Below are 72,089 nucleotides of genomic sequence, written 5' to 3'. Positions count from 1 at the left end.
CATCTGTCTATCCGCAACGATTTAGCATTGGCCATCATCTGGATTCCAGGCATGAAGATAGATGTAAATATTGAAGCAGTCTAGCTAAACAGCCTGTGCTCATAGGGAACAGCTTCAAAAGATTCTATTGATTTTGCTGAGAAATAGTTCTCTCTTCCAGTTCGATTAAGACATTCAAGCACTCTTCTCTTCCTCAAATTGGCATCTACTTTTGGAAATTCTCCAATATTCAGGTCACTCTGAGGCATCACTAATGCTGGAACATGGATGAGCGCCAAGGAGTACGTTCCTCCCCAATCCTTGGGCAACTTCATGTAGGCCCTAGACCCACCAGCCCAATATTGATCCATTAGAACAGCTGTCCCTGCTCCCATTCTGGAGACATCAGAGACATCAACTGTAGTTTTGCAGCCTTTGTTATTGTAAAGACTCGAGGGGGGGTCTGTACTTCTGCTCTCTATATGGCAGAGGAGAGGCACAGAGGACCCCTGCCAAGATTCTCTATTATTGGTATCATGGTCAAGCAATCAAGGGATAGCTTCTCAGGAGGTGATGCAGGCTGGTTCTTAAGTACAGTGTAGTCCCCAAATCCCCACAAAAGAATGTCCACACACTGTATTAGTTAAAACACAGTCTTTATATAATTAAGGTTCAAGGTTATATACACAATAACTCACTTTGTGCTCAGTAAATCTGCAAAGGCAAACATATACAGTTCTATGTGGTACCACAATTATTATTAGATTTCATTAAAGTGCATCAACTGTACTCTTGTTAAATGTCACACAAATCACTTAATAAAGGTAACCAACAATAGATATAGGAGGGAAAGCAGTTGGTTAGAACAATTGGCAGAATACTGGCCCCTACCATTAGACACAGTTCTGTGTGGAGATCCCCCCACCTGGGCAACCTGTAAAATAAAGATATATCACAGGCCCAGTCCATATATTGTTCTATAAGTCTTATTTCCTTCTATAATGTTTCTACCACCCCCATGTACCTGGAATAGCAGAGTTCGACGTTGGGTCGTCGACTGATCCTTCTTGAGTGGCTCCCTTTAAAACAGGAACCACGGATCGTCGAGATCTCTCAAAAAAAGTGAACTCAGCATCGAGGTGGCAGCTTCGGTCCCAGCGGTGCTCGTCGACGATGGAGTGAAGACGTCCTGCAAGGAAGAGCCGTGCAGGGCACCTCGATGTCGATAGTTCAAGACCACAAAGAGTTTGTGAAGAAATGTGGCCCAGCAAGGGCGTCGAGTTGTCCGGCGTCTCTATGGTCTTTGGGTGGCGGGAAACCCACTGGCGTATGTTGCTCGGGGCGTTGACGGCCTGGCGTTCTCCGGCAGGATAAGGCGGGCGGTGGTGCAGACGAGCGCATCTGTGAATCAAAAGTCTTAGGCAAAGGAGCGTGCGGCTCCGGTCATCGGTGGCATGACATCAAGCGGTCCCTTCTTCTGGGCAACATGGCTTCGACAGACCTCCAGCGGTTACAGCCACCCTGCGAACCCTGGTCAACGATGGTGGATGGAATGTCCGGTGCTTATCTTCGTTCTCCTCGGCGGTCCCAGTCTCCGGTCGGCAGTCTGTCGAGGGTCAGACTTCCAGGGAGCTTCGGCGAAGGTTAGCGGTGCTCTAATGGTCCCTCGGAGCACAGGAATTGGGTGCCTAATGAAGTCCTCTCTTGGATCAGTCTCGATGGCTTTCAGCTTTCGGATTTCGGCGAAGGGAGACAGTAGTCATCCTTCTTCTTCAGGCTCGGCTTCGAGATTAAGCGCCAGTTTAATCTGAATGATTCCTAGCAGTGAGAGGCCCCAGATATACTAGTTGATCTCCCATTCATTCTGCTAGGTCATACTCAGGCAACCAATCACTCAGTAGGGCATTCAGCAGTCAGTCAGCCAATCAGGCATACAGTGCATTCAGGCCATTCTCCTCCCTCTCAGACACTCACAACAAGGAATGTGGATTGGGACAAGTACCCAGCCATTCAACACTATACACTGCATTCAACCAGTTTTGGGCAGGGTTGTCTCAGTCATTGTGTCAAGCACCAGAACCAGACATCCACAACAAGAAGTGCATATTGGTCACACACTCCATTCACCCAGGTCCCACCCACAGGTGTACCCTCAACATACAGTCACTGGGAAGGCTCCAGCCAGTCTGGCCTGGACTTCACAACAACACCATATATGGAACTTCCACCCAACAGCCAGTCAGGGGGAAGGGACAGAGTCAGGGCTTCCCAGGACTTTGCAAAAACAAGGTAACAGACAATAGAAAGCAAGAGGCCACAGGGGCCACCTTGTTTCCTATCAGGAATCAACTGATTCCAATGGCAGGGCCTGGGTATCCCAAAATGGGGGATACTCGGAGCACCTGTCAAATTCAGCATGGAGCTGCCACCAGCCCATACCCTGCTCTGTGGGCCACACACAGGTGCCCAAAAACATACACTAGGGGCACAGGGTTGCACCCCCACCCATGGGTACCATAAGGGTATCCCCTGGGCCTGCACACCAAACCAAAAACAGGAACAGCTCCACTGCCAGGAGTCCCTCAAGGACTCCTGGGTAGAAAACAATACAGGACAAGGACAGGGAGGCCTGTCCCTCCAATGGCATGTTTCGCCATGACTTCAAACACCCATCGTTTACTCTTTGTCTTGCACATATTCTGACTTCAGTAGATGAGCTGCACAGGACATCATTCCCGCTTCCCATCCTTTCGTAGATTTTACTTGTCCATAAACCAAGAATTTAGTTTGTTCCCAACATCCAGGCGATCCAGCTATCTCTATTATATCTGGGCATTCCATTCTGTTCAAGTCTTTTATGATTATTTCTTCCAGTTCACCTGCAGGATACGCAAGCATCTTCCTCTCCCACCCAGGTTGTTTCTCCATTTGTGACGTCTTGATATAATCATCCTGAAATGGAAATGACTATTTCGATCTCCATCGTAGATTAGCCCAGCTTCCCAGAAATGTTCCTCGAGTCATACATCCTGCAAGATGAACAAGGCACCAGATGAGGGGCCAGACCGCAGTATATCCTGTGACCTCAAATGGACAAGGATAACCTAAGGTACAAACTCCCGAGTTTGACTTTGGGTGCCGGAAAATTGATCTATGAATTAGTAAAAATGACAGGAGGAAACACTTTGGCTCTAGGGGACATTAAGGGTCTTCTAGCAGCTATCATTGGGGACAGGGCTAATGACATTTGGACGAGAGCAGGGTACGCAAGTGTCACAGCACAGAGCACAGTACACAATGGTGCACCGTTCAATAATTGTAGAGCGGCAGTCTGGAAAGAGCTCAGGGTACATTATCCTGATACGTCAGATATGGGCACTATAATGGCACGTAAGATGCAGGAAGGGGAAGATCCACTTGCAAACATTCAAATGGGAAGGGCGAGGCATGATCACGCCGACCTTCCATGCACCATGCATCTAGGTTTACCTAGATCTCAAGAATGCCGATCTGAGAATTGCCCTCACCCTGGAACACAGTGCTTTCTATGGTTCCAGTGGCTGCAGCCATTTCAGTTCTCTTTCCTGCCACCACCAGCTCCTTGAAGTTTTTCTAAGTTATTACAACCAGTCGTCAGCTTGTTGAGAGCAAAGGGGTATCAGGCTGTTAATCTATATGGACAGCATGCTCATTGTGGCCCAGTCTCGTTCCCTGGTATTGAGAACTGTCAAGGTCTTGGTACATCTAGGTTTCATTATCATTTGAGAAAAATTAGGGTGCCATCCAATTCAGAAGCTACAGTTTCTGGGTTTCATAGTAGAATGTGCGTCCTTCACCCTACAATTTCCCAAGAGCAAAGCTGTGGAGCATAAAAATAAGAGATTGCGCCCGCCATGCGGCCCGCATGGCCACTCATTCAATTGGCTAGGACTATAGTCCTGCTCTCAGCATCAACTCTGATTACAGAGCCCTTCAGAGGTTAAGAGTACAGAACCTCTGTGAACGGGTCAATATTTCAATCGGGTAAACACGTGCTCTCTTCAGCGGTGCCTGGTGAGTGGATCTTGTGGCTAAGACACATAGATACTTGGAATGGGAGGGTGATATTCAGTGCTCCTGCCAGTCTTGCCTTAGACTCTGATGCCTGCCTCATAGGGTGCTGTCTGCTGGAGTAGTGTTTCCCCTAATGGTCGGAAGTCGTTGCAGGAGTTAAGGAGTTACATCAACTAACTTTATAGAGCTTTTGGCTGGCTCCTTTGTGGTCCAAGGTTTCAGAAAGGACCGCTGGTGGTGTTCCTTCACTCCCCTAATGTGCACTCTGTCAACGGTTTGGTACATCAACAAAATTCAAAGGGACAAATTCCAAGTACTTCTCAGATCTATCAAAGCATTTCTGTGAGTTTTGCCTTCATCGACAATCCAGGCAGAACTGGGGGTCTCTGGTGTGATCGCAGATTGGTGTTCCTGCCATTGGCCAGATCCGGGGATTGACATCTGCAGGCCAGGATGTTTATGGGGCAGTGGGGTCCTCTGCAGTCTCATCCTTTTGCATTCTTTCTTATTGCGCAACTTCCACAATCTTTTAGCTGGAGACCGGACCCAGAGGCTCTGCCTTTCCCCAGACTCTTTTTCCAATGGACCTCGGAGTCCTCCTTCAGGTTCAGGCTCAGATTGGCACATAGGTACTCCTAATCTCTCCATTAGGTTTGTTTCGGGCATTGTACTTCAGTTGCTAATCAGCTTTCTGAAGTCTGCTTCCAATTTTTCCTGCTATTCTACGAGGTCCGGCACGGGAAAGACATCCTTTAGTTCGGACTAGACCTGACGTCCGATCGCTTGGCTAATATTGGGGAACGTTGGGTATCGCAGGAAGTTTCCTCACTTATCAAGCAGTCCTGGGCTTTAGCAACCTCACATCTTATGACTCGGCTTGAATAGCTCAGCTGCAAAGCTGTTCTTGGGGAGACCCGGATCCCCCAAACACCTGGTAGCAGTAATCCATTTTCCGCACAGCGGGATTTGTCCTCTTCCTGGCGTACTCTGAACTTGCACCAGTCCGCAAACTGGATTTCATGAGTTTGTGCCCAATTTTCCAGCTGTGAAGCATTCTGAGGACTCGCTCCTTCTTAAAGGGGTTTGTATTGTGGCTCCTATAACACCACGGTATTCCCAAATGTGGGGAATGAACCTGGGTCTATGTTTATTTGAGAGTTGGCTGGCCAATGGCCACTTGACGCTTAGCAAAGGGGGTCACATTGATGAGCTTGGTTGCAATTCAACGGGTTTCACATGTAGAAGCATTTGAATCGTAAAGGTCGAGTATTCACACAGGCGTTTCCTCTTCTGTGTATCACCTCGGGAGGATAGCTCAGGTGCAACGTGCTCGTCTTGAAAGCAAGACGACACGGAGCACCACAGGTTCGATCCCCGGTCCGTGCGCGTTAAAATAACCTACTATAGCATATCATACCTACCAAGACCACTTCAAAGGTTATACATTTTCCTGTATTCCTCAATAATCCTCAGGTTTGTGTCACACATGAAGGTTTAACAGTTGCCTTGAGAACATGTTTGGGACACTGAACCTTTCCGTTCATAAAAGACTTCCCCCAATATCTTTGGAGCTCACCCTGCCAGGGAGCTTTCGAGTCTAGTGCAGGGTTGGAGGATTTCCTCAGTACAGCCAATAGGGCTAGCACTTCGAATTTGCATACTTTCTGTTGTAAGCCTGTTTTGCAGACTTCAACTGTGTTGATTTCGTGGCTTTGAATCATACATAACAGGAACCTTTGTTCCAATGCCATAGAATACTGAGGAGTCCTAGACAGCCCATTCTGTTAATGGCATGGAGGCGAGTATTATCCCTCCCTCCAGGCCCAATCTTAATGTGTTTTTAATCTCTTGCAGATTTAGGGGCTGCCCAGCCCCCAGAGGGTCGCTAGAGGGACAGCCCCCTGCTCCCCCTGGGTATCTGGCAGCTCCCCTCCTTCGGATGAAGCAGAAGGGGCGTCCCTGGGCCCAGCCACATCCGGCTTGGGCCCCGGGGAGCAATCATAAGGCGGGGGGCTTCTGGGTTCTTTCACTTTGTTGCAGTCCCACCCTCCCTCCCCCTTTAGGTACGATAGGATGAGCACAATGTTGGCATTCATCGGGCAAGGCGGCGATTTGCACACCATTGCTCAAAGCATGGGGGGAGTCACCCAGTTGCAAGATGCTTCGTTTCCGAGGATGAGGGCAGGGGCAGAGGGCAACACAGAGGTGCTCAATAGATCAATGTGGGGAAATCACCCTCCCGAGTGGGGAAAATGGTGCAGCAAGACTGAAAGAAAAGCATCCAAAGGAGAGAGAGTGCGAGTTACTATTTAAGGGTTTTTATGTCCTGCGTACTGACGGTTTATGTTAATGAGCTGTCATAGGAATGGAGGTATCTGAGGACAACGAGGACCACCTCAGGTTTGCCTCTAGATTATGGCCATGGGAACTGCAGAAGGACCCAGGGGTTGGGTAAGGTGTGGGGTACTCCCACGGGTCACAGGCTCAGCAGTGAGATTGGATATTAATCTGAACATTGCAGAGAAAAGCTTTCAACTAGAAGTATGAAATACAGTTGGGCCGAGTGAAGCCGTGGCAAAGCAATTTGCTTACAGCCATAAGAATATTAAAATAACACAACAATAGCGCTGGAAGGTGCACAGGGCAAAAGCATAAACAGGTTATGTCTGAATAAGTGTTTTCAGGCTTTGCACCATGCAGAATGGACACCCGAAAGGAGGGATGGTGGGAATATTGGCCCAAACTGTGGGGCCAGGTTGAGGGAGCACTGACCTGGTGGCCAGACACCAGAGGTGGGCCGTTCTCACAAGAACAGAGACATGAGTGATCCACAGAACTGTTATGGGAATGACTGACCTGCCAGTCAGACAGCAGACAGCAAAGGTTTCCTCGTGGTTGTGTTCACAGCTCTAAAATGGGTAGATAAGGTCTGCGTGTTTTTGGGGGCATTGCGGGGAGCGGGGAGGCCACCCCCAAAGCGTGGCATAGTTATGAGGCGGTCCTAGTCGGGGAGGAGGTTGATGCTGCAGTTTTGGCCCTGGGTGGTTCCAGATGGCCGCACTTGAGCCAAATTCGTCCCTTATGGACAGTTGAGACTCCCCATCAACGAGATTCAGTGGCCCCGGCAAATGGCTGCTTGGCAGTTTCTAATCAGAGACGGACGTCACTACTCTGCAAAACCGGAAGGGACAAGTGTCACCCGGACAATAAGCACTATATTGTTGTATTGTTGTTAAAGTTTGTATTTTTTCATATGTTAAATTATGGCTTGTTGTAAAAGTTCGTTTTTTGAACTATAAACAACAATAAATAAACAAATAAATAAGCACTATTGCAAGTCTGGGTAAAACCCGAAAGGCCACCTTAGAAGTCCAAGGAGAGGGCTTCACTTAGTGACTTGGACCCCCAACACAAATGGGGTATGACTCCAATCAATGCGATCTTGTGTTTGTCTGTGTGATTCATGTAAATAATGTAACCTTTGCATGGATGTCTTGGACCCTGGGAGAGAGGGGGCCCATAGTGGGTGATAGCCCCGCTATGGTGGTCAAGCTGCACAGAGGTTTTTCTGATTTTGCGGGGACTTTGCAGCACCGGGGTCAGGTTCCATGTCTGCGGGGTGCCGGTGCAGGCGGATAAGCCGTGATGACGAGTGCTGCAGCGTGATGGCCGCAGACAGTCCTTGTGGGAGACACTCAATGAGGATTTGGAGGAAATGAAAAGAGGGAGGAGCATGCACTGTGGAATTTTGGGGGCAGGATGTTTTTCCTGTAAAGCATGTTTTTTTCTTGCTGCTGTGTAATAAAAAGAAACAGAAGTGCATACGCGCACACTGCTCCACTCTACAAAAGTGCATACTGCTCCACTCTACAGAAGTGCATACTGCTCCACTCTACAGAAGTGCATACTGCTCCACTCTACAAAAGTGCATACTGCTCCTCTCTACAGAAGTGCATACTGCTCTACTCTACAGAAGTGCAAAAGTGCACACTGCTCCACTCTACAGAAGTGCAAAAGTGCCTACTGCTCCACTCTACAGAAGTGCATGAGTGCACACTGCTCCACTCTACAGAAGTGCATACTGCTCCACTCTACAGAAGTGCAAAAGTGCATACTGCTCCACTCTACAGAAGTGCATACTGCTCCACTCTACAGAAGTGCAAAAGTGCACACTGCTCCACTCTACAGAAGTGCATAAGTGCATACTGCTCCACTCTACAGAAGTGCATGAGTGCACACTGCTCCACTCTACAGAAGTGCAAAAGTGCCTACTGCTCCACTCTACAGAAGTGCATGAGTGCACACTGCTCCACTCTACAGAAGTGCATACTGCTCCACTCTACAGAAGTGCAAAAGTGCATACTGCTCCACTCTACAGAAGTGCATACTGCTCCACTCTACAGAAGTGCAAAAGTGCACACTGCTCCACTCTACAGAAGTGCATAAGTGCATACTGCTCCACTCTACAGAAGTGTATGAGTGCACACTGCTCCACTCTACAGAAGTGCAAAAGTGCATACTGCTCCACTCTAGAGAAGTGCATGAGTGCACACTGCTCCACTCTACAGAAGTGCAAAAGTGCATACTGCTCCACTTTACAGAAGTGCATAAGTTCACACTCCTCCACTCTACAGAAGTGCAAAAGTGCACACTGCTCCACTCTACAGAAGTGCAAAAGTGCATACTGCTCCACTCTACAGAAGTGCATAAGTGCTCAGTGCTCCACATGCATACTGCTCCACTCTTCAGAAGTGCAAAGTGCATATTGCTCCACTCTACACAAGTGCAGAAGTGCATACTGCTCCACTCTACAGAAGTGCATGAGTGCACACTGCTCCACTCTACAGAAGTGCATAAGTGCATACTGCTCCACTCTACAGAAGTGCGTGAGTGCACACTGCTCCACTCTACAGAAGTGCATGAGTGCACACTGCTCCACTCTACAGAAGTGCAGAAGTGCATACTGCTCCACTCTACAGAAGTGCATGAGTGCACACTGCTCCACTCTACAGAAGTGCATAAGAGCACACTGCTCCACTCTACAGAAGTGCATAAGTGCATACTGCTCCACTCTACAGAAGTGCATGAGTGCACACTGATCCACTCTACAGAAGTGCAAAAGTGCATACTGCTCCTCTCTACAGAAGTGCATAAGTGCACACTACTCCACTCTACAGAAGTACAAAAGTGCATACTGCTCCACTCTACAGAAGTGCAAATGTGCATACTGCTCCACTCTACAGAAGTGCATACTGCTCCACTGTACATAAGTGCATGAGTGCACACTGCTCCACTCTACAGAAGTGCATAAGTGCATACTGCTCCACATGCATACTGCTCCACTCTACATAAGTGCAAAAGTGCATACTGCTCCACTCTACAGAAGTGCAGAAGTGCATACTGCTCCTCTCTACAGAAGTGCATAAGTGCACACTGCTCCACTCTACAGAAGTACAAAAGTGCATACTGCTCCACTCTACAGAAGTGCAAATGTGCATACTGCTCCACTCTACAGAAGTGCATAAGTGCATACTGGTCCACTCTACAGAAGTGCATGAGTGCACACTGCTCCACTCTACAGAAGTGCATGAGTGCACACTGCTCCACTCTACAGAAGTACAAAAGTGCATACTGCTCCACTCTACAGAAGTGCAACTGTGCATACTGCTCCACTCTACAGAAGTGCATACTGCTCCACTGTACATAAGTGCATGAGTGCACACTGCTCCACTCTACAGAAGTGCATAAGTGCATACTGCTCCACATGCATACTGCTCCACTCTACATAAGTGCAAAAGTGCATACTGCTCCACTCTACAGAAGTGCAGAAGTGCACACTGCTCCACTCTACAGAAGTGCATGAGTGCACCCTGCTCCACTCTACAGAAGTGCATAAGTGCATACTGCTCCACTCTACAGAGTGCATGAGTGCACACTGCTCCACTCTACAGAAGTGCAAAAGTGCATACTGCTCCACTCTCCAGAAGTGCATGAGTGCACACTGCTCCACTCTACAGAAGTGCAAAAGTGCATACTGCTCCACTCTACAGAAGTGCATAAGTGCATACTGCTCCACTCTACAGAAGTGCAGAAGTGCATACTGCTCCACTCTGTGCCTGTAATAGTATCACAACTGTCCGCAAATACGTCACTGCGCCTGCGCTCGTGTTTGCACATATCTGCGCACAGCGTCGGCCTTTGCAAGGATGTATATCAAGTAAAGCGGGCGACCTGTGAACCCCTGGCTAGCTAGACAAGTCACGTGATCTCCCGGTGCATGCTGCGGGTCCTGCCATCTAACCTGCCTGTGCGTGTCACCTCAGGGACTTCCTTCGGTGCATCCCCTCCTGACTCCCCAACAAACTCCTCCCACCCCCACTCTGTTTTCTCAGAACCTTATTCAGGACAAGAGCTTGAAGCTCACATGTCTTTCACAGCAATAGAAGCAGACGATGCCCCCCCAAACTCCCCCCACCAGACCTCCGTGCCCCCCACCCCACCTCAAGGTCTTACTCTTTACAAGATGTGAGCTCTCTGCGCTTCTCTGCAGCCCTGTATGCCTGCCAGCCGCCTCCAACCAGAGAACATGGAGCCCCCCCCCCCCGCCCTGGCTTCCCCCCCTTGCCCTCCACCTCCCCTGCTCTTCTACCGGCCCCAGAACTTCACCTCTGGGGAGCGCTGCTTCTGATGACCTCTCCTCCCATCTCAACACTTGTTCCTAGGTGCTACCCTGGCCCCCTCAGCTCCCCCACACCAAAACACCTACGCATTCCAGGCCATCCGGGTCCTGCCCAGAGCACCCTATATTCCCCATCTTCAGACTGCTCTGGGCCCATACCCCCGCAATTTCCTACACCCCCTCACTTCTAACTACCCCAGTGCTTTCTCAAACACCCCCACTAGGGCATTGTGAAGGACAGACAATAGTCTCAGAGCGACCATCATGTTAAGCATGCCCACCCTTCCTGAGGTGGATGGTCCCCCAGGAAACCACAAAAGCCTCTTCACTTCTACCCCAAATCCTGGAAGGGTTCCCTCCCAACAGGCGACCCCCGGGCTGGACCCCCTCCCTGGGAGGATTGAGAAGTGCATCAATGCTTCAAGCATGGCCACCCGTGCAATCATTGGCACGCTCGGGAAGATAGCTCAGGGGCAACGTGCTCACCTTGGATGCAGAGCACCCCAGGTTCGAGCCCCAGTTCCGCACTTAGAAACCTCTGGGTATTAAGCCCATTATAAATAACCTATCATATCATAGTAGGGTGTCCTGTACAGACCAGAATTTCATCCGGATAGAACGCTGTCCTTCCTGCTCCCCAACCACGTAAAGCCCTTCCTGACCACTCCTCCCCAATGCATTCCTCCACGGGCCCCAGTGCCAGGGTGAGGAGTGCTTCGGGGAGAGCCTCCTTTGTCTCATGCCCCTTCTCAGACCACACTCCTATGCCAGCCTCCCAATCCCCCCCAGTCATGTGCAGGCCCACACCTCGCCAAACGGAGATCCCACTTGAGGGAATACACCCGGGCCCACCCGGATGGGAGGCCTGGGGCCGTAAGCTGGGAGGTGGGGGATTTGTGCGAAGTCTGGTGGGGCAGTGCCTGTTTGGCGCTGCCCCACTTAGCATGCACATGGTGGGGTCGGGCTGCTGGGTCCCTTAACAATGGGAACTCAGACAGCGCGTCTCCAAGACAGGAGGGTGAGGTGAGAGGGGCAGGTGACAACCGGTAGTCGCTGCCCCCTGTCACCTTGCCCTCCATACTTCAAAGGCCCCCCTTCCCATCCTGTGGATGCTGAGCGGGGGCCTTTTGAAGTTCAAAGAAAGGGCCGCCTTGCCCCCAGGCCGAATTTTGCCTTTATCTGGCGGGGGCAAGGTGGCCCTTCTCATGCTTCCTCCCCGTCAGCCACGAACAGCAGCAGGACGGCTGCAGGTCTAAAAAACCATCCCTCCCACCCTGCAAATAACTGTAAGGAAAAGCTATAGCGAGGGCCAGGTAGAAGATGGAACACAAGCATATCATTAGGGGAGGTTAAAACGCCTCATTTTAAAAAATAAACATAAAAATTCAACTCCAAGAAGGGCCTTTTTTAAAATACCGGGGGGTCTTTTGTCTATTAGTTAATCTTCTAGGAAAATACAGTTATAGAAGACCCAGGCGCTCAGAATCCACCAGAGAACATCAATACAGGTGGGAGCTCTAGGGTATAACAAAACTGAAAAAGAGAGAGGAACTTGAGCAGAAACATGTACTAGTAAGCCTCAAGTATCCACCTCCATGCATGCAGAAGGGGGGGTCTCACCACAAGTGGATCGAGAGCAGGGTAAGTTCCTAGTAAGGCTCCGGAACCCACCCCCTCGCATCTTTTTAGGCAAGATAAGTGCACTGGGGTACGCAAGTGGATCGTAGGCAGGGGAAGTTCCCAGCTATGCCCGTAGAACCCACCCCAGCGGCGGAATAGTACAACACAAGCACTGAAGGGGTTTCACAACGCAAGTGGATCGGGAGCAGGGTAAAAACCCAGTAAGGCTCTTTTGAACCCACCCCGGCTGTAAAAACAAGCAGCTTTAAGCGCTGAGGGGGTCTCACAACGCAAGTGGATCGGGAGCAGGGTAAAAACCCAGTAAGGCTCTTTTGAACCCACCCCGGCTGTAAAAACAAGCAGCTTTAAGCGCTGAGGGGTCTCACAATGCAAGTGGACCGGGAGCGGGGTAAAAACCCAGTAAGGCTCTTTTGAACCCACCCCGGCTGTAAAACAAGCAGCCTAATGCGCAGAAGGGGTCTCGTAGCACAAGTGGATCAGGAGCAGGGAAGACCCTAGTAAGGCTCCTAGAACCCACCCCCGAGGAAACAACTAGCCCACAAACGGAGCGTGGGGGCTTCAAAAACTCAAGTGGATCATGTGTGGAGAAAGTGCCAAATTCATCTCCAAAGAGTGGACCAAGAGGCTAAAACACCTCCATCCATGGAAAAGTGCAAAACACATGACCAAATAAATCAAAATGGCTCCAAGAACACATCCCGCGGAGGATCAAGTGAAAGGCTTCACAACGCGGGGTTTTGTTTTATCAAAAAATACGGATCAAGAGCCATAACTTCAGCGAAAATCACCCTGTGAGCAAGAGAGGGCGCAAGTGCTAAACCTGGTCAGATTGGACAGCAATGAAAGGCACACAAGCGCACACCTCCTCACCTCACTTGGAAAGGACAAGAGAAAGCAGGATGAACCTGCTCCAAAGAAAAGCAATTATGAACATGTCACAGCTCACATGCTGGGGCCAAACAATTGTCACAAGCTTTCATTTGAATGGCGGCGGGGATCAGCCTCGAGCGGGCCCCTAATTGGGATTAGGGCCCCCCGCTCACCTGTTCCCTCTGTCCCCAAAATATAGTATTGTTATCCTTATGTGATGTTATGGCTGGTTTTTCTTTTGCACCATGGCTGGTACTAAAATAAAGCTTGTGGCCAAAGTTTTTTCCACCTCACATCCTGGTCGTCAGTCTCCTCATTCCTACAACTGTCATTACTGTATTGCCTGTCTTGTCACACTTGTCATCCATCCGTGTCACTCGCATGCCACTCCCCAGCACAAAAACACTATCAGGCTTATGGATTTGCTTTTTCCGCGTCTAAGGCGGCCGCCAGGAATTCCTCTTCCCGCCTTCCTGCTGCCTCCATAACATCGGAAAGACTCCATGGGTTAAGTCTGCCCGGCTTCATGCTTGAGTCCACATTGGCCCCCCTGTGCCATCATGTCGAGCCCAGGGCTCGAGTCCAGGGCACACGCTGGTGGACGCAGTCCCCCAACTTTCTTCAGAGGGCACCTTGATATTCTAATTTCTGGTGATGCCACTCTGGTGTCTGTATCTTTAAGGAGACACACGCGGCGGAGTGACGCAATTCTGCCACGCGTCGGTTAATAGAGGAGGCGTGTCATGTGGGCACCAGTGCACCCGTGGAGCCCGGACAAGGAGCAGTGCGTCCTTTGTGCCCTGTTGGCTAAAGGGGGGGGGCACTAGGGGTGCCTGGATGCACACCACGGCACAACACAACAGCCACATTCAATTAGTATGCTAATTTGTCCCCCCCACACTTTTTGTTTTAGGTTTTAGGACTTGACCCTTGGTGATCCCCTTGTTTGGTCCTAGGGCTCGCATTTGTGTAGCTCCTTAATCTGACGATGAGAAGAGAGATGAGGCTGCAATCTGCGCTCTCCTTACAGGTGTTGAAGATCACTGTCATGGCAGCCGGCCGCGGGTTCGATGGGAGGACCCTCTCCTCTCAGCTCCCAGTAAATAGTTATGGATCCATTTGTGGAAATGCTCTTCCATGGCCTTAAAGAATTCCACAGGGAATGATATGTTGGGCCCCGGGGTCCATCACCTGTGTAGTTCTGCCAGTAGCTACCCACCCCTAAATAGACAGCAGGGTGGCACCCCACTACCCTTTATGAGGGGGCTAGGAAGGGAAAGCAGCGTACTTCCCTCAAACACCCCCAGAACTTTGGAAAAACACGTCCTCTTTTTTGGGGGCCAGACGGATCTGGTTCTCCTAACGCGTTTTTAAGGAAGGGAGTAATACTTAAACAGCCGCCTTCATGGCCTCCCTTGCCCCACGTAGCAGTATGATGTGATATGATATGGCATTTGTAACGCGCCTATACACAAGTGTTTCAAGGCGCGACGAGGCAGGGAGGAGGGGAACAAAGAGAAGACAGACAACGATCCTACTAGGCCAGGTGTCATTCAGACCGCGCAAGTGCAGGGGTAGGGGAAGGGAGAAAGTGCAATGGGGAAGGGGAGGGGGAAGTGCGGTACAAGGTAAGTAGAGTCAGCTATTGCTTCTATGGTTGACAGCAAGGGCAGAATTACATTTGATCCCGTTAAAATTAACACAATTTTTCGAGACTTCTATGAGAATCTGTATAGCAATGAGGTGGGTGTCACTGGTAGGGGTGAGGACTTTTTTGGAAATTTAAACTTGCCTAGGATTCAAGATGCTGAGCATGGTCTTCTTGGTGGTATGGTAACGGTGGAGGAGATCAAGAGTGCCATTTCAGGATTGAATGTGGGTAAATCCCCAGGCCCAGATGGTCTCCCTTGTGAGTTTTATCGGATCCTCCCGAATTCGGCCTTAGAACTATTGAGAGATATGTTTAATTCTAGTAAACTGGTTGGAACGCTGCCTAAAAGTACTAACCATGCAGCGATTTCAGTATTTTTGAAAAAAGGTAAGGACAGTAATCTCCCGGCTAGTTATCGTCCAATTAGCCTTATCAACACCGATAATAAGATTCTTGCCAAGGTTCTGGCTACGCACCTAGTGCAGTTTTTACCGGCTTTGGTGTAGAGCAGTCTGGATTCATGAAAGATCGGCGTACATCCAGTAATATTAGGAAACTGATACTAACCATGGAAATGGCGGATAGAATGGATTGTGATGCGGTTGTTTTTTCTCTTGACGCAGAGAAAGCGTTTGACAGAGTCAGTTGGGATTATTTGTTTTCAGTACTGAGGAGGATGAACTTGGGTGAAGATTTTGTTTCTTGGGTTGCACTCCTATATGCCAATCCAACGGCGGCTGTTAAGACTAATGGGGTGATGTCGGAATCTTTTTGTTTGCATAGAGGTACGCGCCAAGGCTGCCCTTTTTCCCCTTTGTTATTTATTTGATCAATTGAGCCTCTAGCAGTCTGCATTAAAAATGAACCAGTTTTGCAAGGTGTTAATTGTTGGGATGTCATGCAAAAGGCTTGGCTTTATGCGGACGATCTATTGTTGGTGCTGCAAAATTTAGAAGAGTCCCTGCCTTGTCTTTTGAATATTTTGTCTAATTACCATGATTGTTCAGGATACAAGATTAACTGCTTGAAGTCCGAAGTCATGCCCCTTTCCAACAGGTGTGATAAGGCTATGGTCACGGGATTGGGGTTGTCCTGGTGTGATGTACGCATGCGCTATTTGGGAGTGTGGCTGACGCATCCGGTCTCCATCATGGTTGATGAAAACATGAGCGTAGTCATTCAGGATTGTAAGATGGATTTGGAAAGATGGTCGCTGCTTCGTCTCTCGCTGTGGGGGAAAGTCAATGCCCTGAAAATGAATATGGTGCCTAGAATTAACTTTGTTTCTAGCATGATTCTGTTGAAAATTAAAATTGGTTACTGGAAAGATCTGGATCGTCTAGTTCAGGAATTTTTGTGGGACGAAAACCTCCTAGACTCAGTCTTTGGAAGTTGCAGCTTCCAGTCCATTTGGGTGGTCTGGGTGTTGCTAATTTTAGGGCCTACCATTTGGCCGTTTCGGCTCATTCTTTTGTTCCGTTTTTGACTGGTGACCTCGATAGCTGGGCGGTGGCAGAGTCGAGTGCCTATGGGCCGCTGGGCCCAGAAGCCTTGTTGACCACAAATGCGAAGATTCTTGGTGGCAATATGTTGGCAACGTCATTTTTGCGTAATTCGTGGACTGAAGTTTTATCATTGTTGGGTCGGGACGCATTTAAATGTAGGAGTGCCTCTATCTAGCTGAACCCCATGATTAGAGATAATTCACAGACAATTTTTTGGCCAGATTGGTTTTTGTTGGATATTAAACTGGTTTCTGATTTGGGGAATGAGGATTGGTGGTGGACTGCTGCAGAACTGAGGGAAAGATATAATTTTGATGGGCTTTCTGACTCTACTTATAGACGTCTGAAAAAGGCGGCTGGGGAGGTGGACTGGTCTGACTCATGGGATGTGAAGGCTTTCCTGACAGGTTCGGATGGCGAGAGGGAAGGGTTGGCCAGTCGACTGTATAAGCTAATCGTGTCACATTATCAGAGTAATGAAAATTTACGGACAGTTTGGAGTGAGAGGATTGGATCAGAGATAGACATGGAAACCTGGAGGAATGTGTGTGCTAATGTCTCGCTGTGTTCGCTGAATCTGTGTGAAAGGTCTCGCCAGATAAAGATTCTGAATCGAGGATATTGGTGCCCGGAAACACTTCATAAAAGAGGCATGTCTGACAATGCTGATTGCTGGGGATGTGTTCAAGAAGTTGGGTCACTGGAACACATGCTATGGAGCTGTGTGAGGGTGAGAGAATTTTGGATCAAGGTTTGTGATGTATGTGACAGGATTACTGGTGGTGGGTCTGTACTGGATTTTAAAACAGTAGTCCTTGGAGATGATTCTGGGATGGCCGATGTCAGCTCTGGACTTCAAAAGTGGTCATTTAGGGCTTTCATTGTGGCCAAGAGACTGATTCTCCGTGGGTGGAAAGGACGGGTACCTCCTTCTTTTGAGGATTGGATTCAAGAGATGCAAGGTCTGTCGAGGACCGAAAAGCTGATATATAAACTGAAATGTAAAATGTCTTCATATGAGAAGATTTGGAACTTGTTTAATGATTTCTATTAGATATTTACTCTTTTTGTTGTTTTCTGGCATTTTCTTGTGTAGATTTAAAGGTTATGTTTCTGTATTCATGTATATATTATAAATAAATAAACAAATAAATAAAAAAAGAATAAAATAAATAAAGGGCCAGCTGGTGGCAAGTACAGACAAGTGCTGGGAAGGGGGGGGGGGGCTGTAGGGATACAGAGACAGTCCCGCAGTGCAGGGGTTGCCAGGGAGGCAGTGCAAGTGGAGAGTGGCTGGGCCCAGGACCGAGGTCGGTGAGAGTGGCCCAGTTGCAGATTCGGTGCAGTTTCAGCAAAGAATTAGCAGGGGAGAGGGAGAGAGAAAGCAGAAGCAAAGAGAACCGGAGATGGTTCTCCTCAAGTTTCAGGGGGGCAGGAAGGCTGTTCCAGAGGGAGGCCCCTGCCGCGGAGAGAGATCTACCCCCAGCTCGTTGCTTCGAGAAGCGGCTGACCCTGAGGGAGTTGGAGACGGATGAGCGTAGGGCTCGGGAAGGAAGATATTAAAGAAGAGAGAGTTGAAGGTATTTAGGCCCCAGGCCCCAAAAGGCCTTGTGGACAATGCAGAGGGTTTTGAACTTTATCCTCGCAGCCACTGGGAGCCAGTGTAGAGACTTCAGTCCTGGAGAGATACGGTCCCTGGGCTTGAGGCCAAAGACAAGTCTCGCAGTTCTGTTCTGGATGAGTTGCAGAGGGCGGAGAGTGGAGGCAGGCAGATTAAGATAGAGGCTGTTACAGTAGTCCAGCTTTGAGAGAACCAGGGCTCGTGAGACAGTGAGCTTCTGGCGGAAGGAGAGGAAGGGAAGAATACCTCTGAGGAGGTGCAGCTGGTAGTGTGACTTCTTAGAGATGTCAGATATATGAGGAGAGAAGGAGAGTGTGGAGTCGAAGATAACCCCGAGGTTTTTTGCCTTGCAGGTAGGAGCAAGAAGAGGGCCAACAGAGGCCGGCCAGAGAGCTGCAGGGAAGGAGGGAGTGGGTGTGCCGATGAGTAGAATCTCAGTCTTACTGGCATTAAGGCAGAGGTCATTGGCAGCACACCATTCCTGGATAGCAGACAGACGGTCATAGATGAGGGAAGGAGAGGAGGAGGCTGAGGGTAGCCTGAAAATGAGCTGGGTATCGTCTGCATAGCACTGAAAGTTGGGGCAGAGAGCGGCGATGCGGTGGGCAAGGAGTGCCAGATACTGGTTGAACAGCCAGGGGGAAAGATTAGATCCCTGGGGGACACCACAGGTGGAGAAAAAGATGTCAGAGAGGAAGGACCCCAGTTGGACCTGGGAGGGTCAATTGGAGAGGAAAGAGGTCAGCCACGCCAGAGCCTGACCAGTGATACCCAGGCTATCACGGAGACGGTTGAGCAGGATGGCATGGTTGACAGTGTCAAAGGCAGAAGAGAGATCAAGCAGAATGAGAACACACGGAGTGTTGGAGTCGAGGTTCAAGAGCAGGTACTCACAGATGTTCAGGAGAGCAGTTTCCGTGCTTCTGGCAGCTCTGAAGCCAGATTGATGGTCATGAAGACTGCCAACAGATTCAGCATGGAGGTTAAGCTGGGAGATGGCCAGTTTCTCCAGGAGCTTGCCCAGGAAGGGCTTGGTGGAGATTGGGCGATAGTTAGCTGGGCAGGAGGGATCGGCAGAGGGTTTCTTAAGAAGAGGGTGCACAAGGGAGTGCTTAAGGGGGGATGGGAAGACTCCAGAGGCGAAGGAGTGGTTGCAAAAGTCAGCCAGGGCAGGAGCCAGGGAGTTGATGTGGTCCTTGATAGTTTTGGAGGAACAGGGGTGAACCTGTTTAGACGAGACTTTCATAGATCGGACTTGTCTTGAAACCTCATCAGCAGAAAAAAGGGGAAAGGAAGAGAAGGAGAGAGGAGGGGTGGCTGCAGAAGAGCCAGAGGAAGGGCAGGGAATAGAGGGGGGGGAGGTTATAGGAGGAGAGTGAGGACAGGATGTCCTGAGTTTTCTAAATGAAGTGAGAGGCCAGTGCCGTGCAGAGGGCCTGGGAGGGGACAGGAGAGGTAGAGACTGCAGCAGAGTTGGCCAGCTCCTTGCAGATTTTAAAGAGTTCGGCCGAATTGTTAGATGCCGCAGAGATGCGGGATTGGATAAGGGCTCTCTTCTTGGTGAGAACGGAGAGCCGGTATTGCCTTTGGAGCAGGCGACAGGCCAGTTTGCCAGAGGATGAACATGAAGCATGCCATTTCCTCTCTGCCACCCTGCACTTGCGTTTAAGGGTGACGAGATCTGAGTCATACCAGGAGTTACATTTGGCTTTGGGCTTCAGGCGGATTCTCATGACAGGGGCAAGGATATCAAGAGTATCAGATATAGCAGAGTGGAGAGTGGAGAGGGCTGTCAGGGTGGGAGTCAGCCGAAGGGGGAGGAGGGGGAAAGAAGGTGGCAGCGAAAGCCTCAACTGACACGTGCTTCATGGGTCGGATGACCGAGAAGGAAGGTGGCAGTGATGGGGGTGGCTTTGCCTGTGGGGTAGGGAGGGTGAGGTGGGAGGAGAGGAGAAAGTGATCACTCCAGGAGAGAGGAGTGGAGAGAGAGACAGAGAGGGGAAGGTCAGAAGAGATCAGAGCATCAAGAGTGTGCCCTGCAGAATGAGTGGGCCCAGACGGGAGAATAGAGAGTGAGAGAGAGTCGCAAGGTCACGAAAGAGTCCCGTGGGGGGACAGGAGGCATCCAAGTGGATGTTGAAGTCACCAAGAAAGAGGAGTTGAGTGGTTGAGGACAGGAGTGAGGAGGAGAGGTCAGCCCACTCAGAGAGGAAGGAGGAGATTTGACCAGGTGGCCGATAGATAGTAGCCACGGTAAGGGAATGGCTAGGAGAGAGAGAGAGAGGGCAGACAAGGCATTCAAAAGAGGACTAGGTCTGTGTAGGAGTGACAGTGGCGGGAATCCACTCAGGGAAGATAAGGGCTACACCCCCCCTGCACGGTTGGGCCTGGGCACGGAGAGGATCTTGTAACCGTCAGATAGGAGTGTGTCAAAGCTGGTGACAGAGCTGGCCGTGAACCATGTCTCAGTGAGACCGAGGACGTCAAGGTCCAGTTCCTCAAGAAGGTGACAAATATCAGAAGAATGCTTGTTTGCAGAGCGAGAGTTAAGAGTGGCAATGTGGAGAAGGTTGCCATCCTTGAAGGACCTCCGGGGAGGGGTACAGATCAGAGGTATGCCCTGTGGAGGTGTAGAAGAGGGAGGTGAAGAAGGAGCAAGAGAGGGGGCAGGGAGGGAGGGTAGAGGCAAGGTAGCCGAGGACAGAGGACGGGGGACAGCAGGAGAGGAAAGGAAGTTGATGAGGCGTGGGAAGCGTCTATCAAAGAGGTGAAGGTTGGCCTGAGGGCCTTGGACCAAGACGGTCCCATTAGCGTAGACATTAATGATGGCCGAAATAATAATATACTAAACTCTCGTTCATGAGTCTATGAGCCTACAGAAATGATAATATACTAAACTCACATTCATGAGGCTATGAGCCTACTCAAATAATAATATACTATACTCATGTTCATGAGGCTATGAGCCTACTGAAATAATAATATATTAAAATCATGTTCCTGAGTCTATGAGCCTACTGAAATAATAATATACTAAACTCACGCTCATGAGTCTATGAGGCCATAAATAATAATATACTAAACTCACGTTCATGAGTCTATGAGCCTGCTGAAATAATAATAATATACTAAACTCACGTTTATGAGTCTATGAGCCTACTGAAATAATAATATACTAATATGAAATGATAATATAATAAACTCATGTTCATGAGTCTATGAGCCTGCTGAAATAATAATATACTAAACTCACGTTCATGAGTCTATGAGCCTACTGAAATAATAATGTACTAAACTCATGTTCATGAGGCTATGCGCCTACTGAAATAATAATATACTAAACTCACGTTCATGAGGCTATGAGCCTACTGAAATAATAATATACTAAACTCACATTCATGAGTCTATTAGCCCACTGAAATAATAATATACTAAACTCACGTTCATGAGGGTCTGAGACTACTGAAATAATAATACACTAAACTCACGTTCATGAGGCTATGAGCCTACTGAAATAATAATATACTAAACTCACGTTCATGAGGCTATGAGCCTACTTAAATAATAATATACTAAACTCACATTCATGAGTCTATGAGCCTACTGAAATAATAATATACTAAACTCACATTCATGAGTCTATGAGCCTACTGAAATAATAATATACTAGACTCATGTTCATGAGGCTATGAGCCTACTTAAATAATAATATACTAAACTAACGTTCATGAGGCTATGAGCCTACTGAAATAATAATATACTAAACTCACATTCATGAGTCTATGAGCCTACTGAAATAATAATATACTAAACTCACGCTCATGAGTCTATGAGCCTACTGAAATAATAATATACTAAACTCATGTTCCTGAGGCTATGAGCCTGCTGAAATAATAATATACTAAACTCATGTTCATGAGGCTATGAGCCTGCTGAAATGACAATATATTAAACTCACATTCATGAGTCTATGAGCCTGCTGAAATAATAATATACTAAACTCATGTTCATGAGGCTATGAAATAATAATATACTAAACTCACGTTCATGTGTCTATGAGCCTACTGAAATAATTATATACTAAACTCACGTTGATGAGTCTATGAGCCTGCTGAAATAATAATATACTAAACTCATGTTCATGAGTCTATGAGCCTACTGAAATAATAATATACTAAACTCACGTTCATGAGGCTATGAACCTGCTGAAATAATAATATACTAAACTCACGTTCATGAGGCTATGAGCCTGCTGAAATAATAATATATTAAACTCACATTCATGAGCCTATGAGCCTACTGAAATAATAATATATTAAAATCACGTTCCTGAGTCTATGAGCCTACTGAAATAATAATATACTAAACTCACGCTCATGAGTCTATGAGCCTACTGAAATAATAATATACTAAACTCATTTTCATGAGGCTATGAGCCTGCTGAAATAATAATATACTAAACTCATGTTCATGAGGCTATGAGCCTCCTGATATAATAATATACTAAACTCACGTTCATGAGTCTATGAGGCCAAAAATAATAAAATACTAAACTCACGTTCATGAGTCTATGAGGCCACTGAAATAATAATATACTAAACTCACATTCATGAGTCTATGAGCCTGCTGAAATAATAATAATATACTAAACTCACGTTTATGAGTCTATGAGCCTACTGAAATAATAATATACTAATATGAAATGATAATATACTAAACTCACGTTCATGAGTCTATGAGCCTGCTGAAATAATAATGTATTAAACTCACGTTCGTGACCCTATGAGCCTACTGAAATAATAATATACTAAACTCACGTTCATGAGTCTATGAGCCTACTGAAATAATAATAAACTAAACTCACGTTCATGATTCTATGAGCCTACTGAAATAATAATATACTAAACTCACGTTCATGAGGCTATGAGCCTACTGAAATAATAATATACTAAACTCACGTTCATGAGTCTATTAGCCTACTGAAATAATAATACACTAAACTCACGTTCATGAGGCTATGAGCCTACTGAAATAATAATATACTAAACTCACGTTCATGAGGCTATGAGCCTACCTAAATAATAATATACTAAACTCACATTCATGAGTCTATGAGCCTACTGAAATAATAATATACTAAACTCACGTTCATGAGGCTATGAGCCTACATAAATAATAATATACTAAACTCACATTCATGAGTCTATGAGCCTACTGAAATAATAATATACTAAACTCACATTCATGAGTCTATGAGCCTACTGCAATAATAATATACTAAACTCACGTTCATGAGGCTATGAGCCTACTTAAATAATAATATACTAAACTCACATTCATGAGTCTATGAGCCTACTGAAATAATAATATACTAAACTCACGTTCATGAGGCTATGAACATACTTAAATATTAATATGATGAATATGAACATGACGTTAATTGATTTGTTTGGGGTTTTTCACCTTTTCTTTCTTTTCTCTCCCTGTCCCCTTCACTCATTTGGTTTACTCACCCACCTGTAGTTTGGGTATCTTTGCCTGTTGAACATTGAACATGCTGTATTTGATGTGGCTAACAATACGATTATATGTGTATATGCAAGGGTGGTACATTAATTTCTTTTTATATTTTGATATTACTGTCAATTTCGTTGATTGGATTGTATTTTGGTGATTATGTAATGGGGTATCTGGACTTTTTTGGAGCAAGCAATGGTGTTTCATAAACGACATCATGTTGCAATATGTTAACAGCCCTGATGAGGACCTTATAGAGGTCAAAACACGTGCCGGCTGGTTATGTGTATTTATCTTACATTACATTTCTAAAAAGCCTAGAGGCTTTGTGTGACAAATTTAACAATGTGTATTTCAAATATGCAGATTTAAGAGTTTAAACACCATTTGGTACAAGAAAACTATGCAATTTGATAAACGGGAGTTAAGTGCTTCAAACCAGCCGACCAGCACTGAGCCAAACATTTCTAATCTGAGCTGCGGTGTAAGCCAGCCTGCAGCCGTTCATCCAGCTACGCTCGCCGAACTGTCTTGCTGCCTGATACCAGCAGCTGACTCCCATCTTGAACTCTGTCACAGAAGTCTGCAAAGCACATTGAAGCTGACTCGACCTTCTCGAACACCAAGAACACATACAGCACAAGATACATTGTGGTTCTTTCCCGCTGGTCATACCTGGTGCGTTTCAGGTGCTGAATGTGATTACCAAATTAATGATCTCAGGCCCAAATAACCGCACAGACTCAAACAATATGGCAAAATACGACTTTATTATCAGTTCAATAAATTAGGGAAACCTGGAGAACAAACAGATTGTAGCTCACACACTCTCGACGCATTTCAATTATACAAAAGGATTTACACCTCGCTGTATGTCAGCTATGACGTCAACCTACGTGGCAAACAGTGACAACCTATCGGGCAGAGGGATTGGTTAACGGACACATATATAGTTCATATAAGTGTTAGTATTATCATTGGCTGCCCCTTATCTGTTAGGCACGGCTTGAACAAACTCTAACTATGTAAATTACAGATAATAGCATAATATCAGCAGCGGATTGACTTCTGCAACAAGTCCATCACCACATAGGCTCTCATGATCGGTTGGCACTCTCTTCCAACCTTGGACATTCGGCTCGTTAGCAGCACATAAGTAACGAAACCCAGGTGCAGGGGAACAACGTCAGACAACTGCCTTTCTTAGATAATTAGCCTATCATCTCTCATCAGTTAGGCTGTAAGCCAAGGCTCCTTCTCTGTAGTTGACATTGCTGACTGTTCTCTTCCTCTGAACTTTAAAGGGAGTGAAGGTGCATTGCCATCTTCATCTGGAGCTTTATGAATAGGCGTTGTTTGTTGGTCTTATACCACGTGTGAGGAGACCAGGATTTTGTCCATTCTGTCCTTTTATTTAGTGCTATTTGATTTTATTATTTTGGGTGCAATTACCCCTCTTGGCTGCTCCGTCCTGCGTGTACTTTCTGAATCTTTGAAACAGCGCCGACCCTTAACGCCTGATTCCGAGGTCCCTTTGCGCCATGGTGAGTTTAACGCCTGCTTTTTGCAGGCGTTAAAATCCATGGCGCTAAGGGACCATGGTGCTAATTACGCCACCGTAATTTACGGTGGCGTAATTAGCGCCTTCCCCACTCCCATTATGCCATATGGGGCAAAAATGGGAATGGGGAAGGGTAAATGGGGTTTTACCGCCCCACTCACCTTGGAATGGGGCGGTAAATGCGCCATCCACCATGGTGTAAACATAGTTTACACCATGGTGGTAAGGGTACGAACCAGGCGGTAACTTACCGCCTGGGTCGTAATGAGGGCCTTGGCATTCACAATTACTCAGTCCTTTACTTAATCTGAGAGAAATATGTCCTACGTGCCTGGCTTATCCTCTTTGACTCCTCTTGTGCCCTGCAGTTGCTTCTTGTAGTGGCATCCTTGATCCTGAGCCAAGTAAATACCTTTTGTTCTTGCAGGAATCTGTATTCCAGCATCTGTCAGCTCTGCAGCCTTGGCCTCTCTCCTCGTGGTGTCTCGCTTTCTATTATACAATGCCGATATCCATTTTCCCAACATGGCTGCTTTACTCGCGTTACATTCCCGACTTTATCAGGCTTCTATGTTACCGTATCTACGTTGCGTTTCTGCGTATATACATCTACTGCATCTCTTGTTACTTATCTTCTTAGTATATATAGTTTTCTTCATCTTCGCATATGTTTTCTTTGTCACATCTTCATTCTGTAGGTATCCAGACGTCAGGTTTAGTGCGCCCATATATCTTCCCTTCTTCATGACGTCACTTCACACCTGTCAGACTTCACTTATAGTCCTTTGTCCAGTGGTGTCTACAGGCTCATGTCTACTGCATCAGTTCGAGGATACATTTCATACGGTTGTCTCAGTGCATAACGTCTTTCATTACTTCGATGTGATATTGGGATGATACCAGGTGTCATGCACACTGTTCTCTTGCTGTTCTTCCAATATGATGGAGGTGAGGGGGTGGGCTCTTTAGATGACATGTACATCTTCCTCTTTACATTGTGTTGCTAGAACTGTCTGTTGTGATGATAATAATAGATATTTTTATGCAACCTTGACTGGACAGTCCCTTTAATCATTGGGTAATAATTGTATTTTTGCTGTGTTGCAACTAACCAATGATCCACAACATTGCAGGGATAAGCCTGCCGTTCCATCCACGTTACCAAAACTGGACAAGGCGGGTTATAATTTGCTTGTGTTTCCAATCTGTTCAGATCCCTTCTGGTGTACTAGAGGTGTGGGGCTGATTGGTGGTTTAGAAACAGATATTCACCACTGGTGCCCCGGAAGCTGATTCACCACAGGGAGATGCCTGGAAAGTTCAAAAACGAAGGTGGAAGAAATGAGAAAAAAGTTTTAAAAACAGCAGGAAGGAGTGGAAAAGAAAGACCAGAGAGAGTGCAAGAAAACGAACAGATGCAGGCGCTGTGTTCAAGACCGAGCAAATTGTGATATTTGACAAGAACCAAAGAAAAACTGTTTAGAGTTTGAGCAGTGAGGAAGACAGCTCTGGGGTATGATATGATATGGCATTTGTAAAGCGCCTATACACAAGTGTTTCAAGGCGCGACGAGGCGGGGGGAACAAGGGGAGACAGACAGCGATCCTACTAGGGCAGGTGCCATTCAGATCGCGCAAGTGCAAGGGTAGAGGGGAAGGGAAAAGTGCAGGGGGGAAGCTAGAGGGAAAAGTGCAGTACAGGGTTATAGCATACATGATAAATTACAAGGGCCAGCTGGTGGGAAGTGCGAGGTAAGTGCAGACAAGTGCTGGGAAGGGGGGCTATAGGGATACAGAGACAGTCCAGCAGTGCTGGGGTTGCCAGGGAGGCAGTGCAGGGGAGAGTGGCTGGGCCAAGGACCGAGAACGGTGAGTGGCCCAGTTGCAGATTCAGTGCAGTTTCAGTCATTTTAGCAGGGGAGAGGGGGAGAGAAGGCGGAGGCAAAGAGGTAGGTTTTGAGGTGCTTCCGGAACCAGAGATGGTTCTCCTCAAGTGAGTCGGATACCAGCAGTGAAGAGTGAAGAGGATCAAGGGCATGTGGTAGCATGGAGGGGGTGCAGGGGCGGGGTCGGCAAAGGAAGGGGAAGGGCCTCTGAAGACAACATTCTGTAGGCACTCAGCAGGAAAAAGCGAGCACAGGAAGGCGAGGAAAACAATAGCATGGTACATAGAACCCACGGTTAAGAAAATAATCTGGAAAAAACTGTTCATCGACATTCCTTCTCTACTAGAGTATGAGGAAATGGGTTTTTATGTCACAATAAAGGACAAGAAAGAGTTAGAAAAGGATAGGACCAGAAGTAATACAGTAGAGAAAAACGTACAGGACTGGGTAGCCGCTGCTCTTCACATCCTATCAAGCATTATACTGGAAACATTCCCAGAGGAGGGTACAGCCCTGACAGCTTGCCACCATAGGACACTTAAAATAAAAAATGCATTTCTAGGGAGGCTTGGTTACATTATGACAGGGAGTTCAGAAAGGAAATGCAGACGTTCTCAGATGTGGGTTGTGATGAAGAAGACTCAGACCTATATATGTCCCACGCACTACAGAATAATAGTCCACACAACACGCGTTCCAGCTCGGGCTACAGGGATGGGTATCAGCGTCACCACAATACCAAAAACACAGAGGGGGAAAAGCACATAACAACTTCTCTCTGGCTTCATCACCTGTAAACATAGCGAGATTGACAGAATAGCTGCGCCATTCTCCTGATTCGGAATCAGGAACATTCGTGGAGGAAGGTTTCAGGATACCTTTCACCACTTACTCCAAAAAACTTCAAATTAGCCATAACACACCCAGAAATTGTGAGGCAAAAAATAAGAAAAGAACTAGGTTTGTGCAGAGTTTATTTATTTTATTTATTTATTTGAACATTTATAAAGTGCGCTTAGCCCATAGGCATCGAGGCGCTATTGCTTAAGGGATTGGTTACAGGTTTGTTACGTTTATGCTTATATGTTCACACATATGCATTCCATATTCATACATAAGAAATTGGTTACACATCAGATATCATGGCTGGAGACTAGGTATGCATAGAGTTAGTCTTAACAGCAGTGGGGGTGTCTGCCAAGAGGCTGGGTACTGTGGGCTGGGGGTCTGTTGTGTAGAGTCTAACTTAAATAGTAGGGTTTTAAGGTTTTTTCTAAATGACCAGAGGGATATGTCATTTCTTAGTTGTGTTGGGAGAGAGTTCAACCATCTGGCAGATATTAACAGAAAACTTGAGCCCCCTGCTTTCTGTCTTCTGTATCTTGGTGTGACAATCAGGTTAGTGAATGCAGACCGTGTAGGTCTGTTGGGTTGGGTTTTGTTGATCAGATTACTAAAATAAGCTGGTGCCTTGTTAGTGAGACATGTATGGGTGAGCATGAGGATTTTGAATTTGATTCTATGGTGGACTAGGAGCCAGTGAATGTTCCTCCTAGCAGTCGAGATATGTTCGTTGCTGGGAATATTCAGTGTAACTCGGTAGGCATTATTTGGCACTACTTGTAGTTTGCTAATATTTCTGATACTAGTTCCAGCAAATAGTGAATTGCAGTAATCAATCCTGGAGAGTATCAAAGCTCTGGCCAGAGTGATGGAGTTGTCTGACGAAAGGAAAGGTCTACTGGCTCTTATCAATTTAGATGTATAGGGGGGGGGGGGAGACTATGGCGTTTACCTGTCTAAGGTGAGGGAAGAATCGATGTAGACCCCGAGAGTTTTTATTTCGTTAGCTACCGTGATAGTGTTCCCATCGATGATGAATGATTTATATCTTGTGGAAGATTGTGCAGCTTGGATTTGTTTCCAATTAGGATTAGCTCCGTCTTGTCGTAGTTGAGATACAATTCGTTGAGAGCCATCCATGCTTGGATCTCGAGGTAGATTTTGTTTAGCTTTTTGGTGTCGGTATCGTAACATCCAGTGATCGGTATAGGTATTTGCGTATTGTGCACATAGTTTGTATACAAGATACCCATTTTGTCGAGCTTATTGACGAGGAGCTTAGTGAATGCATTGTAATGGGTGGCTGACACACAGGAGCCTTGTGGCACGTCGCAGGACACCAGTACCGGAGGGGCTCCTGAAGTGTCGGAGAAAACCCTCATAGTCTGGTAAGAGAGGAGAGAAAGGATTCAATCCATTTAACAGCTTCAGGGGAAAAATGGGCAGCTGTTTCAAGGTGTTGGCATAAGATATCATGACTGACCAGATAAAAGGCTGCAGAGAGGACTAGTAGGAGAAGGATGCAGAGGTCGCCTTTATCCATGTATTGGTCCATTTGCATTTTTAGATCTAGGAGGGCTGTTTCTGTGCCAGACCGGGTCTGAAGCCTGATTGTCTCAGGCCATGAGTTTATTGACTTCCAAGAATTTTTGGATCTTCAGATAGGCTGCACGATCAAGGATTTTCAGTAAGAATGGCACTGAGGTGATGGGACAGAAATTGGTAGGAATCTTAGGGTCTAAAGTGTTTTTTTTAATAAAGGTAAGACACAGGCTGCTTTTAGGTCATTCGGTACTGTGTTGGTGGCAAATGAACTATTGATAAGGCTAGTTATAAAGAGTGCTAGTCTTTGTAAGGTTCCTTTGATGAAGGTATGGTTGGCATGGTGGGCTTAAGGTTGAGTTTAGATTTTTTTTTACCATTTTCTGTTGAAGTTGCGAGAATCTGTCAGCCAGGGCACTTTGAATATTGGAACACCATTTTTCATCTTTAATGGTGTAGCCCGTGGTGGGTGAAAATGTGCAGCTTTCATTTATATATCCTTCCGACTCAGGTCGGAACGTGCTGATCTTACTGATCTTGTTCACCGCCGTGCCCGGGCTGTACATTCGCTCCGCGTCGCAATAGCTAATACGATGCGGGTGCTCTGGCGCTCCAGCTCTGCCTCCCCAAAGGAGGGGGCCGGAGCGACTCGGCGGCTCTTGCTTCGGAAGAAGCTCTGAGGGCCCCGCAGACGCCAAGAACGCACCCCCGGTGTGCCGGAGGTGCAGCAAAGGGTGGAAGCGTTGCGGGCCCCCTTTTAATGACTAATGAAGTATTATTCTGTAATCTTTTGGGTCGCGTCCTAACTACGCTCGCAGTCTGCCCACTTATAAAAGGTATGAATCCTCACTTATTTTGCTACTATGCGCTTCGTGCCTAGCATATAAACATTGCTATAGATGTCCACACGATAATTATGTCCTATATACCCTTTATCTACCACCTAAACATGCTGTAAAGGGGAGATGAGTAGAAAATGTACTTATCTGCATGAAGAGCATGTAAAAGAGAGGAGGAGCTCAGGGACAGGATGTGGTCATAGCTGAGCAAGGATGGAGATGAACTACAGGGACTATGGGGATTGTAGTTCAGGAAGAAAAAAGTCACCGTGGGACATTTTTACAGTTTTGTATTGGTTCTTATTGAAACTGCTGAGGAGTAGTAATAAAAGAAGTTGAAGCATTATGCTCGCATCCTAGTCTTTAATAGAATTAATACTCCCTGCGCAGAAAGCAGGGGTAATCTTTATTGTTTTCAGCTGATCTCTTAGATGTGTGCATGATTTGGAGCTCAGGGGTAAACCAGGAGTTGATGTGGGGAATAGATTTGGCTTTTTTTATTTTCAAGTGACTACCTTATCAATGGCTGCAAGCAGATCCTTGTTGTACTGACGGATCGTCGTTATCTGAGTAGGCCTGGTCTAATAGAGGCGTTAGAAGTGGTAGCATGGTGTCACAGTTAATATTTGCCATGCTTCTGGGTGGTACCATAGGTACAGCTGGGGGAGTTTTCACAGTTTTGTTAATGAGGGTAGTAGAGAAGATTATAGTATTGTGATCTGACCAAGGCGTAGGGGTGTTAGAGAGGATGTTGGTGACACAATTAGTACAAAACCAGAACTGGAGGTCACACGGATAAGTACAATTATTCTAAAAGATAGTTGACTCCTGGTGGGTGGAAGGGGAGGTAGAAGGCACAGTCAGGTGAACAGTAAAATTCAGATATTTTATTGGTTATACAAAAATCACAATCGAGTAAAATAATTTAATCCACACAATAACATTTTCAAATGTATATAAATACATATTTTTATCAAAAGAGTTCTAGAAAAGATCTAAAAAACTGCCTGATGAGGCACTGCTAAATATAATGCAGTAGGCCACTGTATGTCTAGAACAGTGGATAGAAGTCAGTGCAAAGGGATAATCAAAAAGGGCTAAGTGCCCCAATTAGTGTCAGCTAACCAGTCTAAGGTACGCCCTTTTTCATGGGTAGGGGTGCAGATTCTGTGAGTGAACCGTTGGGCTTTCATGGAGTTGGCCAGGAGGCCTGCATGTGTATCCAGCGGGTCACCCCGATCTAAGTTGAAATCACCCATGATGATAGCTTTAGAGTGAGGTTTCATATTGTGGGCCAAGAGCAACATAATGTCATCTTCGAATGTGGAGGTCAGGCCTGGGGGTCTGTAAACAATGTGTAGGGTAATGGTACAATTGTGTGTGAGGGACATTTTTAGTGTAATGACTTCACAGGAGGTGAAAGGGGGTTCAGTGTGGAGTCTAATATTCAAGGTTTTCTTGGCTAATAGGGCTACTTGGCCTTCTTTTGCTGATGTTCTGTCCTTCCTTTAGATGGAGTAACCCTCTGTGATGGCGAGGGATAGGAGGGGGCCTGAGGATGTGTGACCGCCATGAGGTCTGGATCATTAGATGTGATAATGTCTACGATATTCCAGGCATGTGCAGTGATGGATCTGGCATTGATTAGCACACCTTTTAGATGTAAGGTCTCAATAGATTTGGCTCTGATCTTGGTAGGTGCAATTGTATTGGAGAGGCAGTTGGTTCTGTCGTCTGGCATGTGTGACTTTGCTTGAGTAGGGATGGAATGAGGAGGGGTGGGTCCCTTCGTCTGAGAACTGTTGGTTGGGTGAGGTGCTAATTCAGCAACTGGGTTATTGAGAGTCATGGGTCTTTTTGGGTAGTGGTTGACAGGCTTCTGTGTCTTGTTCTGCCGTTGGGTGTGGCATTGGAAGGAACAAGAAGGTAGTCTAAGGCTTCTGGCAAGTCCAATGATAGAGCATGAGCGTAGTAATGGTGGCAGAGTACGCGAAAGATGTAGAAAGGATTTCTGTGCGGGGTGGGCTGGTGCCTGGCGGCTATGAAGGGGTGGGCGTGTGTCTGGGCAGTCCATGCGGATAGTTGATATGTTCTTGTGAGATCGTCCGGCGGGAGTGAGACTGGTGAGTGGCCATTAAATGTCAGGTCTAGAATCCCCTTGTCATGGGAGGGTGGTGAGTTATTAGACGGGGGTGGGAGCAGGGAAGGGTGCAATTTGGTTGAGAAATGGGGTGGGACATGGGATAGGGTGGTAGCAGACGCAGCATAGGCGGGCAAGGCCCTTCCCTAGCTGGATGTATGAGCCTGCAGTGCAGGGCAAACCCTTAGGGGTAGTTTCCATAGTGGTTCTAGTGTGTGAGAGTTTCTCCAAACAGCATTCAGAAAGTATCTGCAATTGCAGTACAGGTACGGTCAACATACGTAAGTGACCTGTCATAGTAGTAGCAGTATAGGTTGCGACGGTGAGAATGTTGCTGAGTTCGTAGGGTGATGTCGAGCTGTATGTGCTAGTGACAAAGGGTGGGAGCGGATATTCAAGTAGCATACAATATACAGTCACGCCAAATGCCCTGGAGACATGGGCTGAATGTTGCTATTCAGCTAACATACAGAATACAGTCACGCTAAATGCCCTGGAGACATGGGAAATGCCCTGGAGACATGGGATGAATGTTGCTATTCAGCTAACATGCAGAATACAGTCACGCTAAATGCCCTGGAGACATGGGCTGAATGTTGCTATTCAGCTAATAAGTTGAAGGTCCATTGAACTGAATCCCTTTTTCAAACTTCATATGCTCTCCCCTGGGGCTGTTGCCCAAAAAGCAAGAGGGGGAATTCAGGCTAATTCATCGCCTGTCCTACCCGCAGGATAGTCAATGATGGCATCTCACACATAGAGGCTGCAGTGTCATGCAGCAGCCTGCAGGGTGCAGTAGACCTAGTGAAGATAGCGGATGGCCAAGGCAGAGATACAGTCTGCTTTCAGGCCACTTCCCCTTCACAGGATGCCTTTTCCCTGCCTGTGTTTCCATTTCCACAAGCTTTACTATTTGGGTAAAGGCCTCCCATTGGGAATGCGCCATTTCATGTGCTTACTTTGAGAAAGTCAGCTGACTGTTGCAATGGGTCCTAGAGAAAGCTGTGCCAGAAGCATTGGTAGCACACTGCTTGGATGATTTCCTGTTTACAGGCCCAGAAGGATCCAATGTGTGTGGCTTAGCACTAGACACACTTAAGGAAATGACAGCTGAGCTAGGCATCCCTCTGGCGGCGGAGAAACCATTAGGGCCTTCTAGGGTTTTCCTTTCCTGGGAATAGAGATTGACTCAGTGAAAAGGAAATGTCGGATGCCCTACGAGAAAGTTAGGGATCCACTGGACAGGACTGAAGCATTACAAGGTAAGGACAAAACTACACTGAAATAATTGCAATCACTGACAGGGAAACTCAATTTCCCCCAAGGAAGGGTGTTTCCTAGGCGTCTGGAACTCAAAATAATGGGGGGGGCGATAAAGAAACACCGTCATATAAGGCTGGGATATATGGTTCGGTCATATGGCACACACCTTTAAATGAAGAGAACAAAAGATGCACTAGTCACAGACGCTGCAGGCGCTAATGGTTTTGGAACTATATTTGGCAACAAATGGTGCGCAGGACAGTGGTTAATAGGTTACAGTGCTTGCTCTATATATAATAATAGTTTCTATCATTTATATAGTGCACATCACATGCTGAACTGCCCCTTAGCTTCAACATTGCTCATGGCACCATCATTTGCGAGCCATGGTGCCCTCCTAACGCAATGTTTCAATGCGAAGGGGGCTTGACTGGGCCTTGACCGCGTGAGGGGTCTGCCAGTCCGATTCTACTATCAGCACTCACATTATTCTAGGGGCAGTGGCCATGGAGTCTCCATCTGCTGCACAGTTTGTGAGTGGGGTGGTGAGGGAGGGGAAACTCTTTTTAGGCCTGAGGACTACCTGCCCAATCATGAGACTTGCTTCCTTCTACACATGGCTAACGTTGTTCAATACTTTTCTGGCACATTCTGAATACAAACGTGTGACCTTTAGTTTGCACACAGAATGCTGCAGCAGGTGCATAAACCAACTGAGGTGTCTTACCAATTATGTTCGGTGTATATATTCTGTGGATTTACCTTCTTTGGGACAGATGAAATATATCTTGATATATGAGAAATGGAATTTTGTGACGAAAGAGCAGTGAAATCAAAAAGTAAGTAATTCAATGGAAAGTAATTGGTTTTTGTTATCATCCAACTTCTTCCATTTGGGGTGCTTCTTTGCACTGCAACAGTGATGAATACAGGGCTTTGAATTAATCAGGACCATAGTCATTGCTCTGGGCAGAATTCCATGCCATTTATTTTAGCCCAGCTTCCCCATTCCAGCAGGGGAGCAGCCATTTGTAAACCAGTCTTGACCCTGCCTCCAAAGTGCAGCATGTGAAGTTGCCCAAAGCAATGCTAGTGGGTCTTTTTATTTCTTGTGGAAAGCAGACTGTCATTAAAAAATCAAGGCCTAATGAGTCTGTCGCACACAGACACATGTTTGTAATCTCAATTCCTGTGATGTCACTGTGACAAATCAACTTCCGGGGAACCAATGGTCCAGGAATGAATACCGGTTTCTAAACCATCAATCAGCCCCACACCTCTAGTACACCAGAAGGGATCCAAACAGATTGGAAACACAAGCAAATTATAAATCTCCTTGTCCAATTTTGGTAACGTGGACGGACAGCAGGCTTATCTCCGCAAGGTTGTGGATCGTTGGTCAGTTGCAACACAGCAAAAATACAATTACTACTCCATGATAAAAGGGACTGTCCAGTCAAGGTTGTATACACATATCTACTTTATTATTATTACAACATACAGTTCTAGCACACTACAAAATACAGCCCACCCTGTAAAGGAACACAGAGGACAAACAGTTTCACAAAGGAAAGAGATGCACTCTGGATACTAACAGGAGGATAGTTGGTGATCAGTTTTACTGTTCACGGTTATTCAGTTCCAGTACCAAGGGAGCAAGGGGTTGTAAATGTCACTAGGGGTCTTTGGAGAAGGACCAGAGGGACAGAACCACAATGTACCTGATGCTTGACATGATCGTGATGTTCGACAGCGTCAAGTCCATTCCAGGATGCTTTGCAGCTCCTGCGACAGAGTTCAAGATGGGAGACAGCTGCAGGTATCAGGCGGCAGGCAGTTCGGCAAGCGAGGCTGGATGGACGGCTGCAGGATGGCCTACACAGTGGCTCAGGGTCAGGAATTGTTGTCTCTGTGCTGGTTGGCGGATCTGGAACGATGGTTGAGGTTTCTCAGACAGCTTTAGTGACTGTAGCGTGATAACAGTCAGTGGTGCAGGCGGTTGTAGTTCGAGGGCTCGATCGCCTCGAAAATGTCCTTAAAAGATGGATGCTGGTTGATGCTTGTTGTGTGCACTCCTCCTAGCTTCTTCGCAAGGCTTGTGTCATCCTTTAAGGTGGATGGCCCAAAGTTGAGGAGAGTGTTTGCAGGCAACGGCCTTGTCCTTTGTTCAGAGACTCTCTGGCACTTCCCACATAGGAAGCTTGCTGGCAGAACCTAGCAGGGCATGCTGTGTGTTGGCTGGGTACCGGTTCTGGAGCTGCTGGATGGGTCCTCTGAGGTTGGTATCTCCCTCTGTTCCCTGGGAGATGTTTAGGGGAGGGATCTTGTTTTCCTCTAGGAAAACCTGGCCTTCCTTCACTGGCGGATGCTGTAAGGCAGACTGTACCTTCACCCAGGGAAATTAGTCCTTCTTCCTACTCCTTTTAAAGTCATCAGATGATCTGCCAAAAGAGGGGCTCAACTCTCTTTTAAAGCCAATGGTGCAGGTTAAGCCTACCTTAAGGTGTTAAACGGGATATCATATTGTACCTCCTTTATTGTATATATTGTCCTAAGCCCAGTCGCTCTGCGAAGAAATCCGCGTTGCAAGGTTCTGACCTTAGATCGATTTAGCCACCATTTTAGGTCCATCCGCCATTTTGATTTCCATTTCAAAGTCACTCTGTGTTCTAAAATGGTGGACAGTGTTTCTCGCTTGTAATCTAGCCGTCCTGACCTTCGCACAAAAGTTAATGTCTAAACTGCCCGTAGGCCAAATGTTAGGGTTGTGTAATGAGACCTTGTCCTACGTTTGACCTGTAGATTGAGGATTACCTGCGCCAACAAGTCCGAACCGCGGACATACATCAAATACAATGTTGTTTAAATACTAAACATGAACACTTGTTGAACTACATTGTATAGGACGTATACTAAGGCTTAATGTTAAATCCAAAGATACACTGTTGCCATTGTGACTTGTTGTTGTACAAACTGGAAATAATCCACGTGCATATAGTTGGATAAACTAGAGGTGAACTCGGCACGAACCCTAGACCGAGAATTATTAACCTGCAGAGGGGCTGGACATTACGATTGGAAAATGTTTAAAAGATGTAAATGATTAGACGTCCAGTACCTCTGACTTCTCACACCGCAAGGGCTGGTATTGGCTGTGATGTCCTGAGGGCCAGATAGCTATCTGATACTTTGTTTCTTTGTAAAACTGTACAGTTATTTGAATAAAGATCTGTGAATCTTTATAAGCCTGTGTTTGGTGTATTTGCTTTGGGGTACTCAGCCTCGATATTTTTCTTTGCTTTTACAGGCGGCGCCCGAATGGGGACCCTCAAGATTGATGCCAGCTCGTTGAAGGTTGACGCGGCTATCGAACTGGGATCGGACAGTGTAAAAGGGGGCCCCTTTCTTGGATGAGACGCGACGCCTCAGCAGCTCTGCACAACCCGATCCCTGGACGGTGAGCACGCGGTTCGAGTTAGCATCTTGATGAGGGTCCATATATTGAGGCGGGCAGATTTGCCAAAATCACCAACCACGTGGGACCTTAGTTAGAACTTTGTAATCTGATCGGACCTCCTCAGAATTTTATCAGGTGAATCGTGCCCCGATTCTTAAGTATCCTGATAATTTGTTTTGGCGTATTGCACTCACGAGTACAATATTGACCAGGTAACACCAGTATTCTGATATGCCTGGGAAATTGTCTGCCTGCTTCAGGGCGTTATTCCACAGTGACAGACAATCTTTGGAATTTGGCTGACCGGCGCCAATGGAGGGGTCGCCGGTGTGTACTATGTACTGTAAGCACGGCATTGGTAGCATAGTATTTAATGATATTTGGCACAGACAAACTAGACATGCTTCTGAACTTCAGTGGCCAATCAATGGTAGTTTTGAAATTCCTCGTATTGAACACTTAGAATCCATATTATTGAAGAAAAAGGCTAGACCTGCAGCATTCGATGTATTACAGAATTGGAAGAAAGAAGCTTTGCAACAACTTAAGAGTAAAGAAAAGCATGCACGCCATCATATGACGAACGCCGAAAAAGCGTTGTTATATGACCAGAATAAACAGTCTGAGTCAGTTAGGAATATGGATAGGGCTTTTTCAATTGATATCCAGAAAATGTATCCTTCCAAAGACTTTCATGAATCTAATGAATGTATTGACAAACTTCTAAATGAACGAAGGCCTGGTGTCACTATGCCACCTCCGTATGTTCCTCTTCCTGCTGTTTGTCCTCCTCTCGTTCCTCCTGCTCCTCCAATTGTTCCTCTTAATGTTCCTCTTCTTCCGACAGTTGTTCCTCCTCTTGTCATTGCTCCTCCACCTGCTCCTCCACCTTTGCCAGCTGTTACGGGTCCGGTGGGCTTGCCTGCCGCGCCAGTGATAGTACCTTTGTTTCAAGATGTTCAAAAATTGCCTACCCTCCCTCTTCCAAGTGGTTCTATACCGCTTGTAGTAGATCGGGGAGCGGGATCGAGGGTTGTAAATCGTAATACTGGGTCTTCATAGAAAAAGCGTGAATTAACTGCGTGGGCTAAACATCGCATGGAGGGGGATGAACAAGCTGATGTTTTTGCCACACTTTGTAATTTAGACAATTTTCCTGAGAAAAACGTTTTTATTGAAGGATCAGGAATTCATTTATGTGTAATGTGGAACAGACTAAATGATATAGAGATCCCACAAGGGTTAAGGGATCTGAATACTTTAGCATTCTCTAGAGATACTGCGGAGAAAGTACAAGAGCATGTCGAGAGGGTTTTTGAGTATAGAAAGGAGTTGGAAAGGTTGAAGAATGAAGATGAAGATGGTGATAGTTTGGACACTATGTTAGTGCAGAAATGGTTCTTTCCTTGTCGTAAATCGATAAATGAGGAAACACGAATTTGTACGAAAGATGCGATTAGGTGGATCTCAGACACGTCGATAACTCCCGTTGAAGTATATGACATGTATAGTCAGTATACACCAGAAATGCAGAGGAAAGTGATACAGGTAATGGTAGAGTACCTGCAGGATGAATGCGTAAAAAGAAAGATTTGTTGTCCCGCAGAGTTATTGAGTATTTATAAGAGGGCTTTTTCGTTTGACACTTCTTCAGCTGCTTTAGCGCTCGATTTAGCTCTGTTGCTTAGTAAGCGTTCGAAGTTGCCTATTTCTCAGTTGCCTATGAGTGTCACGGCTCGCTCCCTTCGCTCCCGTTACCGCCACTTGGGGGCATGTTTTGGGGTTTCTTCCCTACTGGACATTTCCTCCGAACCTTATGCTACAGTGTCCTGATGAATTGGGAGCGCTAAAACCTTATTTCCCAAATTACTTCCCTTCCGGATCCATTCCAGGTTTTTGGCAGCCAGCATGCTACTGCTACTTTAATCAAATGACTATGCTTCCCAGAATGCCTGGCTCACTGCCTCACCTCCTCCCTTGCAGGACAAGGCTGGGTGGAGGATAGGCAACACCTGTGGCTGCAGGTGCAGCAGGCGACACGCCTGAGGGGTGTGCTCGTTAAGCAGCTTTAAAAGCCTCAGTTTGCTTCAGTCCAGCGCTGGTCATTGTTGCAGCGTTCCTGTCGTGACTGGTCCCTTGTTCCTGGTTCCTAGTTTTTGTGCCCAGTTTCTAGTTAGTGTTTCTTGTTCCTTGTCCTGGAATTCGTATTTGTATGCCTAATTGATTTCTGCCTTTTGGAAATCCCTGTCTCCCTTTCTCTGTCTGCAGGCAGCTTTTCTCTGAGCTTTCCTTTTGCTGTAGCCCAATTGCCTGTGTTCACCGTTTCCTAGAAATTGTCCTTTGCTACTGAAAGACTTGTTGCATTAATCTTTCCTTTACAGGTTTAGTTTCCTGCCTTTTCACTTTAGATGAGTGGGAAGGATTCCCTTTTGATATCGTTTTCACTGCTCCTGATCCTTGCTTTCTATTGGGATCCATGCCATGTTTTCCTTTACACTTTTACATTTATTTCCTATTTTATTATTAGGTGTGGGAAGCTGTTGTAACTAGCTCCTGTGTGATTATCTTTTGTTTTCCACACTGTACTATTCCTTCTTGCCTCTTGACTTGGGCTTAGGTATTTAGTCATCCTCACTCTTTGCCTTTACTGCCTTCTGGGTTCTTGTTTGATTTACAGGGTTGTGGGTTAGTACTGACTTTTGAGTGGTCTTTCCGGTCCTCGTGAATACGGACATCCGAGTGGTCTTTCCGGTCTTCGTGAGTACTGGCATTCATGTGGTCATTCCGGTCCTTGTGAGTACTGTTTCCAAATTCTTTATTCAGTACCGTCTAGAGTGTCAGTTTACAGATTCTGTCCCTGCTTGCCCTCTACGTGGGCTTAGCGCTGTCAGTATCTGTAATAGCATATTGGGTAAGGAGTTTGCCGACTTTCCTTTCAGTCATAAGGAGGTTCTAAGTGCTTACCCTACATTCCTTTTCATATAGTGGTATACACGAGTCTTGGGTATTGAATGCACGTTGTTAGATTCAAGGTTGCTTACTGTGTATTTTGTGCACATTTCCCCTGCCAAATCCATCGCCTTCTTCCTTTCCTAACAGAATGACCAGCCATTGTTCCCGTTTGAACATGGCCATATTACGAAGGAAAGGCAGCAAGGCCTCTAACAAGCTTATACAGAAAGCTTCCCTTACTATTACCCGTGAAAATCGTATCTCTGCTCCTGACTTAAATGAACTCCTAGACACAAATAGGTATTTACGTGCAAAGTATTTTAAACACTGGGTGGCCCATCCTACATTGCCTGATCCTAGCTCTGTCTTTAATTTTGATCCAGAGTCTATGTCCGCACAAGCCTTAGCAGTGGAAAACATCACACTGCTAGAATTTATACACACAAGTACCTCTGTTATTGAACCCCATGACTCCGGTTGTGCTTTACCTCAGATTGAACAGTTTCATGATTCAAGCATGAAGAATGGAGGGGTTCCTTGCATATCTTCTGTTTTCTGCCCTCAGTCTACAGCTTACTCCTCTGCACAGGTTCTTACTGTGGTCTCTAATGCCAAGGGGTCTGATGCCAATAGTCTGCTTAAAAGAAACACAGACCACGTCGGTAAGAGAGAGTATAGATCACAAGACCTGCAAGCAGTAGATGACAATATACAATCAGTGCACTTCCAGATGGCTAGGGCAGGATCCAGCCCTGATGCCACCATGCCTTCCCCTGTGCCTACTGATAGGGATGTACAGTTAATGCGGGACATGCTAAAAGCAGAACTTGAGGAGTTAAAACAAGAATACATTTCCTTAAAAGAGGAGAATAAGATGTTACAGTCTTTTCTGAATACACCTCCAACTTTATCCGTTGATGAAGTGAATACTGTTCAGTCCCTGAGTGCGGAGACTTTTGTAAATCATGATACTTGTCAATATGTAAGATCTATTGGGAGTGAAAGTCTTTTTTCAAGCACAGCGCTTATTCAGGGCACAGGTTCTGACAACTGTCCTACCGTTTGTCAGGAATTGCTGTTAGCTGAAGATTCACAAGCCACTCCTTTACCTGAGGCTTCCTGTGTAGCAGTTTGTCATAACTCTGAGCTTGAACACATACATGCTTCTGATTTCCAAACACAATCCACAATGGTGGCATACACAGAATCAGTCACAACTGTAGGCTTAGGTTCTGCCCTTGATCTAGTTGCTGAGACTGAAGTAGACATTCAAGCTGATGTGGAAAACGATGCTACCTCTGTGTTCGCTCTTCCTTCTGCCAATTTTGGTCACTACGAGCAGTCAAAGACAGTGCAGAATTCATGTTTTGATGGACTCATTCCACAGATTACTGAACCAAAAACCCGGCAGGCGATCCCTGAACTGTTGATTGTTAATCAGCCACTTTCAGAAGCTAAGACAGAGGAATGGTCAATTGACGAAATCCTGATTAACAGAGACTTTACTATGGTGATTCCTCTGGTTGATTTTGACTTCTACAAAGGAAGAGACTCTGTGTCATCCACTAAGGAGAGGGACGGCAGGGGTACAGCTCAGACTTTGGTTTCTGGTGCCAAGGGGTCAACTGCCTTAAAGGGGCTTTCCATTCCTGAACCACAAGTGTGTCTGTCGACTTCTGGGACTTCAGACTGTCCTCCTACTACCATTGACTCTTCAATAATCCTGTCCACAGCTCTGCAGTCATCGTTGGCACACGTATCTTCGATCAATAAAAAAGTGCTATGTCTGCCAGTCACCCAAGAGCCTTCACCATGTACGCAGTCAGAGCCAAAGACCTTGACAAGTTTGTCTTCAGCTAACAAGACGGCTCCAGCTTGCATGCCCTCAGCCTCAGAATTACCTCTGGCATGTCTGTCTTCGGCTACAGTGACTCATCCAGCAGATTATCCTTCAGCCATGGAGCCTCCGGTAGTACATTCTAAGTGCATGTCTTCGGTCCCAGAGCCTACTGCTTGTTTGGCTTCAGTTCATGAGAGACCTGTATCCTGCTCAGCCTCGCTGCCAATATCGGAGGGGTACCTGTCTACACTGTCAGATCCTGCTGCATATTCTTCTGCTCCAGAGATTCCTCCTGAATCCCAACCATTTACTGATGAACGTCCATCTTGCCCTTCTTATGCTTCAGGGGGATCACCAGAATGTCTGCCTTGTACACAAAACAATTCTCCCAACTACTTGACTGTAGCATCAGCGCCTCCCGAATATGCAACATCTGAGCCTGAGACTTCTGCCAGCTCTCTCTTCAAAAACATCAAGCCGGCTCACGACTCGGGAGGGCCTTACATGCGAGGCCGCTGGACTTGCCTGGAGTATTACGAGAGAGAAACGGATGCCATCCGCCACGGCCCAGTCACCGAACGAGTAGCCGACCAGGATAGCGGGCTGGACGGTCCGCGTTTGGAGTCCGGTTTGGATCAACCGCTTGACAACCCTTTTGTTGCCGGATCCCAATTGAGCCTGAGGGAAGGGACGGGCACGGCCTTCCAGCTGCAGCGCCAGTTGGGTGCTAGTAGCCAAAGGAGGGGAATGTCTGCTGCAGTTCAAGATGTGCCTGTTTTTTCTCCCGCTGCTAGTATGCCTGATGTTCCGAGTACTGTGTCTAACACTCCTATCAGTATGCCAAACGTTCCTGCGGTTGTATCCCACGTGCAACAAGGTGGCTACTTGACTGGCTACATGACTGTCAACGGGAGTGCCAGCCTCGTACAACCCATTGGATCTCCAGACCTCCAAGGCATGGAACTTATGCAGGCGAATCTTTGTCACTTTCAACCACAAACCTTTACCCAGATGGATGACAGAGTATCCGAACCTCTACCTCAGCCGCCACCTTCCTCTTCCGAACATAAACATTTCCTGAAACCTGCTGTTTCCTCACCTCCTGTGTGTCCACTCTCGGCAGTGAGGCTAACAGAACTTCTACCGTTGTCTAAGGCATGTAGCACCAGCCTGCCTCTCTCCTCAAAGATGTATGCATATCCTCTTCCAGTGACTAAGCTTCCTGGACCTTCCAACTCTGCTTCAGGTCCTGCAAGTCCTTCATGCCTTTCTTCGACCCATGAGTCTCTTCCTCACCGAAAACTCGCCTATGGCTCTTATAGACTGCGGCCTGATTCTATTCATTCCAGTCCTTCTGCTTCTGCCCGTGGGTCATCGTTTCCGTCAGTGCCACTTCTGAAGACAAAGCGCTCCTGTCATAGAAAAAAGATGTTTTGTGTGAGTGACGGCCGCCTGGAGTCGGCCGTGGGAGGGGGTATAGTGTCACGGCTCGCTCCCTTCGCTCCCGTTCCCGCCACTTGGGGGCATGTTTTGGGGTTTCTTCCCTACTGGACATTTCCTCCGAACCTTATGCTACAGTGTCCTGATGAATTGGGAGCGCTAAAACCTTATTTCCCAAATTACTTCCCTTCCGGATCCATTCCAGGTTTTTGGCAGCCAGCATGCTACTGCTACTTTAATCAAATGACTATGCTTCCCAGAATGCCTGGCTCACTGCCTCACCTCCTCCCTTGCAGGACAAGGCTGGGTGGAGGATAGGCAACACCTGTGGCTGCAGGTGCAGCAGGCGACACGCCTGAGGGGTGTGCTCGTTAAGCAGCTTTAAAAGCCTCAGTTTGCTTCAGTCCAGCGCTGGTCATTGTTGCAGCGTTCCTGTCGTGACTGGTCCCTTGTTCCTGGTTCCTAGTTTTTGTGCCCAGTTTCTAGTTAGTGTTTCTTGTTCCTTGTCCTGGAATTCGTATTTGTATGCCTAATTGATTTCTGCCTTTTGGAAATCCCTGTCTCCCTTTCTCTGTCTGCAGGCAGCTTTTCTCTGAGCTTTCCTTTTGCTGTAGCCCAATTGCCTGTGTTCACCGTTTCCTAGAAATTGTCCTTTGCTACTGAAAGACTTGTTGCATTAATCTTTCCTTTACAGGTTTAGTTTCCTGCCTTTTCACTTTAGATGAGTGGGAAGGATTCCCTTTTGATATCGTTTTCACTGCTCCTGATCCTTGCTTTCTATTGGGATCCATGCCATGTTTTCCTTTACACTTTTACATTTATTTCCTATTTTATTATTAGGTGTGGGAAGCTGTTGTAACTAGCTCCTGTGTGATTATCTTTTGTTTTCCACACTGTACTATTCCTTCTTGCCTCTTGACTTGGGCTTAGGTATTTAGTCATCCTCACTCTTTGCCTTTACTGCCTTCTGGGTTCTTGTTTGATTTACAGGGTTGTGGGTTAGTACTGACTTTTGAGTGGTCTTTCCGGTCCTCGTGAATACGGACATCCGAGTGGTCTTTCCGGTCTTCGTGAGTACTGGCATTCATGTGGTCATTCCGGTCCTTGTGAGTACTGTTTCCAAATTCTTTATTCAGTACCGTCTAGAGTGTCAGTTTACAGATTCTGTCCCTGCTTGCCCTCTACGTGGGCTTAGCGCTGTCAGTATCTGTAATAGCATATTGGGTAAGGAGTTTGCCGACTTTCCTTTCAGTCATAAGGAGGTTCTAAGTGCTTACCCTACATTCCTTTTCATATAGTGGTATACACGAGTCTTGGGTATTGAATGCACGTTGTTAGATTCAAGGTTGCTTACTGTGTATTTTGTGCACATTTCCCCTGCCAAATCCATCGCCTTCTTCCTTTCCTAACAATGAGAGAGGTTCCTCCGACATTTGTCCCAAAAGTTGAGATTCCCGCTAATCCTGCTACGGGTGCAGTTTTTCAAGATATTCCTGCACATTATGTGTCGTAGTTCGTTCACGCCCCGTTCTCGACACAGGAAGTGAACACCATTAAACAACTATTCCCGATATTAGGAAGAATCCGACAGGGTTCCAGGGTCGGACTGGGACAAGAAATAGGCCCGGACGTCCGAAAAAAAGTGGCCCACCCCTCACCTGAAAAAAGTGGCCCACCCCTCGCCTCAAAAAAGTGGCCCACCCATCGCCTCAAAAAAGTGGCCCTCAAACCATAATCCCTGAATCGCATCAATTCACGACTTTACAGAAAATGCTATGCTAAAAGAGAGAGAGGCGGAAAGTTCACAATCATCGAAATGGTTACACACCCCAGTCATCTGTGCAGAGGGCTATCGAGGCACACAATCTCACAGACTGCGTGTGGACACTCACACAACCGAACACAAGGGCACCTGGGGCAGCAACAGACCTCGCCCCCTGTCAGCGTACCTTCACTCCCCTAGCACCGAGTCAGGGCCTTCATGTTCCCTTGCAATCTATGCAAAGCTTCCTGCATAGCCAGCCCCGCATGCGCACATTAAGGGATTTCACTGTTGACACCCTGATTGGAGAGTGCCACGTTCACGCAACTCTTCATGCAGACCCTACTCCCTGAACTCGCATAGCTGCCAAGTTGCCCACATACATGTCTGACTCCTCGAGCCAGTCCTGTTTCTGTTCCCCACTGCATGCTGGGACTTGTAGGCTATTCCTTACAATGGGAAAAAACAAACTACAAGTTCCAGCATGCAATTGGAAATACAGAGTAGGACTAGGCAGGGGTGCATCTACACTAACATTTTGTCGGGAGAGCTGGGGCTAACCTTTCAAACGTTGGGAGGGGCGCTAACATCACAGAATGTGTGGGGGCCGGGGGGGACACTTCCTTGTGTGGGGGAAGCTAACTTCTTTACACATTCAAAAGAGACTATTCTAGTGCACTCGCAACATTACAAGCAATTAACTCTCCCCTTCATATCTGAAACCACACACACCTAATAACTGCAGTGAGAATGAGCGGTCTGAACCCCCTAATCTTCCGATCCCTCCACTGACATGCAAGTACTAACTCCCCGACCCACCCCCCCACCAATCCCGATTTCAATTTTCTACAAACGTATGTATAAGAACGCAAGTACTAACAGTGAAACGTGTTACATTAGTAATTGCCGGGCTTGTGTTAATTGTGCAGCCGAGGGCACTATTTATTTTCTGTGTCCTGTCCTGCCCTGCCATGACTCTGGGTCAGCCAGGCCACGCCAAATAGGCCATAAGAAATAGTCGGTCACATTTTGGAAATCCTCATGACTATTCCCTCTGATCACAAACACGTAATGGAGGACTACTCTGTGCGCACCAGCGTTACTTATTAACACTGCATGATTGGCGTATTGGAAATCACACCAGCCAGTAAAAAAAAAAAAAAAAAAAAAAAGAAATGTGTAACTTACGTCCGCCGACTGCGGGCCCAGGCGTGGGCTTCAGCAACCGGCCGCAGGCCCAGTGCCTCATCCATGATTTCGGTCCAGCAGCCACGGGCTGAATGGCCGTCGGGTCAATCAGGCTCTGTCACCTCCCCACCCAAATCTAATCCCCGGAGTTTCCCCATTGCCCTCCTCCCTCTCCAAGCCCTGGGCGCCCCCCGCCCGGCCCTGCTCGCTGTTAATTGAATCGTGTCGGCGGCCCATTGATGGCTCAGCTCCGGCTGCAGGCGATTTCAAGCCGCAGAAGTGATCACTGAGGCCGGATCTGAGGGGAAATCGATGGCAGCCACAGCCCGAGGATTAACTGCGAAACCGGGGGAGATGGGGCGGGGGGAAGCAGAGCAGAGAGGTGGGGGGAAGTGGACGGATGAAACAGACAAGGGAAGAGGGGAACTAGACAGAGAGAACGCAGCCGCTCAGCCCTCTCAGCACCAGGAAGACTTCAGGAACTCACATGACCGGCCCAGCCCCCAACAACCTGCCATTGCAAATGCAATGAATCACAACAAAAGGAGCGGCTCCTGGCCCAGGAGCCGCTCCCCTTGCCGTGACCCACTGCATTTGCAACAACTGGCGCCACACTGTCGGCGGATCGGCCCAGAGCCCAGGGCACCACCAGGCCAGTGCATTCACCAAAGAAAGGCAACACTCGCGTGTTACCTCTCTTTAATGAATGCAGACGCTGTGCGCCGTGCAAGCCAGCCAGCACACCGGCCCACACACAGCAAACCGGCCCCCAGGGCCTCGGAACGTATCGGCCACGGGCCGATTGGCCGACGGGCCAGTCCAGCCCTGCAGGGTTCTACAAAGAAATAGTCTGTCTTGCAGTCGTCAGTATTCACCTTAAGTGATATTGATTTGTTATTTCCCGTACTCCTGCCTGTTGATTTATGGAAGTAGATTAGGACTGTAGATGATGTACCAGGGTTAGGAGATTCATGGGATACTATGGCTAGATTCGATAGAGAAAGGCCAGCTGGTGAGAGACCACCACAGGTAATACTAACTTTGCCTGATAGAATAGTCACAAAGTTGAAAACTATAATTCCTGAAAGAAGGATTATTTGGGACAAGCTTACGGCCTGTGTCCAAGGAAAATCCGAGGGTGCTACTGAGTTCTTTAACCGGTTCGAACAAGTATTTTCAGATTACAGTGGGCAAGACTTAAGTACAGAGTCTGGGAAAACGACTATTCGTGGATAAATTTGTGCGTGGATTTCTGCCCGACATCCGGTCACAAATTATGTCTTCCGAGAGCGCTTGGCAAGCGAAGTTTCAGTCAGAAGTACTGCACATGGCTCAGTACTATGAAAATCGTGTCAATAATGAAAAAGAAAGAGTTGAAAAGAGAAAAGAGAAAAGAGAAAAGGTGACAAAAGTATTATTGCAGCAGATTGTTAGAGACCCTAGAGGGGGTAATTCGCAATTTAGGGGTCAGTGTGTTCCACAGGGAAATGCGCCATTGGGTCCTGTAAACATAAACCAGTGTGCTTATTGTAGACAAGAGGGTCATTGGCGTGCACAATGCCTGAGTCTCCAGCAGAGGTCGAATAACGCATTTGGGAATATGGGTAGGTGATCCAGAGGCCGCCCAGGGGCAGTGGGTCCTGGTAGAAGTCAGTTTTCACATGATTCACAGCAACCTTTTTCGCAGGACAATCAGGCACCAAGTGTGGACAATAGAAACATTTTTGATCATCCTTCTGTCGCTTACCTCTTTGAAGAACTTCCTTTCAACAACATTCTGTTCCGCTAGGATTGCCCAAAGCAGGGTTTGGAACCAACGCCTATTCCCATTACTCAGAAAGGTCCCTACGTTGAAATGATAGTGGGAAATAGGAAACATCTATTCTTGATAGATACAGGGGCACAGAACGTCCATTGATCATTTGCGGGTTCCAAACGTTTTACCGTCAGGGCAAATCAATGTTTCTGTAGGGTTTTCTGGCACACCAGTCGTCTGTCCGGTTTCTTCGCCGGTAACTATTTCTTTGGGTCCATTTACGGACCACTGTCCATTCCTTTTGACCACGAATTGTGGAGAGAATTTGTTGGGGTTGAATCTGTTGAAAGAATTAAATGCGGTAATTCATTGTTCTTCTGATGGAGTGGGTTTGACGATTTCACCACAGCAACTTTCTGTCTCCCAATTCTTAACCAGACCTTTGCCGCCGGAATTAAGTAATGTTCCGGAGTGTTTGTGGGTAATTGACGACAATGATGTCAGTGTTTTGCAAATTGAGCCCGTTAAGATTATTCTGAAACATGGAGTAAAGTTGCCATGTATTCCCCAGTATAAGATCTCGGTCGATGGTGAGCAAGCTTTGAAATGCATTGTCTCCGATTTTGTGCATCGAGGGGTGATTGAGGAAATTGCAGGTAGTTTGTGCAATAGTCCGATTTTGCCCGTGTACAAAAAAGGCGATAATGCAATTCCCTTCCATTTTATTATTCATCTACATGCCATTAATAAAATCATTGCTCCACAATTTCCCATTGTGCGTGATGTGACAACAATATTAACCATGATTCCGGCTTCAGCTACTCACTTTAGTGTGGTGGATCTAAAGAACGCCTTCTTTAGTATCCCTATACATAAGGACAGTAGATACTTTTTCGCGTTCACCTTAGGGGGACGTTCGTTTACCTTTACCCATGCACCACAAGGTTACACGGAAAGTCCTAGCATCTATAGTAGGGCTTTGAAAGAGCAGCTTGACACACTTGAGTTTTGACGAAGAAGGGCATTTCTTCGCCATTGCCGTGGAACTTGGAACACCAGCGAGCATTTGATCTGCTCAAGAGTGCATTGTGCTCGGCACCAGTTTTGGGCACACCAAACTATGAAAAGGCCTTTGTGTTGTATGTGCATGAATGTGATGGATGTGCTTTGGCTGTATTAACGCAGGAACATAGAGGGAAGATTAGGCCGTGCAGCTACTTTTCTTCCACCCTTGATCCTGTTGCATGCACTTTGCCAAGATGTTTGAGAGCTGTCACTGCTTCTGCTGCATCCGTAAAACAGAGCGAGGGAATGGTCCTAGGCCATGCTTTAAGCCTGATGGTAGCTCACTCTGTAGATGTTGTATTAAACAGAACACAAACGCAACACCTCACCTCCGCATGATTAACCAGATACAAATTGATCTTGTTTGCACCACACATCCAAATCAAGAGGTGTGTGTCCTTAATCCGGCTGAACTTTTACCTTTCCCGCAAGGTACTGCTTGCAGTGACGAAGAGTCACATGACTGCCTTTGCACTACAGAACAAAAGACTATAGGCAGAATCGATCTAAGAGACATTCCTTTGAACAATCCACAAGAGGAGCTGTTTTGTGATGGCTCCTGTTTCAAACTCCCGGATGGTACATCCACAGCTGCTTATCCAATCACCACATTGAGCACGGTCGTGGAGACCAAAAGAATCACGCATAACTCCGCGCAGCCCGCAGAGATTATAGCATTGACCCGAGCTTGTGAACTTTCCGAAGGGTGTATCGTAAATATATATACTGACAGTCAGTATGCCTTTGGGGTGGTTCACAACTTCGGTAGACTTTGGGCAGAACAAGGTTTCTTGACCTCACATGGCATTAAAATCCAGCATGGCTCCGTGATAGTACGGTTACTCTCAGCGCTTGCACTCCCTACTCATCTAGCGATTATGAAATGCGCAGCACATCAGAAGATCGTAGATAATATAGGAAAAGGGAATGCTTTCGCTGACCAGATAGCCAAACAGACTGCCACTGAACTCTCTTCAGAAATGTATACTTCAAGGGAAGCCACAAATGCCTGTACTTTGGATGAGGGTATCGAATCCATAATGAACATTCAAGCCGATGCCACATTAGAGGAATCTAAGGAGTGAGCTGAGGGTTTGGCGAAATTGGATGATGACGGGTGTTGGGTGGACAAGGTTGCAGGGAAACGCCTTACAGATCGTGTTATTGTCCATGAGGACAACCCCTCAAACTAAGACTGGGCTCTCTCCCTTTGAGGTGGTCATGGGTAGGCTAGCTAACATTTGGAATGTTCCAAAGCCCCGTTCTTTATGAGATGTCGAAAATGTATTTCTTTCTATGGCCAGTTAACAAGAAATCTGTATTTGATTCATCACTAGGTGCGAGAGGCTTTACCTGTCAGATACGAGGTCCCCGGTCACAGCATACAGCCAGGAGACTGGGTCCTCACAAAAGCATTTGAGCGATCTTCTTGCCTAGTACCTCGTTGGAGGGGCCCTCACCAGGTTCTCTTGGTCACACAGACGGTGGTGCGGGTAGCAGGCAAGAAGCACTGGATCCACTCATCCCACATCAAGAGAATTCCATACCCTTTGCCACACGCTACAGAAGACACAGAAGCCCTCACCAGTACTGCAACCAACGATCACAAAGCAGTAAACAGCATCTAGAGTGCGTCGGAGACTCTCCCTGAGCCCGTGGGGCCCGGGGAAACAGCCATTTCACCTCCACACTCTCCAACAGTTCCGTCTTTAAAATTTGTTCCGGATCTTTCATCAGATCCTGCTTTGGATTTGTCGCTTCCAACGGGAAGTGACGACACGTTGTTCACAGATCACTCAGTACCAGGAGTCACAAGGTACGATCTGCATCCGAGGAAATAGACCTACTGCACAGTTCGGCTGTGCTATCAAAGAAAATCATCAAAGGGCTTGCCTTTTTGGCCCGATCATTTGTATACAAGGGAATTATGTTGGCTAGGGTTTGTGAAAGGACTAAGAAGACGCTCGGCATGGAGGTCGGCAGCAAATAAACTTTGGTGCAAATTGTTTGAAGAACACAATGCCTGCAACCCCTCCCGCTCGTACGGAACAGATAAGAGACTGTGTGACCAGCCACGAAAAAGAACGATCGAATGTGTGGGCCCCCGAAAACGCATTGTTGTTTAGGAATAATGTTAACTGGTTTTAAAATAGTCATTGCCTTGGGATTCTGGTATCTGGAAGAAGTACATCCGCTTGAAAATGTATTACCCACTGAAAATGTACCCACTGTTTCTACTCCTTTCGTGCATCTGCACACTCTATCTCCTAGAGACTCTCAGCACAGACAGAGTTACCACAACAACACTCTATTACTCATTATGAATGCTACACATGCCATTTTTAATAGGTCCAACTGTTGGGTTTGTTCGCATTTACCGCAACACGGGGATAAGGGGCTGGGTTGGTATATTCATCCTTTACCTTTGACAAATGCTTGCTATGCTTCTATTAGAGCACTATTCTTTGGCCGATGGAACGATAGCATATCAGGGAATTTTGATGGAACTAACCTGAATGATTTTGAGAAACGTGTTCTAATGCCCCTGGGATGCTCACTCTTTGCATATAGGAGCAAGCCTAATGTTGCTTCTATTAGGCCTTCTGACCGACTGTCCCGTCCTTTTCAATCATTGATCTCTTTCAAGATGGCTCCTATAGGCAATAGGGATGCCACGCCTCCTTCTTACACTGTCAACCACAGCCCCGATTCAGTTCTGCACACAGAGGAATGGTACTCAGTCAATGGGTGATTTTAAGGGTTGCGCCAACGTTGTGAATTTGACTAGTGAGGACAGACCTTTGTATGTAGGCGAACCTGTTTACTTTGTTTGCGGTAATGTAGCATTTCCATGGTTACCCAGGGATTGGCAGGGAACTTGTTATTTAGGGATCCTGTTACCCGGGGTATTCATCGCTAGCACTGTAGAAGTTTCAAAGGCTCGTCCACGGCGGGACGAGAATGGGGATACTTCAGCACAAATTCTGGGCGATGTAGCTAAATCTGTTGTGCCATTTTGAGGACAAATATTGAACTCAGAAGATATCAGGAGACTAGCAAGAGTACTGGAGAGGACCATCAACCGGACCACTGACATACTCTTTAATATGATGTTGGAACAAAAAGCAATAAGGTTAGTGGCACTTCAAAACCGGATGGCATTAGATGTCATTCTGGCTGAACGTGGTGGGGTATGTAAATTAGTGGGGTCCGCTTGCTGTGTTTTCGTGCCAGATTCCTCCCCAACTATCTTTCGGGCGATTCGAAACCTGTATGTTCTCAGTTCAGAAGTGTATGTTCCCGAGGGAAACTGGGATCTTAGTGCTTGGTTCTGGGACCTCCTATGATCTTGGGGATGGAAGCTACTTTCGGCCTTGCTGATTATTTTAGGAATCCTGGTGTTTTCCTGCTGTTGTATACATTGGGCCTCATTACACGGTAGGCGGTAAGGGTTTACCGGTACCGGTAAGGGCACCGGTACCGGTAAACCATTACCGCCTTACTACGAGGTCCCTTTGCGGGACCCGACCTTAACGGCTGGTGTAGATCAGCCGTTAAAGTTGGGACCCGCAAAGGGACCTTGGTGCTAATTATGGTACCGCAATATGCGGTACCGTAATTAGCCCCTTCCCCATTCCCATTGAGCCCTATGGGGCAAAAATGGGAATGGGGAAGGGCCATGGAGAAAGGGGGAATTACCGCCCCGCTAACCTTGGAATGGGGTGGTAATTCCCCTTTCCTTCATGGTGGTACCGGTATGGTACCGGCGGCAACCATGGTGCTAATAGCACCATGGTTTACCGCATTCCGTGTAATGAGGCCCAATGTCTTCCTGGTATGTGTTCGATGGTAGGAGGATGTTGTGCACAAGCAATGGGTACATTAGGGCACAAGGTATATGCCCCAGAGAAAATATGCAATTAATTCGTGCTGAAGGAAATCTCAGTGTCTGACCTCATGGCAATTGATATTTCCGATAGTGATTCAGGATGTATGGACATTGAGACGTGGAGTTACTCATAAAGTGACTCGAAGTAGTTTAGCACTTGGCTTAGGCCAAAAGGAGGGTTTGTTAAACGGGATATCATATTGTACCTCCTTTATTGTATATATTGGCCTAAGCCCAGTCGCTCTGCGAAGAAATCCGCGTTGCAAGTTTCCAACCTTAGATCGACTTAGCCGCCATTTTAGGTCCATCTGTCATTTTGATTTCCATTTCAAAGTCACTCTGTGTTCTAAAATGGTGGACAGCGTTTCTCGCTTGTAACCTAGCCGTCCTGACCTTTTCACAAAAGTTAATGGGGGTCATTACGACCCTGGCGTTAAGGGTTTAACGGTGCTGTAAAAGGTGTCGGCGCCGTTAAACCCTTAACGCCTGATTACGAGGTCCCTTTGCGGCTCCCGACCTTAACGGCTGGTCTGGACCAGCCGTTAAAGTAGGGACCCGCAAAGGGACTTCCGAGGTAATTACGGTACCGCAATTTGCGGTACCGTAATTACCGCCTTCCCCAGTCCCATTGAGCCCTATGGGGCAAAAATGGGAATGGGGAAGGGCCAATGGTAATGGGGAATTACCGCCCCGCCAACCTTGGAATGGAGCGGTATTTCCCCATTTACCATTAGCGGACTTGTTACAATACCGGCAGCAACCATGGTGCTAATAGCGCGATTGGTTACGGCCGGTGTTGTAATGAGGGCCAATGTCTAAACTGCCCATTGGCCAAATGTTAGGGTCATGTAATGAGACCTTGTCCTACGTTTGACCTGTAGATCGAGGATTACCCGCGCCAACAAGTCCGATCCACGGACATACATCAAATACAATGTTGTTTAAATACTAAACATGAACACTTGTTGAACTACATTGTATAGGGCGTATACTAAGGATTAATGTTAAATCCAAAGATACACTGTTGCCATTGTGACTTGTTGTTGTACAAACTGGAAATAATCCATGTGCATATAGTTGGATAAACTAGAGGTGAACTCGGCACGAACCCTAGACCGAGAATTATTAACCTGCAGAGGGGCTGGACATTACGATTGGAAAATGTATAAAAGATATAAATGTTTAGACGTCCAGTACCTCTCACTTCTCACACCGAAAGGGCTGGTATTCGCTGTGATGTACTGAGGGCCAGATAGATATTTGATACTTTGTTTCTTTGTAAAACTGTACAGTTATTTGAATAAAGATCTGTGAATCTTTATAAGCCCGTGTTTGGTGTATTTCCTTTGGGGTACTCAGCCCCGATATTTTTCTTTGCTTTTACAAAGGAACCCATCCTGGGTCCACACCAACAATCTTCTGTTATGCGTGAGGTCAAAACCAGAGTGCTTTGCAAAAGGAAAGGTAGGGGGTGACCACATGTACTACTAAGTCCCACCCATCTTCCTGTCTGTTGTGGATCAAAATGTCGCTCTGGTTAATTGAGCTTTCTGTGACTCCTGATCAAAGCGCCTTGATGTCTATGGGCTGCAGTGTGCTCTACAAATGTAAAAAAATAAAAATAAAATAAAAGTGCAGGTCTCCCTTGAGGTTTTTGGTGAGAGACTTTCTGTCTCCATCAAATCACATACTTCTTTCCTCTGAAATGGGGGTTCCCTACAGGGGTTGCTTACTGTATGTCCCAGTCATGATATTCAAAGCCCTTCATACAGAGGGGTGGGAGCTACCTTCAAGTGGACACATTGCATATCAAAGAGGTGTTAGTTTCCTGTCCATTGTGTTAGTTCTGTGACCAGGCCTCTTCGCAGGTCTGTTTTCATTTAACTCTCATCAGTATGTGCTGCCACCACACAGAACTTAGACAATAGAATAGAACGGATCCATGGAGCCTTTGATATTTAATTAGGCTGGCCATGGCCGGAGGAAGGTGTTTCCTTCCCCCTTCCTGAGATGCTTAGATGTATCCATGGCTGTCACATTCCAGCTAAATGTGACAGGGAGGACTGCACCTGTAGGCTGTGTCCCCCAGAGTAGACATGACTACGTGTTTGCTGTGCTGTGGGCAGAGGAAATGTGTGCGGATTAGCCCCACATATTTTCTGAGGTTGATCTCCCATCATTCATTTTCATTACAACAACTTCATAAAAGCCCAGGTGAGCGCACACTCCCCGTGCAAATGGTCGAATTCCTCACAGTCACTTCCCATGACATCACCTTGGCCAAAGGTTTGCCATAAATGTCATCCTTCCCTGGTAAATTTAAAAGTTGCCACCCCTCACCATAATCCCTGGCAACCCAAGTGGTGCTGTGGTCTCAGTGGGCAGTCAGAATGGAGGTCCAGTGCAATTGGCTACAAATTGAGGGGCCTGCATTTTTCAGAGCAAAACCTGACATAGCATAATTGAGCCACATGTTACACTATATAGTATAACAAGGCATACAAGTTGGAGAAGGAATGTTTTGTATGGAAATAAACAAATCAACACAAACGTTTTGATGTTTCTTAAGTCAAAATCCTTGTTGGCAGTTCTTATAGGATGGCCTGAGGTCCAAATGGCAACAATAACCACCCCTAAATAATTCTACCTTTCACCCTAACTGACAACACTCTAGCGACACAGTTCCAGCACTGAAACAACACAGGTTAACACAATGGCATGAAAATTACACGAACACACAACATACACAAACACATGTCTCCAGCCTCTCATTAAACACACACTCTGCTAGTCAACACAGACAACACCAGAATGTACACTATCGACTTTGGGCACATATTAGCAGCCACTGTTCCAGACAGTTCGCAAAATATCTAAAACTTACACACCACTGAGAGCCCTACATTTTCAGATCCCATCAAAATTGCAAGAAAGCAAATTGCCATGTTCGTACACTTGCCCCCCAGACCTTCTGCCCTTTTAGATATTGAGCCCCACGATACCAAGAAAATGGAAAAAGATGTGCTATACAAGACCAAACAACACCCCATAATAGTGCATAGTAAATTGTGTAGGCCATTTTCTGATGGTGCAGAGGTGCGTCCGGCCCAGGGCGGTGCAGTGACTGGCAATAGCAGGGGAGGAAATGAAAGATGACTCTCCTGCAGTCAGACAACACCATTGGAACATCTGGGGCGCCGACTGGAGCAGTACCGGGGCTACAACAATGCAATTCTAGATGGCAGTGTAGGGGGCCACCAGCAGAGCAGCACACGGGGACATGATTTTGTTCCCAAAATATAACATATGCCCCACTGTAAGGGAGGCAGAATTAATTCTAGGTACCCTCCATGTTTAAAGATAATGCACAGCAAGATTACATTCTTTTTCTAGGCTCACACACTTCTGTTTAGCGCACAAGCTTGCATTTTAACATACTCAGAGACTTTATCACATAACTTCTGAGCGCTAGTTGGGGGCAGGTATTCAGCTTTCAAGAACTGGAATAATTCTACGTTATAGACCTCACTTGCTAAGTGCACAAATCATATATTAAAGCAGCCTGGCAATATATATTATATACACACACTAGCTGGGTACCCGGCGCTGCACGCGTCCTGATCGAGTGGCGTCTCATGTGCCCTGGAGGATGTTGCTCTTGTCCTCTTGTCGGCAAGTCTTGCTTCAGTTTGCTCTGGTGTCTCATGTGCCCTGGAGGATGCTGCTCTTGTCCTCATGTCAGCAAGTCTTGCTTCAGTTTGCTCTGGTGCCTCTTGTGCCCTGGAGGATGTTGCTCTTGTCCTCATGTCAGCAAGTCTTGCTTCAGTTTGCTCTGGTGTCTTATGCCCTGGAGGATGTTGCTCTTGTCCTCTTGTCGGCAAGTCTTGCTTCAGTTTGCTCTGGTGTCTCATGTGCCCTGGAGGATGTTGCTCTTGTCCTCATGTCAGCAAGTCTTGCTTCAGTTTGCTCTGGTGTCTTGTACCCTGGAGGATGTTGCTCTTGTCCTATTGTCGGCAAGTCATGCTTCAGTTTGCTATGGTGTCTCATGTACCCTGGAGGATGTTGCTCTTGTCCTATTGTCGGTAAGTCTTGCTTCAGTTTGCTCTGGTGCCTCTTGTGCCCTGGAGGATGTTGCTTTTGTCCTCCTGTCGGCAAGCCTTGCTTCAGTTTGCTCTGGCGTCTCATGTGCCCTGCAGGATGTTGCTCTTGTCCTCTAGTCAGCAAGTCTTGCTTCGGTTTGCTCTGGTGTCTCTTGTGCCCTGGAGGATGTTGCTCTTGTCCTCATGTCAGCAAGTCTTGCTTCAGTTTGCTCTGATGTCTTGTGCCCTGGAGGATGTTGCTCTTGTCCTCATGTCGACAAGTCTTGCTTCAGTTTGCTCTGGTCTCTCATGTGCCCTGGAGGATGTTGCTCTTGTCCTCATGTCAGCAAGTCTTGCTTCAGTTTGCTCTGGTGTCTCTTGTGCCCTGGAGGATGTTGCTCTTGTCCTCATGTCAGCAAGTCTTGCTTCAGTTTGCTCTGGTGTCTCTTGTGCCCTGGAGGATGTTGCTCTTGTCCTCATGTCAGCAAGTCTTGCTTCAATTTGCTCTGGTGTCTCATGCGCCCTGGAGGATGTTGCTCTTGTCCTCTGGTCGGCAAGTCATACTGCTGTTTGTTGTTCTGTTTCAGAAACTCTTGATATTGTTATTTGCTTTGCATCAGATGGAGCTTTTCCAAGAAGAGATGTTCGTTTTTTGTGCAGCATGTTTCAGTCACTCAAAATGTCAACGAAAGATTGATTGATTGTGCTTTCTTATCGTTAATGAACTTAAGTAAACTGTAACCTTGCCATTTCCCATACATGGAGTGGGTGATCATTTAAAAAAAAATGTATTCCCTTTAAAAATGCTTTAATAAACTCTTTCGAACTGTATACAGTTGTAATGGATTTCAAAGGAATAACCAACACATCAGACATTTTGCTTCAGACACTTTTCCAAATTTTGCCTCCTTCTAGTATCAACTGTAGTGAATCGGGGTGAACATAAGTAAACAAGGGTGTCCACGGAGTGAATGTTTTGCATCCAAACATAGACTACAATCTTGCCTTGGACACATGAGGAATCCATGCACACTTTGGTAGATGTGGGTGCAACGGCGTGGATTTGTTTAGCCGGACCAACATATACACACACACATACATACATTCAGCTTTAAATATAAATATAAACACTTAAAATTTTAAAGGAAAAGGGCACCATTATAGCTTTACTTCACAGCTGGAACGGAGGACCGCAGATCCCAGGATTTAGGTAATGTGAGCGTGAAACCCCTCCATTTTCCCCCAGTGCCCTGCCATCATTTAAACACATAATAAAAGATTGTGTGAGAAGGTCTCCTGCATATGGTAATGGCTTGCCATACTTCCAGGATGTTGTTAGGCAGGATTTTATGAAAATGTGAATATCTGCAGAAAAGCGTAAAATACAGCCTTTGTTGCCTGCCAAACTAGGCAGCAGAGGTAAACTGAGCTTTAAGAATTCAGTTTTCTCGGTGTCTTGGAAGAAGAAACTCATTTGGGAGGTAACTGGAGCTGTGTGGGGGCTTTCAGCTGTAAATGTCCCATGTAGTACCAATTGCTTAAAAAGCTCTGCTTATCACAAAGATGGCTCAACCAAGTGATTGCCAGGCCCTTGTTATGGTGATTTCCAGGCCCTTGTTAGGATGATTTCCAGACCAGCCCTTGTTAGGGTGATCTTTGTTAGGGTGATTTCCAGGCCCTTGTCAGGGTGATTTCCGGGCCCTTGTCAGGGTGGTTTCCTGGCCCTGGTTAAGGTGGTTTCCTGGCCCTTGCTAGGGTGATTTCCAGGCATTTGTCATGGTGATGTCTGGGCCCTTGTCAGGGTGGTTTCCAGGCCCTTGTCGGGGTGGTTTCCAGGCCCTGGTTAGGGTGGTTTCCAGGCCCTGGTTAGGGTGATGTCCGGGCCCTTGTCAGGGTGATTTCCAGGCCCTTGTCGGGGTGATTTCCAGGCCCTTGTCGGGGTGATTTCCAGGCCCTTGTCGGGGTGACTTCCAGGCCCTTGTCGGGGTGGTTTCCAGGCCCTTGTCGGGGTGGTTTCCAGGCCCTTGTCGCGGTGGTTTCCAGGCCCTTGTTAGGGTGATTTCCAGGCCCTTGTCAGGGTGATATCCAGGCCCTTGTCAGGGTGATATCCAGGCCCTTGTTGGGGTGGTTTCCGGGCGATTATCAGGGTGATTTCCGGGCCCTTGTCGGGGTGGTTTCCAGGCCTTGGTCAGGGTGGTTTCCAGGCCCTTGCTAGGGTGGTTTCCAGGGCCTTGATAGAGTGATTTCCATGCCCTTGTCACAGTGATTTCCAGGCCCTTGATAGAGTGATTTCCAGGCCATTGTCACAGTGATTTCCGGGCCCTTGTTAGGGTGATTTCTGGGCCCTTGTTAGGGTGATTTCCGGGCCTTTGTCAGGGTGATTTCCGGGCCTTTGTCAGGGTGATTTCCGGGCCCTTGTCGGGTTGATTTCCATGCCCTTGTCGGGTTGGTTTCCGGGCCCTTGTCAGGGTGATTTCCAGGCCCTTGCCAGGGTGATTTCCGGGCCCTTGTCGGGGTGGTTTCCGGGCCCTTGTCGGAGTGGTTTCCATGCCCTTATCAGGGTGATTTCCAGGCCCTTGTTAGGGTGATTTCCAGGCTCTTGTCAGGGTGGTTTCCGGGCCCTTGTCAGGGTGATTTCCAAGCCCTTGTTAAGGTGATTTCCAGGCCCTGGTTAGGGTGGTTTCCGGGCATTTGTCATGGTGATGTCCGGGCCCTTGTTAGGGTGGTTTCAGGGTCCTTGTCAGGGTGGTTTCCAGGCCCTTGTTAGGGTGATTCCAGGCCCTTGTTAGGGTGATTCCCAGGCCCTTGTCAGGGTGATTTCCAGGCCCTTGTCAGGGTGATTTCCAGGCCCTTGTTTGGGTGGTTTCCGGGCCCTTGTTGGGGTGGTTTCCGGGCCCTTGTTGGGGTGGTTTCCGGGCCCTTGTTGGGGTGGTTTCCGGGCCCTTGTTGGGGTGGTTTCCGGGCCCTTGTCGGAGTGGTTTCCATGACCTTATCAGGGTGATTTCCAGGCCCTTGTTAGGGCGATTTCCAGGCCCTTGTCAGGGTGATTTCCGGGCTCTTGTCAGGGTGGTTTCCGGGCCCTTGTCAGGGTGATTTCCAAGCCCTTGTTAGGGTGATTTCCAGGCCCTTGTCAGGGTGGTTTCAGGGCCCTTGTCAGGGTGGTTTCCGGGCCCTTGTCAGGGTGGTTTCCGGGCCCTTGTCAGGGTGGTTTCCAGGCCCTGGTTAGAGTGGTTTCCAGGCCCTTGCTAGGGTGATTTCCAGGCATTTGTCATGTGATGTCCGGGCCCTTGTTAGGGTGGTTTCAGGGCCCTTGTCAGGGTGGTTTCCAGGCCCTTGTCAGGGTGGTTTCCGGGCCCTTGTCAGGGTGGTTTCCAGGCCCTTGTCAGGGTGATGTCCGGGCCCTTGTCAGGGTGATGTCCAGACCCTTGTTGGGGTGATTTCCGGGCCCTTGTCAGGGTGATTCCCAGGCTCTTGTCAGGGAGGTTTCCGGGCCCTTGTCAGGGTGATTTCCAAGCCCTTGTTAGGGTGATTTCCGGGCCCTTGTCAGGGTGGTTTCCGGGCCCTTGTCAGGGTGGTTTCCGGGCCCTTGTCAGGGTGGTTTCCAGGCCCTGGTTAGGGTGGTTTCCTGGCCCTTGCTAGGGTGATTTCCAGGCATTTGTCATGGTGATGTCCGGGCCCTTGTTAGGGTGGTTTCAGGGCCCTTGTCAGGGTGGTTTCCAGGCCCTTGTCGGGGTGGTTTCCAGGCCCTGGTTAGGGTGATGTCCGGGCCCTTGTTAGGGGGATTTCCAGGCCCTTGTCAGGGTGATTTCCAGGCCCTTGTTGGGGTGGTTTCCGGGCCCTTGTCAGGGTGATTTCCAGGCCCTTGTTGGGGTGGTTTCCAGGCCCTTGTTAGGGTGGTTTCCGGGCCCTTGTTAGGGTGATTTCCAGGCCCTTGTCAGGGTGATATCCAGGCCCTTGTTGGGGTGGTTTCCGGGCCATTGTCAGGGTGATTTCCGGGCCCTTGTCGGGATGGGTTCCAGGCCCTGGTTAGGGTGGTTTCCGGGCCCTTGCTAGGGTGATTTCCGGGCATTTGTCATGGTGATGTCCAGGCCCTTGTTAGGGTGCTGGCCACAGCAGTGTGTGTCATGGACACCGTTTACCATCGCATCCGGACCTCCTGGGGTCCCACGTGCGATGGCCAGGAATTTCGGGGGAAGGGCTGACGCCCAAAAAAGTTCTGTTGCTCGCCTGGCTACAGGATATCCCCTCGCGCTGCTCTTTGGGGAAGAGGCCCGGCCCCTGACCCTCTCCGTCACCACTCACCACCAGACCCCCTGCCGGCTCCTAGACAGTGTCCCGGAGCAAGAGGGCCGGTGCGGGGGCCTCACACACTGGTCGGGGGAGTGGGGGGCGCGAGGGGGATTTAGTGAGATGCTAGAGGGTGGTGCAGGGCAGTGTAGAGGTGCATTGTGAGAGCTCGGTGGATGCCTCTGCAGTGGTACCGCAATCCATGGCAGCCCGGGATAGAGGCTTATCCAGCATAGAGCAGTGCAGGGCAGGCCCAGGATAGAGGCCCATCCAGCATAGAGCAGTGCATGACAGCCCAGGATAGAGGCCCAACCAGCGCAGAGCTCTGCAGGGCAGGCCCAGGATAGAGGCCCATCCAGCATAGACCAGTGCAGGGCAGGCCTAGGATAGAGGCCCATCCAGCATAGAACAGTGCAGGACGGCCCAGGATAGAGGCCCATCCAGCATAGAGCACTGCAGGGCAGGCCCGGGATAGAGGTCCATCCACCATAGAGCGGTGCAGGGCCGCCCATGATAGAGGCCCATCCAGCATAGAGCAGTGCAGGGCAGGCCCAGGATAGAGGCCCATCCAGCAGAGAGCAGTGCATGACAGCCCAGGATAGAGGCCCATCCAGCGCAGAGCACTGCAGGGCAGGCCCAGGAAAGAGGCCCATCCAGCGTAGACCAGTGCAGGGCAGGCCCAGGATAGAGGCCCATCCAGCGTAGACCAGTGCAGGGCAGGCCCAGGATAGAGGCCCATCCAGAATAGAACAGTGCAGGACGGCCCAGGATAGAGGCCCATCCAGCATACTGCACTGCAGGGCAGGCCCGGGATAGAGGCCCATCCACCATAGAGCGGTGCAGGGCGGCCCATGATAGAGGCCCATCCAGCATAGAGCAGTGCAGGGCAGGCCCAGGATAGAGGCCCATCCAGCATAGAGCAGTGCAGGGTGGCCCAGGATAGAGGCCCGTCCAGCATAGAGCAGTGTAGGGCGGCCCAGGATAGAGGCCCATCCAGACTAGAGCAATGCAGGGCGACCCACGATAGAGGCCATCCAGCATAGAGCAGTGCATGGCAGCCCAGGATAGAGGCCCATCCAGCATAGAGCAGTGCATGACAGCCCAGGATAGAGGCCCATCCAGCATAAAGCAGTGCATGACAGCCCAGGATAGAGGCCCATCCAGCGTAGAGCGGTGCAGGGCAGCCCAGGATAGAGGCCCATCCAGCGCAGAGCACTGCAGGGCAGACCCAGGATAGAGGCCCATCCAGCATAGACCAGTGCAGGGCAGGCCCAGGATAGAGGCCCATCCAGCATAGAACAGCGCAGGACGGCCCAGGATAGAGGCCCATCCAGCATACAGCACTGCAGGGCAGGCCCGGGATAGAGGCCCATCCAGCATAGAGTGGTGCAGGGCGGCCCATGATAGAGGCCCATCCAGCATAGAGCAGTGCAGGGTAGGCCCAGGATAGAGGCCCATCCAGCATAGAGCAGTGCAGTGTGGCCCAGGATAGAGGCCCATCCAGCATAGAGCAGTGCAGGGCGGCCCAGGATAGAGGCCCATCCAGCGCAGAGCACTGCAGGGCAGGCCCAGGATAGAGGCCCATCCAGCATAGACCAGTGCAGGGCAGGCCCAGGATAGAGGCCCATCCAGCATAGACCAGTGCAGGGCAGGCCCAGGATAGAGGCCCATCCAGCATAGAACAGTGCAGGACGGCCCAGGATAGAGGCCCATCCAGCATACAGCACTGCAGGGCAGCCCAGGATAGAGGCCCATCCAGCGCAGAGCACTGCAGGGCAGGCCCAGGATAGAAGCCCATCCAGCATAGACCAGTGCAGGGCAGGCCCAGGATAGAGGCCCATCCAGCATAGACCAGTGCAGGGCAGGCCCAGGATAGAGGCCCATCCAGCATAGAACAGTGCAGGACGGCCCAGGATAGAGGCCCATCCAGCATACAGCACTGCAGGGCAGGCCCGGGATAGTGGCCCATCCAGCATAGAGTGGTGCAGGGCGGCCCATGATAGAGGCCCATCCAGCATAGAGCAGTGCAGCGCAGGCCCAGGATAGAGGCCCATCCAGCATAGAGCAGTGCAGGGTGGCCCAGGATAGAGGCCCATCCAGCATAGAGCAGTGCAGGGTGGCCCGGGATAGAGGCCCATCCAGCATAGAGCAGTGCAGAGCGGCCCAGGATAGAGGCCCATCCAGACTAGAGCAATGCAGGGCGACCCACGATAGAGGCCATCCAGCATAGAGCAGTGCATGGCAGCCCAAGATAGAGGCCCATCCAGCATAGAGCAGTGCAGGGCGGCCCAGGATAGAGGCCCATCCAGCATAGAGCAGTGCAGGGTGGCCCAGGATAGAGGCCCATTCAGCATAGAGCAGTGCATGACAGCCCAGGATAGAGGCCCATCCAGCATAAAGCAGTGCAGGGCTAGAGGCCCATCCAGCATAGAGCAGGGCATGACAGCCCAGGACAGAGGCCCATCCAGCATAGAGCACTGCATGGAGGTCCAGGATAGAGGTCCATCCAGCATAGAGCGCTGCATGACGGCCCAGGATAGAGGCCCATCCAGCATGGAGCAGGGCGGCCCAGGATAGAGGCCCATCCAGCATGGAGCAGTGCAGGGTGGCCCAGGATAGAGGCCCATCCAGCATAGAGCAGTGCATGACAGCCCAGGATAGAGGCCCATCCAGCGCAGAGCACTGCAGGGCAGGCCCAGGATAGAGGCCCATCCAGCGTAGACCAGTGCAGGGCAGGCCCAGGATAGAGGCCCATCCAGCATAGAACAGTGCAGGACGGCCCAGGATAGAGGCCCATCCAGCATACTGCACTGCAGGGCAGGCCCGGGATAGAGGCCCATCCACCATAGAGCGGTGCAGGGCGGCCCATGATAGAGGCCCATCCAGCATAGAGCAGTGCAGGGTGGCCCAGGATAGAGGCCCGTCCAGCATAGAGCAGTGTAGGGCGGCCCAGGATAGAGGCCCATCCAGACTAGAGCAATGCAGGGCAACCCACGATAGAGGCCATCCAGCATAGAGCAGTGCATGGCAGCCCAGGATAGAGGCCCATCCAGCATAAAGCAGTGCATGACAGCCCAGGATAGAGGCCCATCCAGCGTAGAGCAGTGCAGGGCAGCCCAGGATAGAGGCCCATCCAGCGCAGAGCACTGCAGGGCAGACCCAGGATAGAGGCCCATCCAGCATAGACCAGTGCAGGGCAGGCCCAGGATAGAGGCCCATCCAGCATAGAACAGTGCAGGACGGCCCAAGATAGAGGCCCATCCAGCATACAGCACTGCAGGGCAGGACCGGGATAGAGGCCCATCCAGCATAGAGCGGTGCAGGGCGGCCCATGATAGTGGCCCATCCAGCATAGAGCAGTGCAGGGTAGCCCAGGATAGAGGCCCATCCAGCATAGAGCAGTGCAGTGTGGCCCAGGATAGAGGCCCATCCAGCATAGAGCAGTGCAGGGCGGCCCAGGATAGAGGCCCATCCAGACTAGAGCAATGCAGGGCGACCCAGGATAGAGGCCCATCCAGCTTAGAGCAGTGCAGTGTGGCCCAGGATAGAGGCCCATCCAGCATAGAGCAGTGCAGGGCGGCCCAGGATAGAGGCCCATCCAGACTAGAGCAATGCAGGGCGACCCACGATAGAGGCCATCCAGCATAGAGCAGTGCAGGGCAGCCCAGGATAGAGGCCCATCCAGCGCAGAGCACTGCAGGGCAGGCCCAGGATAGAGGCCCATCCAGCATAGACCAGTGCAGGGCAGGCCCAGGATAGAGGCCCATCCAGCATAGACCAGTGCAGGGCAGGCCCAGGATAGAGGCCCATCCAGCATAGAACAGTGCAGGACGGCCCAGGATAGAGGCCCATCCAGCATACAGCACTGCAGGGCAGGCCCGGGATAGTGGCCCATCCAGCATAGAGTGGTGCAGGGCGGCCCATGATAGAGGCCCATCCAGCATAGAGCAGTGCAGGGTGGCCCAGGATAGAGGCCCATCCAGCATAGAGCAGTGCAGAGCGGCCCAGGATAGAGGGCCATCCAGCATAGATCAGTGCAGGGTGGCCCGGGATAGAGGCCCATCCAGCATAGAGCAGTGCAGAGCGGCCCAGGATAGAGGCCCATCTAGACTAGAGCAATGCAGGGCGACCCACGATAGAGGCCATCCAGCATAGAGCAGTGCATGGCAGCCCAAAATAGAGGCCCATCCAGCATAGAGCAGTGCAGAGCGGCCCAGGATAGAGGCCCATCCAGCATAGAGCAGTGCAGGGTGGCCCAGGATAGAGGCCCATTCAGCATAGAGCAGTGCATGACAGCCCAGGATAGAGGCCCATCCAGCATAAAGCAGTGCAGGGCTAGAGGCCCATCCAGCATAGAGCAGGGCATGACAGCCCAGGACAGAGGCCCATCCAGCATAGAGCACTGCATGGAGGTCCAGGATAGAGGTCCATCCAGCATAGAGCAGTGCAGGGCTAGAGGCCCATCCAGTAAAGAGCAGTGCATGATAGCCCAGGATAGAGGCCCATCCAGCATAGAGCAGTTCAGGGCAGCCCAGGATAGAGGCCCACCCAGCATAGGGCAGTGCATGGCAGCCCAGGATAGAGGCCCATCCAGCATAGAGCAGTGCAGGGCTCGAGGCTCATCCAGGATAGAGCAGTGCATGATAGCCCAACATAGAGGCCCATCCAGCATAGGGCAGTGCATGGCAGCCCAGGATAGAGGCCCATCCAGCATAAAGCAGTGCAGGGCTAGAGGCCCATCCAGCATAGAGCAGTGCATGACAGCCCAGGATAGAGGCCCATCCAGCATAGAGCAGTGCATGGCGGTCCAGGATATAGGGCCATGCAGCATAGAGCACTGCATGGTGGCCCAGGATAGAGGCCCATCCAGCACAGAGCAGTGCAGGGCTAGAGGCCCATCCAGCATAGAGCAGTGCAGGGCTAGAGGCCCATCCAGTATAGAGCAGTGCATGATAGCCCAGGATAGAGGCCCATCCAGCATAGAGCAGTTCAGGGCAGCCCAGGATAGAGGCCCACCCAGCATAGGGCAGTGCATGGCAGCCCAGGATAGAGGCCCATCCAGCATAGAGCAGTGCAGGGCTCGAGGCTCATCCAGGATAGAGCAGTGCATGATAGCCCAAAATAGAGGCCCATCCAGCATAGGGCAGTGCATTGCAGCCCAGGATAGAGGCCCATCCGGCATAAAGCAGTGCAGGGATAGAGGCCCATCCAGCATAGAGCAGTGCATGACAGCCCAGGATAGAGGCCCATCCAGCATAGAGCAGTGCATGGCGGTCCAGGATATAGGGCCATGCAGCATAGAGCACTGCATGGTGGCCCAGGATAGAGGCCCATCCAGCACAGAGCAGTGCAGGGCTAGAGGCCCATCCAGCATAGAGCAGTGCAGGACTAGAGGCCCATTCAGTATAGAGCAGTGCATGATAGCCCAGGATAGAGGCCCATCCAGCATAGAGCAGTTCAGGGCAGCCCAGGATAGAGGCCCACCCAGCATAGGGCAGTGCATGGCAGACCAGGATAGAGGCCCATCCAGCATAGAGCAGTGCAGGGCTCGAGGCTCATCCAGGATAGAGCAGTGCATGATAGCCCAAAATAGAGGCCCATCCAGCATAGGGCAGTGCATGGCAGCCCAGGATAGAGGCCCATCCAGCATAGAGCAGTGCATGACGGCCCAGGATAGAGGGCCATCCAAAATAGAGCAGGGCGGGCCACGGTAGAGGCCCATCCAGCATACCATAGAGCAGTGAATGGCGGCCTAGTATAGAGGCCCATCCAGCATAGAGCAACAAATTGAGAGTTGCATCCATCCATTGTGTATCCTTTGTGCATCTCACGCCCCATCCCAATTCAAGGTATACTTAACTTAACTCCTGCTCCTAGATAAGCAAACCTAGTGAGTCCTAGAAAAGCAAACCTAGTGAGTCCTAGATGAGCAAACCTAGTGAGTCCTAGATGAGCAAACCTAGTGAGTCCTAGATGAGCAAACCTAGTGAGTCCTAGATGAGCAAACCTAGTGAGTCCTAGATGAGCAAACCTAGTGAGTCCTAGATAAGCAAACCTAGTGAGTCCCAGATAAGCAAGCCTAGTGAGTCCCAGATAAGCAAACCTAGTGTGTCCTAGATAAGCAAACCTAGTGAGTCCTAGATGAGCAAACCTAGTGAGTCCTACATGAGCAAACCTAGTGAGTCCTAGATAAGCAAACCTAGTGAGTCCTAGATAAGCAAACCTAGTGAGTCCCTCTTCTACATGCACTCACTCACCACCAATACCTGCCCCACTAACTTTCTCTCACCGATCATTTCCCTAGGTGCATACACTACCCTAACTTCACAAATCCCACTGACTACGTCTCACGCTACAAATAACGAATTTCATCATACAGCTCACTCAGATTACCTCAAACCCAGCCCAGTAACCAGTATTCCCTGCCTACTAGAGGCTAGAAATGTCAGACTTCGCTCACGTCTCAGTAAAATCTACGAACCTCTTGCCAGATCGCTGCCGGCAAACAATAGAACCACCCACTACACTACCCATAAGACTAATAATACCTCAACTAATAACAGCAACCTTATCACTCAGATCACACATACCTCCAACAATCAAGACCCATCTCCTTCACCCTCCACTGTGACATCAGCTGCCACTCCACTTAATGCAGCTTTACTTAATGCCAGGTCTCTAGTGGCACATGCCACTGACATCGCCAACCTAATACTGGCTAACAACCTTGACTTCCTAGCCATTACGGAGAGCTGGCTGCATGATGCAGCTGTACCTCTGCTCTCCCTGGCTGTCCCGGATAACTACACCATAATCAGACAAGATAGCGAAAATGCACGAGGTGGTGGAATTGCCATCATGTCTAAATCCAGCCTCTCAATGAGACTAGTCACTACCCAAAACACACTCTCCTGTGAAACCCTCACAGCAAAACTACCTCTCACTAACTCCCAGACACTGACCATTCACCTCATCTATAGGCCCCCCGGCCCTATTGGAACATTTGAAGAGGACATTCATACTCTTTGCTCTAACAATCTTAAAACCACATCTCAACTGCTGGTCCTGGGAGATTTCAACCTGAGTTTCAACGACCCATCAGACAAGCATTCCACTGCCATTGCTAAGACCTTATCTGAACTAGGCCTAGTCCAAAAAAATCAGCGAGCCCACCCACACCAAAGGGAAAACCCTCCACTGGGTGGCGGAACACAACTGCACGGCGAATATCACTTCCATTACTTCCTATCCCTGGCCAGACCATTTTCTCCTGTTCTTCTCACTTCTCACCACCAGACCAATCATGTCAGCCACACCCATTGCTCCTCCTTGTCTAACAAGAAACAAAAAAAACATAACAAGGGACAAAGTGATCCCGGCCATCCTTCCTACCCTCAACAAGCTAGCAGACAACCTTGACCCTGGAACACTCGTCAACAAGTATAACAATATTATGCTAACCACTCTAGATACCATTGCACCCCTCAAACTCAGACCGAGCAAACCTAAAGCACATCTGAACAAATGGTTCACGCCCCAACTCAAAGACCTTAGACTGCTAAAAAGGAGCTATGAAAACACATGGAGACTTCTCCCTTCCACAACCAACAAAACTAAACTCACCGAAATCTCCTCTAAATACAAAAAAGAAATCGTCATTGCTAAACACAATTCCTACAATAAATGCATTTTTAGTGCCAACTCTAGCACTAAAGAACTATTTTCCATCCTTAAGGAACTTGAATCCCCCATCATCACCCCTGAAATCTGTAGCAAGGACAAAACATGGTGCTCTGACATACAAGAGGCCCTCTCTAACAAAGTGACCACTCTTCAAAATAAAATAGCAACAAAAAAAACAATCCCTTAACCTCTCACCTAACCACAGTACTCCGAATGGCCTCCCAAAGGTAATAACGCCAAACTCAACCCCCGATTCAATTTCACCAAAATCTTGAGGCTGAGAAAGTTATTCTCTCACTCAAGCCGTCGAACTGCCAGGGAGACCTCTGCCCTCCCAGCTCATAAAAGACGCTGCAAGAAATCTTGCCCCCTTCATAGCCAAACTTATTAAGGGCTCATTCACATCCGGCACTGTCCCATCCAACCTCAAACAATCATGGGTGCTCCCACTACTGAAAAAACAATCGCTAGATCCTCTCATTCCTACCAATTACCGCCCCATCACAACTGTGCCCTTCCTGCTCAAGATCCTTGATAAAGTCGCTTATCTCCGAATCCCAAAGTATCTGGAATCTCACAAACTGCTAGGTGCTCGCCAATCGGGCTTCCGCCCCCAACACAGAACTGAGACTGCCCTCATTGATTTAAAGGCTCAGGTCGACGAATTGAGAGACAAAGGGAAAACAGCTCTCCTCCTACTTCTCAACCTCTCAGCTGCATTCGACCATGTGGATCACAAGGTCCTATGCAGACACCTGGACTCAGCTGCCAACTTCTCAAGGGAGGCCATACTATGGATTGAGTCCTTTTTAAGCGAAAGAACCATGAGGGTCTTCTCACCCTCAGCGGCAGCAGACCCGATTCCCACCACATGCAGTGTCCCCCAAGGTTCCTGTGTCTCCCCCACTCTATACAACATATTTACTAAGTCCCTCTTTGATGATCTGGACCTTCTTGGTATCACCTAAACTAATTATGCAGATGATACCCAGATTCTCCTCCCACTTTCCGGGAATTATCAGGAGGACTTGGCCTTGGTGAATAGGGTGTATCTCATCATCCAGGCATGGATGGCTACTCATGGTCTATGCCTGAATGATGACAAAACGGAGCTTATCATCCTAGGAACACACACCAACCTGAAAAACTAGGACAGGATTACTCATCCTTCATCATTGATGGTAACCTCATCAAGGTGGCCAAGGAGGTAAAAACACTTGGTTTTTACCTCGACTCCACCCTTTCTCTAGCCAAACAAGTAAACGCTTTGGCTTCTGCCACTGCCTACACATGTAAATTAATTAGATTTGCCAAACCCTTCCTCTCGGACAACAATTGCATTACCTTGGCAAGAGCCTTGATCCTATCTCATCTAGACTACTGCAATGCACTCTACATTGGGGCCAACAAAGCTACTATCCAAAAGATGCAAATCTTTCAAAACAATGCCCTAAGAGCAGCTCTTGGCGTGCCCAAAAGGCACACATCTCTGCATTAAGGCGTCAAAACAACTAACTCTCTACCCTTAACAAGATTCAACTAAAACAGCCTCCCTTACACACAAGGCTCTGAACACTGCTGCCCCCAGCTACCTCACCAACAGATTCCAAAGAAGATCCTCCACGAGACCCTCAAGACTTATCAATACCAACTGCATCACCATCCCCAGATTTAGGCTTGTCAAGGTGGGTGGGAATAGCTTCCACGTCAAAGCTGCCCAATTATGGAACTCCCTACCACACCACATTAGAGAAGACCAATCTTACCCTAAGTTCCGACAAAGCTACATCAACTGGCTCAAGTCGAATGACATCTAACCGCCCCCGCCACCTATCCCTAGTCTGGATCCTACTCCAGCACCACCTGCCGCCACTTCCACCTGTGTATGCGCTGACATGTATCACACCTATTCACTGGTACTTGCGCCATGTAAGATACTGTAACTACCTTGTATATATTGTACATCTTTCATTGTGTAATCGCCACTTATACTGTTATGCCAAATATGTAACCTGTCAAACAAGCTTTGCATTTTCTATAATTGCTGCGCCCTGTTACCCTTGGGTCTGGTGCGCATTACAAATGAATAAACAAACAAACAGGGCATGCCAGGATAGAGGCCCATCCAGCATCGAGCACTGCATGGTAGCCCAGGATAGAGGCCCATCCAGCATAGAACAGTGCAGGGCGGCCCAGGATAGAGGCCCATCCAGCATAGAGCACTGCATGGTGGCCCAGGATAGAGGCCCATCCAGCATAGACCAGTGCAGGGCGGCCCAGGATAGAGGCCCATCCAGCATAGAGCACTGTATGGTGGCCCAGGATAGAGGCCCATCCAGCATAGAACAGTGCAGGGCGGCCCAAGATAGAGGCCCTTCCAGCATAGAGCACTGCATGGTGGCCCAGGATAGAGGCCCATCCAACATAGAGCACTGCATGGTGGCCCAGGATAGAGGCCCATCCAGCATAGAACAGTGCAGGGCGGCCAAGGGTAGAGGCCCATTCAGCATAGAGCACTGCATGGTGGCACAGGATAGAGGCCCATCCAGCATAGAGCAGTGCATGGCGGCCCAGTATAGCGGCCCGTCCAGCATAGAGCAGTGCATGGGAGCCCAGGATAGAGGAGAGGCCCATCCAACATAGAACAGTGCAGGGCGGCCCAGGATAGAGGCCCGTCCAGCATAGAGAAGTGCAGCCTGGCCCAGGATAGAGGCCCATCCAGCTTAGAGCAGCGCATGGGAGCCCAGGGTAGAGGCCCATCGAGCATAGAGCAGTTCAGGGCGGCCCAGGATAGAGGTCCATCCAACATAGAGCACTGCATGGTGGCCCAGGATAGAGGCCCATCCAGCATAGAACAGTGCAGGGCGGCCCAGGGTAAAGGCCCATTCAGCATAGAGCACTGCATGGTGGCCCAGGATAGAGGCCCATCCAGCATAGAGCAGTGCATGGCGGCCCAGTATAGCGGCCCATCCAGCATAGAGCAGTGCATGGGAGCCCAGGCTATAGGCCCATCCAACATAAAACAGTGCAGGGCGGCCCAGGATAGAGGCCCGTCCAGCATAGAGAAGTGCAGCCTTGCCCAGAATAGAGGCCCATCCAGCA

The sequence above is a fragment of the Ambystoma mexicanum genome, chromosome 8, assembly GCF_040938575.1.
Source record: "Ambystoma mexicanum isolate Mex_15411 chromosome 8, UKY_AmexF1_1, whole genome shotgun sequence".
In the NCBI taxonomy this organism is placed as follows: Eukaryota; Metazoa; Chordata; class Amphibia; order Caudata; family Ambystomatidae; genus Ambystoma; species Ambystoma mexicanum.
The sequence above is the reverse complement of the archived record's forward strand: the minus strand, read 5'-3'. Positions refer to the sequence as shown.